This window comes from Struthio camelus, chromosome 1, assembly GCF_040807025.1.
Source record: "Struthio camelus isolate bStrCam1 chromosome 1, bStrCam1.hap1, whole genome shotgun sequence".
NCBI lineage: Eukaryota > Metazoa > Chordata > Aves > Struthioniformes > Struthionidae > Struthio > Struthio camelus.
The window spans coordinates 134,085,763-134,157,851 of NC_090942.1; the positions used below are offsets into that span (position 1 = coordinate 134,085,763).

The following is a 72,089-nucleotide window of genomic DNA, read 5'->3' on the forward strand; positions in this document are numbered from 1 at the left end:
GCCCGCTTTGCTGGACTTCTTACTCAGAGGGATGCACCTGTCTTGAGCCTGGAGAAGGTGATGCTTGAATATTAACCAGTTTTCTCGCACCCCTCTTCCTTCTAGGGCCCTGTCCCATGAGATTCCTCCAAGTAGGTCCCTGAAGAAGCCAAAGTTAGCTCTCCTAAAGTCCAGCGTTGTGATCCTACTTATTGCCCTGCTCCCTCCTCGTAGGATCCTGAACTCCACCATCTCATGGTCACTGCAGCCAAGGCTGCCTCCAACCTTCACATCTCCAACTAGACCTTCTTTGTTCGTTAGTACAAGGTCTAGCAATGCACCTCTCCTCGTTGGCGTCTCCACCACCTGGGTCAAGAAATTATCCTCAATGCTCTGCAGGAACCTCCTGGACTGGTTGTGTCTAGCTGTGCTCTCTTCCCAGCAGATGTCAGGGTGGTTGAATTGCCCCATGAGAACCAGGGCCTGTGATCGTGACGCTGCTTCCAGCTGTCTGTAGGAGGCCTCATTGATGACTTCCTCCTGATCAGGTGGCCTGTAGTAAACCCCCACAACAGTGTCACCCATGTTAGCCTGCCCTTTAATCCTTACCCATAGGCTCTCCACTTGCTCTTCATCCACCCCGAGGCAGAGCTCCATACATTCTAGTTGCCCCCTCACATAAAGAACAACTCCACCACCTCACCTTCCCGGCCTGTCTTTCCTAAAAAGCACATAGCCATCCATGACAGCATTCCAGTCATGTGAGCTATCCCACCATGTCTCTGTAACTGCAATGAGGTCGTAGTTCTGCGACCGCACACAGATTTCTAATTCTTCCTGTTTATTCCCCATGCTGCGTGCATTGGGGTAGAGGCATTTCAGAGAGCCAGTGAAGCATGTAGGTTTCTCAGAAGAGCTGCAAGAGGATCCTTCATAGCCATGTTCCATGCTGTCTCCCCTGGCTGCATGTACCTCCTGGAGGCATCCTGACTTGAGTGATGTTTTACTGAGCACCATGTTGCTGTAACATTCCCCTTCCCCCATCTTGCCTAGTTTAAAGCCCTCCTTACCAGGCTGGCCAACCTGTTGACAAAGACACACGTGACCCCACTTGGTAAGGTAGATCCCACTGTCGATCTTCAAACAGGGTCTCATGGTCATAGAAACCAAAGCCTTGCTGCCAACACCAGCGGCGCAGCCAATTGTGAACTTGGGAAACTCGTCTACTCCTCCTCCCATCCTTTCCCCTCACAGGCAGGATTGAAGAGAAAACAACCTGGGCTCCCAGACCCTTGACCACCATTCCCAGATCTCTGAAGTGCCATTTAATGGTTTCCAATTTGCCTTTTGTGTCATTTGCAGCTCATACTTTCCTTTGACAACCACTTTCCAGCTCCACTCCACCTAGCTGGAGGCTTTCTTTCCCTCAACTCAAGCCCAAGCCTAGAACAGCCCTAGCTTTAGGCAGAGTTTTTGGCAAGGTCGCCAGGAAATTGCTCAGATGAGAAAGCTGTCAGAAAGCGGTAAAGGTCAGCTGCTCTGTAAGGGAGGCGAGCCAAGAGTGATACCATGGCCAGCAGGATGGGGGCCTCAGCAGCCAGCCCTATGGTCAAACCAGGAAATCAATCCGGAGGTCCAGATCAGGCCTGGTGAGAGTAACTGTGGTCAGACACAGCCCCGCAAAGGTTGGGCAAGACCATGGAGATGGGAATGGGCTGAGGCTGGGTCACACAGTCAGCTCACAGGTCAGGATCTGGGTCAGGCAGGGGCTGACAGGCACAGGCTGAGCTGAAATAGGGTCTTAGGCCTGGGCAGTGATGGAGGGAGGCCTCAGGGGAGCTTTTGTTACACCAAATTGTTTATTAACAGTTCCAGCCCCCTAATATTTTGTTGTTTTCCAAAGCTGCCTCTTGCAAAGTAGAGGAGAAGTATTAGCATACTATGTTTATTAGTAGCTTTATTAGTATATTACATTACAATTTTGTGTGGTTTTTAATGATGAATGTGTGTTAATTCAAACTAAAGATTGTTTATGAAAGAGCTTATGGCATAGCCAAACACATGAGAAATGAAGTCCATAAAATGTCTTCCTTAAGACTCAGGATTGCCAGAACTGTGTAAATATAGAAGCAAGCCAGGAAAGAGGAATGTAGAATAATAGAGGAAAAGTCATTGGAGCCTGGATATTCATGGAATATATTAAGACACTGAAATATTACATCTGTCTGTACATCTACAGATGATCACCCTCACAGTGCAGTACATCCCCAGTTATTATGCTAAATCTGAATATGTAGTCTATGTTAAAGTGAGCTTGCAAGTTTGTATAATGTTACCATTGTTATATAGAATTTCATGTCTTTCAAATTCGCTGCTATTTCGTATCTCTCTATCTAACTACTGAAGAGGAATTATGTGCTTTCTCAGCACTTATTCCTGCAAGAAGCCTATAATGTCTATACAGAATATAACATTCAGCAAATAAGGCAAATTCCCAGCTTCTTAGTGCTCCCAGACAGAAAGTGACATAAAGATGTTTCTAAATACATTCTTAGTTTCACTTAATGACAATACTAAGTCTCAAAACCTAGAAGAGATTGTCCTGAACCCTTTTAACATTTAAGAGTGACTTTTTGAAGCCTTTTTTTAGTGCCAAAAATAGACTGAATAGACTGAGTGAAGAGAGAAGGGCTTATATAGTCCTTTAGATTTTTTAATACAAGTAATGTTGCCATGGTACTCCCTCTTCCTTGTACAAAGACTGCTGTGAAAATTAAAGAGGTAATGGAAGCACAGTTTTGTTCTGTTGACAATTTTCCATTTTTTATTTCTGTTGTTCTTGCTTGTAAACAAAGAAAACTTTACTTTACTGCAAAACTTTATTGCACAAAAAAAAAAAAAAGATTGTTTTGAGACTGCATAATGCATTTTTCAAGAACTTCTTTTGGACAGGAAGTTGGCTAGTCGGAAAGGCAGGAAGCCAGGCAATGGGAGCAGCCTGCCAGGGAAAAAACAGGGTAGCTGAACAGCCCGGAGAGCCTGGAAGTCTAGTGAGAAAGGCAGGCTGCCTGTTCACCGTGATGCCAGCTGGCATCCTAGTGGCTAGGAGGAGAGCCTTTCTGCCTGCCTGGGTTCCATCGAAAAAGGAGCCCACATGTTCCCGAGGAAAATGTCAGTTTAGCTGAACCAGAACGCTTAGATGGGAAGCTGCTTTGGAAATTGTTCAACCAGGTATTTTGATAGCTGTGAAAAACTTAGTCTCAAGGAGCAGCACCAGCAGGGCAGCTCCATGGAGGAGGAGGAGCCGGGGGCTCAGGGTGCCCACAGCACAGGCAAGGCAGCACCCTCACCAAAAGGGCACTGTCCCACAGGATCTGAGCAGGGTCAGGGTGGTGACAGTGACAGGATCCACTGACAGTCCCAGACAAGGTGAGGTAACCAGTCAGATCTGGGGACCATACATGGAGCCCAGGCAGGAGCAGAGGCAGGGCAAGAGACAGCTACCTATAATGTTGGTTTGAGGTCCATTTAGGAGATAGATCTGGGGCCCATCCAGGAAGACTGGTGTATTCTTAATTTTTAGCTACTTTTCAGAGAAGGTATTATTAGCACTGGCTTGATCAACCTCTACATTATATTACATTTTTCAACATCCTTTCTCTTCCTGTTTGAAAAGGACCTGGGGGTCCTGATGGACATCATGTGGAACATGAGTCAGCAGTGTGCCCTTGCAGCATTAGCAAGAGCAGAGTCAGCAGGTCGAGGGAAATGATTCTTCCTTTTTATTTAGTACTTGTGAGACTGGAACTCAAGTGCTATCCAGCTCCAGACTCCCCAGTAGAAGAAAACAATGAATCCCCTGAGGCCTCCCTCAAAAAGTAAACAACTATGCCTAGAGATTAGTAGCTGAAAGCAATGTGAAGAAGCATATAGCAATGGTAGATGAAAAGGGTAATGACTGGGTGAGATCATCAAAAGTAATATTTAATTGGGTATTGCTCAGACCAGGAAACAGTTGATGTAGAACTGGCACGGTAAAACAAATTTGGAGGGGTGGTGAGGGAGGCAGATCCTCCAAAGGCCCCTGAGGAACAGCCACCAGAAGGCTTAACCGCTGAGCAAAAGCACTGGAGCCTTGACCTCTTTCCTGGACACAGGACAAATTAAGCTACATATTATACCCAAATATTGACTGCAGTCAGCACAATCCCATCGTTACTGTTGATTTGAGCCAACTCAGGGAGCCTCTGCAGTTGCCTGACAGGATAGGGACATAGAAACATGACTTCCCAGTGTAGGTGTGGTATGCAATGTGGATAGTATATATCTGTAATGAATCCAGTACAACTAAGATGTGTGTGCGGTGTGTGCTGTAAGAATTATTGTAAGTCACTGAATTCCCAAGCTCAGTGAGCAGCAGGGCTGAATACACATTCCTGATGAGTATACACACACACACCTGAATATACACTCACACACACGCACACACCACAGCAGGCCATATACATCAACAAAGACAGAAAACAGTGCCTTTACTGGCATGCGCATTTGCAAACTACACTTGCACAAATGTGTAATACAGACAACCCAATACTGTTAATCTTAGCCAGCTGATCAAGATTGAAGTCTTCTAGTTCAATATATACATATATGTACACATAACGTACATCCTTACAGGAGCTAACCTTAGACAGCCAATCTGCCTAGTGTCAGGCCCAGATGCCCTGCTCTCCTCAGCTGCTGGCACTTGGATGTATGAGCCTCCGAGCTTCGCAGCCCCACTCCACATGCTGGCACTCAGACATTTTGTCCTCCTCGCCAGCTAGGCCTGTTCACTAGTGTTTACCCATACCCACTCAGAGTACTGAGTGTACCAACACATGTATTTTGGATTGAAATTTAATGAGAAGACAGGACAGGCTGTGATGATCAGTACAGGATTCAGGCAAGTGTACTGAACAGCCACCAGTTTACATTTGACTGGCCACTTTTATCCTCTTTCCTCTTGTTTTTCCCATGCTTCTTCCTCTCTGATCAACCTCAGTCTCTCCTTTTCCCCTCCTTTGGGTTTCCCCCTAATCATCCCAAAACAAGCTTCACACATTTCCACATCCCTTTAAAACACCCCTTAGTAATATTTGCATAGTCCAGAAATGCTTTCTCTTCCCACATCCCATAGTGAGTCCCATACCTCTTCAGCCTGCAAGGTCTTCTCAGGGAGCGAACCTCTCTTATTGACTCCTCTTGGTGGTTTCCCACCAGAGCTGATGAACCACTCAGTCTCCCATGACAGCCTTGGGAACAGCCCGGTCAGGCTGCTCCCTCCACACTAATCAGGTTACTGGAGCTCCTCTGCCTGTCACTGGTCCTCTGATCCTTGCTGAGCCTTTATGTTTATGTTGATTAGCTATTAACCACATAACCTAAAATTATTATTAGTTATGGTTATTGTTTGAGTAGTTTTGTTTGTTATTATTGCTTTACTAATTTTATTTATTATTATTTTATTAATTTTAGTTAATAAAGTATGTATTTGAACAAATCAAGGGTCATCTAGTTTCCTGCTACAACAACACCCATGTCAATTCCTCCTCAATCTTGCCTGTGAGGGGAAAGGACAGGAGGAGGAGAAGACGAATCACCCACGAGTGCTGAGGGAGCTGGAAGATGTTATCGCTAGGCCACTCTCCATCATCTTGGAAAGGTCATGGCAATCAGGAGAGGTGCCTGAGGACTGGGAGAAAGCCAGTGTCACGCCAGTCTTCCAAAAGGGCAAGGAGGAGGAGCCAGGAAACTACAGGCCTGTCAGCCTCACCTCCAACCCTGGAAAGGTGATTGGACAGCTCCTCCTGAAGGTCATCACTAAGCATGTGGAGGACAAGAAGGTGATCAGGAGTAGTCAGCATGGATTCACCAAAGGGAAATCATGCTTGACCAATCTGATAGCCTTCTATGACGGAATGACTGGCTGGGTAGATGAGGGGAGAGCAGTGGATGTTGTCTGCCTGGACTTCAGCAAGGCTTTTGACACTGTCTCCCATCACATCCTCCTAGGTAAGCTCAGGAAGTGTGGGCTAGATGAGTGGACGGTGAGGTGGCTTGAGAACTGCCTGGATGGCCGAACGCAGAGGGTTGTGGTGAATGGCGCAGAGTCAAGTTGGAGGCCTGTGGCTAGTGGTGTCCCCCAGGGGTCAGTCCTGGGTCCAGTCTTGTTCAATATATTCCTCAATGACCTGGAGGAAGGGACAGAGTGCACCCTCAGCAAGTTTCTGATGATACTAAACTGGGGGGAGAGGCTAACACACCAGAAGACTGTGCTGCCATTCAGAGGGACCTGGACAGGCTGGAGAGGTGGGCAGAGAGGAACCTCATGAAGTTCAACAAAGGCAAGTGCAAGGTCCTGCACCTAGGCAGGAATAATCCCGTGCACCAGTACAGGCTGGGGACTGACCTGTTGGAAAGTAGCTCTGCCGAGAAGGACCTGGGAGTGCTGGTGGACAACAAGTTAAACATGAGCCAGCAGTGTGCCCTTGTGGCCAAGAAGGCCAAGGGTCTCCTGGGGTGCATGAGGCAGAGTGTTGCCAGGAGGTCGAGGGAGGTGATCCTGCCCCTCTCCTCAGCCCTGGGGAGGCCTCACCTGGAATACTGTGTCCAGGTCTGGGCTCCCCAGTACAAGAGAGCCCTGGCACTACTGGAGAGAGTCCAGCAGAGGGCTACCAAGATGATTAGAGGGCTGGAGCATCTCTCCTATGAAGAAAGACTGCAAGAGCTGGGCCTGTTCAGCCTGGAGAAGAGAAGATTGAGAGGCGATCTCATCAATGTGTACAAGTATCTGAAGGGGGAGTGTCAAGAGGATGAGGCCAGCCTCTTCTCCGTGGTGCCCAGCCACAGGACAAGAGGCAATGGGCAGAAACTGAACCACAGGAAGTTCCATCTGAACCTGAGAAAAAACTTCTTCACTGTGAGGGTGACAGAGCATTGGAAAAGGTTGCCCAGAGAGGTAGTGGAGTCTCCTTCGCTGGAGATATTCAAAACCCGTCTGGATGTGATCCTGGGCAACGTGCTCTAGGTGACTTTGCTTGAGCCGGGGTGTTGGACTAGATGATCTCCAGAGGTCCCTTCCAACCTAAACGATTCTGTGATTCTGTGATTCTGTGATTCTGTGATTCTGTAATTGATTAACTTTAGCAGCACACCATGACAAAATTTGTTACCTGATGCATGGGCGGTGCTGTAGAAAAACTCTACTTGTAGTAATTTAGTTCAGAGAGAGCTTTTATTCTTTCACACATACACACTGGCAGCTGCAGGTGATGCATGTCCAATACACAGATCAGGCAGGGGCTTCTCTGATTAGCATAAGTAAATAACTTATATACATTTCTTTGGTTGGTTTAGTTACTAACACTCTATTGATTGGCTATATGTACAAGGCAGAGAACAAAGAGAATAAGTTCCTCACTAGCAAACTGCAACTTCTATCTGACTTTATCCAGTTTGAGTCCTTGGCAAGCCAGGCAGGAATTGGAGCATTTTTTACAAAGCTCAAGCTTTCTTTCTCTGCTCTATCTTAAGATAGCAATTAGTAAAACAATGAAGTTAATCTTGTCACTGTTGTTGATTGCCTTTTACCTCCATAGCAGACAGCAGTGAAGGTGTAGAAAGCTGCGAATAGATCGTTGCATTTCAGTGCTATGAGTGTCCTGTGATAATCTGGTGGAGAAATTAGGCAGCCTGAGGCTGCCTTGTGACAGAAAGTCAATGATACACTGGTGTAAGCCTATTGGAAAGCCACCAGGAAGGCTGGGGGCTGGAGCACGTGACATTGAGGAGAGGCTCAGGTTGCTGGGCTTGTTCAACCTTAAGAAGAGAATGGTCAGGGAGGTCTTATTACTGTCTACAGCTACCTGATGGGAGAGTGCACAGAAGATCAAGCCAGACTTTTCTCAGAGCAGTGCAGTGAAAGGATGAGAGGGAGCAGAGAAAAACTGGAACATAGGATATTCCCAATTAGATATTAGGGAAAATGTTTTCCATCATGAGGACGATCAGACATTGGAACAGATGCCCAGAAAGGTTGTGAGATCTTCATTCTTGGAGGTACCCAAAACTCAAAGGCCTGAGAAACCTGATCTGACAGGACCTGCTTTGAGCAGTGGGTTGTACTTGATGACCTGCGGAAGTCCCTTCCAACCTGAATTATTTTGTGATTCTTTATCTGGACATCTAGGAACCCAGATTGCCATTCAAAGGTCTAATTTGTAAGTGAACAATGCTCATTGGTGTATAAGGTCTGTGTAAATTCCTGAACCTATCTTTTCTGCCCCACGCTTGCATTCAGTGCTATTTTTACCTGAAATCAAAAGAAACCAGTCATTTCAGACATACAATACCAGGCCTGAAAATCTGCAACCCATAAAGTTAGCCATATTTAGTATACAAAAAAGGCTGTATTAGTTCTTTAAATAGCACTTCATCTGCATTGTATTTGAGAATTGAGAAGCAGTGAAAAATCAGGTTGCAAAAGTATATTTAATGATAGAGACAATCCTGATTTCTTTTGGACAGAAAAAGGAATGAATCAGCAAAAAGTACTCATAGGTACTTGTGTGATTTATCCTGTCTAGTCTCAGAAAAATAATTATAATCAGGGGAAACCTTGAGAGATGTCTAGAACAGACATGCAGTAGTAAAGATTTACCTATTTCTGTGATGTTATTAGTTTCATTAGGTGTGATTAGTTTCATTAGGTGTGATTAGTTTCATTTATTTTAAGCATATTTAAGTAAGCCTCTGCTCCTGCGGTTGACTTGAGGAAGAGGAACTTCTGAGTTTTCTGTACCTAATCCCAAACCCTTCACATAACAGATCTGAAAAATCTCAGACCTGAGAAGGGCTACAAACAAGGAGCTTTCTCATCCTCTTATTCATTCTCTTCCAATGACATCCTCAACAAAGTCTGCTTCTATAGTATCTTATCCACATCTCAGCGTTTCATACATATGTTTTCATACAGCCAAGCACAGCTTTTTTTTTTTTTTTTTTTGAAATTCTGGACTACCTTTGTATCAATACCCTTTAAAAGAGTTAATAGGTTTGATCTGGTAATTGTTAGTGAGTCTTTGTGGGCTGCCTTATGTAAGGAGTCACAAAAGAGAACAGTAATATTAGTCATAGTCCATTTTTGGTAAAAGAACTTGTAGCCAATGCCTTCTTGAAAAAATTATTTTCTGAAAATCATGGTAAAAGAGGTGGTGAAAATCTGACTTTTAAAATTATCTTTGCTACTAAAACACTGTCAAAACATTTCATTGTCCTAACAGCTCTAACAGTGGAAGACATTTAATTATAAAAAACCCACTTTACTATGGATAAGTTTCATCAATATTAAAAAAGAACAAGACAGTCTCAGAGCTGCATATTGAATATCAAAGGAAAATGAACAATATATTGAGTAGGGGGAAGGGAAAACTTTACTATTACTGATTAATCCCAGAGTTTAAACTGTTAGCTATGATTAACTAACTATAGTTCAACCTATAATCAGACTGTTAATATCTGTTGTCCCAAAACATTTCTATAAAAGTGCCTTATATTGATTTTTGACATAAACTAAGGAACCATCATCCTTTTTCTGTTGATTCTTGGTGCTACAATTAGAATCCAGATGAACTGTAAAAAAATGAGTACTGAAAGAATACAGAAGCAATTGGAACTTTAATTTGTCATTGTTTTTATCACATCAGATTTCCTTTATTGATAAATGATTGCTTTGAATGACAAAGATAAGCGAAGTCTTCAAAGACATTTTCTCTGCCAAAACAGGGCTGCTCTCTTGCCTCTTCTGTAAGAGGGTCAACATCTGATCTCAGACAAGTCAATGTCAACATTTCCTTTGACTTCAAGAAGGCTGTAGTGGAACTCCGTTGTTCTTTGTATTACAAAACTAGAGACCAACACTGAAAATACCTACCCTCAGGTTAAAATCACTGAGCATATTTCCATAAGTTTCCTCACACGTTACTTCCAGTTCAAATTCTTCATGTCAATGAAGATACTCTTTGATAGTGGACACGTTTCAATTTATTTAAAAGAGAAAAATGAATTAAAGATGTAATGCCAGTTCAGAGGATGGAATTAAGTTCTCTTTTACTGAAAAACTGCATTTACCAGAGAATATGAAAAGACTCCATTAACTTACAAATGTTTAGAAAGAAAAGGGTTTTTTTGGTTTTTGTTTTTCATTTTTATTCACATATGCAACTCAAAGGTGTTTGCATATCTCTTAGGTTGCAAAATGTCTGGTGACACTGATGGGAGCAGTTTATCCTGAGTGTTTAAGACGATTAGGGAACATCTGCGCTAGTAAGTAGGATTCCTACTGCAGCTGGTGAGAAAAATTTCTCATCATTGCCAAGATTCCAAATGGGTCATAAGTTAATCACTATGATTACATACAAACTTACATTCTGTGTCTTGCCACATCCTAAATATATGCATGTCTAGACAGATGTCTCTGGAAATCAAAATGCAAGAGGTTGGTTCATGCTGGGGGTCTCTCTCCTGCATAGAATCAGGCCATGCTCAGTGCTAATTTTCAGAGAAAAAACTTGAGAGTGCTCGTGGGCCTGATGTTTACACAAATTCAAAAATAGCATCATTCCAACTACTGCATGAATAAACTAGCAATTTTGTTGCATATGTACAGAGTGCAGTTTCAAAGGGCTTGATAAGTTACTTAAATAAAAATATCAAACTTTAAAAACATTTGTCACCATGAGTATCATTTTCTCAATCAGGTTCTTTACATGCTGCCTCCTGATGCCAACACTGTTTGAAAAGAGTGCAAAGTGCCTTGAAAAGAGAGTAATCTTCACTTCATTTGTCACCTATTGCAAAGTATTATTGATGAAAACAGAATCACAGAATCACAGCATAGCTGGAGTTGGAAGGCATCCATGCAGATCACCTGGTACAACCCTCCTGCTCAGCAAGGTCAGCTAGAGAAGGTTGTCCAGGACCATGTCCAGACAGGTTTTAATCTCTGCAGGGATGGAGACTCCACAACCTCTCTGGGCAATATGTCCCAGTGTTCAAACACCCTCACAGTGAAAGAATGTTTTCTTATGTTCAGATGGAATTTTGTAGGTTTCAATATGTGCCCATTGCCTTATCCTGTTACTTGGCACCACTGAGAAGAGTCTGGCTCTGCCTTCTTTACTCTCCCCGCCCTCCCCACCAATCAGATGTTTATGCAAATTGATCAGGTCCCCTTCGAGCCGTCTCCAGGCTGAATGGTCCCAGCTCTCTCAATCTCTTGTTGTATATTAGATGCTCCAAGACCTTAATCATCTTTCTGGCTCATAGGTGAACTTGCTCCGGTAGGTTCCTGTCTTTCCTGTACTGGAGAGCCCAGAACTGGACCTAGCACTCCAGATGTGGCCTCATCACTGCTGGGTAGAGGAGAAGGATCACCTCCCTTGAGCTGCTGGTAACATTCTACTTAATGCAGCCCAGGATGCTGTTGACCTTGTTTGCCGCAAGGGCACATTGGTGGCTCATTTTCAACTTATTGTCCACCAGGACCCTCAGATCCTTCTCTGCAAAACTGCTTTCCAGCCCGCTTGCCCCAGCCTATACTGGTGCCTGGGGTTATTCCTCCCCAGGTATAGACTTGTCATTTCCTTTTGTTGAACTTCATAATGTTCCTGTCAGCCCATTTCTGCAAACGGTCAAGGTCCTTCTGAATAGCAGTGCAATCATTTGGTCTGTCAGCTGATCTTCCCAGTTTTGTGTCATCTACAAACTTGCTGAGGGGGCATTTGGTCCCATCATTCAGGTAATTAATGAAGATATTGAACAGCACTGGCCCTAGTATCGGCCCCTGGGGGACACCACTAGTGACTGGCCTCCAGCTGGACTTCATGCACTGATCACAACCTCTGAGTTCAGCATTCAGCCATTTTTCAATTCACCTTACAGTCCATTTATCTAATCCATACTTCTTCAGCTTGTATATGAGCATGTTACTGGAGACAGTGTCTAAAGCTTTACTGAAGCCAACGTAGACAACATACATTTCTCTCCCCTCATCCACTAAGCTGATCGTCTCATCACGGAAGTCTCAATTTGAGTAAGCACAATTTTCCTTTTGTGAATCCGTGCAGACTACTCCCAAACACTTTCTTGTCTTTCTTGTGCTTGGAAATGATACCCAGGATTAGTTCTTAAGCCACCTTCCCTGGTGGGGAATGAAGTAAAGCTGACTGGCCTGTACTTTCCTGCAGCATCCTTTTTGCCCTTCTTAAAGATAGCAGTGACATTTGCTCTCTTCCAGTCCACAGGAACCTCCCCTGATCACCACAGACTTTCAAAGATAATTGAGAATAGCTTTGCAATGACATGGGCCCACTCCCTCAGCACTCATATATGCTTCCCAGCAGGGTCTATGGATTTGTGTGTGTCCTTTTGCATAAGTGTTCCCTAAGCTGATCCTCCTCCACCAAGGGTAAGTCTTCCTTGCTCCAGACTTTTCTTCTGGACTATTGAAGACAAGTTTTACCACTAAAGACCAAAGCAAAGAAGGTGTTGAGTAGCTCAGTCTTTTCCATGTCTTTTGTCACCAGCTTCTCTGCCCTGTGCAGCAGTGGACCCACATTTCCTCTAGTCCTTCTTTTGTTACTGATATACCTATAGAGGTCTTTCTTGTTGCCCTAACAGTTTCAACTCCATTGGGCTTTAGCTCTCCTAACACCATCTCTGTATGCTCAGTCAGTGCCTCTATATTCCTCCTGGGTCACTTGTACCTGCTTCCACCTCCTGTACATTTCCTTTTTAGATTTGAGCTTAGCTGGGAGCTATTTGTTCATCCATGCAGGCCTCAGTCTGCCTTTACTTGATTTCCTGCTCATCAGAATAGAGCATTCCTGAGCTTGGAGGAGGTGATCCTTGAATATCAACCAGCTCTCTTGGACCTCTCTTCCCTCTAGGGCCAAATCCCACAGGATTCTTCCAAGCAGGTCCCTGAAGGGGCCAAAATCTGCTCTCCTGAAGTCCAGGGTTGTGATTCTTCTTTTTGCTTTTTTCCCTCCTTGCCAGTTCCCAGACTCCACCATCTCATGGTCATTGCAGCCAAGGCTGTCCCTGACTTTCATATCTCTAACCAATTCTTTCTTGCTTGTAGGCCAGAGGTCCAGCAGAGTGCCTCTCCTTGTCAGCTCCTTGATCACATGTGGTAGGAAGTTATCATTGCACTCCAGAGACCCACTGGATTGCTTGTGCCCTGCTGTGTTGTCCCTCCAGCCAATATCATGGTAGCTAAAGCCAATATATTATTTTTGTTTAGAAATAAATAAATTTTAAAAAATCCTACACTTTCCTGAAGTAGAAGAAGATTGCAAGTCCTTGCAGCTTTCAGTCTGTCAGTATTTCATCATAATACATTCTACTAAAACATGTTCTCTAGAGTGGTGAAGTGTTTGGACATATCCTTCAGCAGAACAGATGGCAAAGAATCTTGAATGTTAATCAGCAGAATAAGTAGAATAAGGAAAGTCTTTTGCATTATACAATGAGATGCAGTTTTGGACCTATATATCTTGGTTGAGGGAAGTGTCCTAAGCTGTAAATAAGATTTCAACATACTGAGGCAGGTAAGGATGGCAGGATTTAGAACAATCAGTTTAATGAAATTCCCCTTATGAGAAAAAGGCCAAAGAAGGAAGATAAGAATAGACTTATAGCAGTTACCAGGCCTCATGATCTGAATACGAACTTTCCTTTACATTTATGAAGTACTGACGTAGATCAGGGGTTGTGTGTGATCTCCAAACAGCCAACTGCCGAGTGGTGATATGATCTCAATATTCATGAAAGGAATTGGGATCCATTATCTAGATAGAGAGATGCGAAGGTATAAGATTGCAATTCAAGGTGAGTAGATTCCAGATGATCTGTATAGTGCTCTACTATAGGTTATTATTGACAGAATAGCCTCCAATTCTAAGTGGACATTTTTCATTTTTGCTTTTTTTTTTTCATGACAGCCTTCCAGGAAATTATAGTTGGTATTTACAGTTCCTACAGGCAAATGAAGAGAGACAACAAACTTTAGATACACTATTAATTTTACGTTGCCTTCTCACAACAGCCCCAACAATATTTTTCCAGCAAGTGTGGTGGTTAGATACACAGAAATAGAAAACACCTGCTATTTTTCAGATCAGAGCACTAAGGCTAACCTAGTTTTTCTTTAAATGGAACAGTTTGTGTTTTCATCTGAAATCAAATCATTCAAATCTTTTACACATGTTGGGCTGTTGTACTTTTCCCCCCACTGTCCTCCTTTTACCTCAAATCATATATTGTGATTCAGTTGTTTTTCCTCTAACAGAGAATCATTTTTATCAATAACACCAACCATTCAGCATTTTGTAGCCTCTTCAATCACATCACAAATTCGTAATAACAGCAGCTCCACACTGTCACAAAAATCAAAGAAATACTGCTATGCTTAATATCTTGACACTGAAATTTGAAAAAAAAAAGAAAAACAAAGCAAAACAAACAACTGACAACAAAAATCCTTATCATACAAGACAATCAAAATACATCCTGACGTTCAAATGAGAAAAAAAATGTTTGACAAAAAATATTGATGTTGCAAATATATTCGCTGTGGACAGGTATTAGACACAAAAGTATTAAGAATCCCCTGAATTTTGCCCTTAGGCATAATGTTATCTGTAACTCTTTAGAATCCCTCCTCTTTAAACCTTTACCAACAGAATACATAAAAACAGATCCTTAAAGCCTTCAAATTTACTATGACAGTTTCTTTTTCTATAAATGTTTTTCTCTGGAAATGCTTTATAATGTTACATTTCTGATCGCCAGTCTGCATAGGCAAGAAGTTAATTTAATTTATATTGTCAATAATATTCCTAGATCATACATAGGTGGTAAAGTCCCATTTTAATTCTGGTTTGTGTTTTAAAGCAGCTTACATTTCAATATGCAAATAGAAAATAAATGCACTATTAAGAGGAACTCTACTTTTCTTTACAAATCCTAATATCCATCATTTCAATTATTTTTGGAGAGTTGTTGAGATCTAGGCCTAGATTCTCAATATTTTTATCTAGTTTAGTTTAAATTAATTTAAGTTGTGTTGTTTTTCCAGAAAACAATATTTTTCTTCTTATTTTCTTCTCTCTTCTACCTGTTTTTTTCTGTCAAGTTTGGCGTGATACAGTACCCACTAAAGTTACAAGTGTTTTTCCAGCTTATTTATTGGATTTTGGTTCAGGAGCATTTTTCCTCCAACCTCTTCATTCTTTCTTTCCTGATCTCATTTTCTCAAGGTCGACATCTTTTTCTCCCCTTTAGCTGACAGTCCTCCTCTTTTCCAATATCCCTATGACCTTCATACTCCTTTCCTTCATCTACCTGATTTATTTACCTTCTATCTGACCTTCAAAATATTTCTCCACCACTGCTTCCTTCAGCTTCAAAGGTATTTGAAACCCTATCTGTGTTCTTCTGGGCATGCTGTACTTTTTTTCCCTTTCTTGTCTTTCTTCTTTGGTGTATCATTCAACTTGAAATACACAGGCGTAAAATTCTTCCATTTATATAGAGGAATGAGGTAAAGATTGTCTAGGATTTTCGTCTGGAGTGTCTTTAATTGGAGATTTAGTTTCTGGTTTCACTCCTGACTTGTGTGACACTAGGCAAGTCACTTCAGTATGTTGTGAGCACATGCACTCTGTATACTCTCAGGACAGAAGTGAGGCATATTTACTTTTTAGCATATTTACAGAGCGTAGGACTGGAAGAGATCCATGACCCTATGTCAAAGAATACAAATGATTGGTGCCCATTTTTCTTCACATTATCCGGAGTATTAGTGCCAAAGATCCACTTTCAGCTTCCAGAGATCCTCAACACAATCTTTATTTTTCCAGCCACACTAGACATAATGATAACCCTTGAAAAAAATTTACTTTAAGATTATTTACCACTTGTTATTTCTTCTATATGCCAGGGATTTAAATCCAACATAGCTTGAGAAACAAGAGTAGTTTTACTTCAGTTTTAAAACTCTTGAGACAAATAAATTAAATTAAATCTGTGTGTTATCTTTGGTTTTCTTCAGCATCCTCTTTGTAAGTGCAAGGAAGGAGAAGTTTTGAAAATCTGGAAATTTAATTCTGGAACTTTATGAAGTTCCAGCCTCCAACATATTGCTCCTATTTTGGGCAATTTACTTTTATAATAGCATTTCTATTTTAAAGTTTAAGACAATTATTTTTTTTCTTTCTCCAGTGTGTTGTTGTACTGACAAAGGCTTTTCTGTTTCCCCTCTTATTTCATCACATCATGTTGTATAATGTTTTCTTTTTACAACTGATTTTCATTTTCTTATCACAAATATAAGTTAATAGTTATTAGAGGATGGAGCAGAAGGAGGAGTAAAAAAGCAGAGAAAGCAGTCATCCAAAAGCCATCTTGTCATTAATTATGATTTTATAATTACATACTATCCATAGAAGTTGTTACAATCTTTTTTTTCTGTTTTGTTTTTTCTGAAAATCTGAACAAAGTTTGGAAATTTATCTGAGAGCAACTTCACCCCAGAGAAGACTATCTTCTTTGCTCTTCATAGAAGTTGACACAGTAGGTTTGATGTTTAATAAAGAGGTATTCTTAGCCACCTAGGAGGAAGAAGAAAAGAGAAGTCATCAGGACATACTCAACTTGTAGCTTATGAAACCTTGGGAAGGCAGACAGTATAGCAAAAGCTGTCCACGTATTTCTTAGTTGAAGATAAAGGAACTGCATTGTTGGGTATGTCCACATACACTCAACAGGTCAATGAATTAAAGAGGAATTAATACCATAGCATTGATTTCCTGGACACTGCTTTATGTTTACAATTTATATGTATTGCAACTATCCACTTTTGTAGCAGAAATTTGTTAGTAAAGTAATTCTGAATAAAAAAGCCTTTTTCATCATACAAATATGTTAACATGTCAAATCCAAGTAAATTCCTTAAGGCAGGAGTTCTTTTTCTGAAAGCTAAAGGAGATGAAAAAAAGTTGAATAATAATTTTGAGATGTAGGTCATAATTCTGTTCCACTGGTTGTAGTAGTAATAGGTTGTAAGTTATGTTTGCAAGTATATCAGTAGCTGTACCATAGTGAAGTAAACCTGCACAGTTCGTAGAGGGATTGCTTTATAAAACTCATTTTATATAATTTCATTGTTTCAATTCAAAGTTTTAATAAATCAAATATAAAGTTTTAATATAGAGTTTGAAAAACTCTGTAACTAAATTATCACTTCTTTCTCTTCTTTTCCTGTAGAAATGAAGAAAAAAAAAAAGAGTGTAAGGTCTTTACCAAAGAACTTGGCAAAGTTGGGCAAAAAGCTCTGTGATACAGTTCAACATTACTCTTTCCATATATTAACACTAGGTTATTTTCACCATAGGATCCCAATAGTGATTGCTCAATCTGCATGGCTCCTTCTCTTCCGAACGAGAAAGGAATGATTGCACATTATTCTGTCTCCTCTTCCTCTTGAAGAAGAGAAAGACCAGACTGGTTGGATGGTTATGGATTGCATGAATAAAGAATAGCCTTTATCCTCTTCTCCAGTAGAGCTTCTACATATTAGGTAACACAATCCAAGTTTCATATTTATCCTTCATGAGTGTCCTGTATAAATCTTAAGTCCACTTGGAAGCAGAGAATCAGGAATTCTGAAAAGAATTAGTACAATTGCGCAAAAGCATTTGATACAGAGTCACGGTTTCCCACTGATACCGTCACATATCTAATGAGTTTGGAGTGAATGGTGAGAAGGAAAGGGGATGTGAGAGGTGACACTGTTCTGTGAGGATGTGATATTGTGGGTGCTTACAACAGGGAAGGAGTTTCTCTGCCAGAGCCTGGGCAGCACACTGAACTTCATGTTGTTATGGGGAGCTAATTAGATTTAGGAACCAAATGAAACTGATCATTCATAAATATTTAGCATGGAAATATCACTCAGAACCACAAGTAGTACAGATGAGGTAAGAAAACATGAAGTGAAAGACTGGAGCAATTAAAATCTGTTTGGAACTGGTAATTTTTTTCTAAACATGGAAGATAACTGGAATACATCAAGACAGCTCTTTACAGTATATCTGCAAGCAATGCACATTGTTAAGACGAAGATAATCAGAAGGCAAGTCTATGACAGTTGCAGATTCCATAGCACTTTGTGTGAATTTCTTTTCACTTAATTCAGTTAAAGACTGAATGTGAAACTGTATTTGATAAAATAGTGTAGCACACAGCAGCTAACTGCAAGAACTGAGAGATATACTTTTAATCACAGACCCTTAAAAAGAGCAATTAAGTCTGTAGGCACATGATGATTGTATTTCTAGTTCTGCATGGAATCTAAGGGAGTATTCTCTATTAGTATTAATACTTTCTTTAAGGATGACAATTCTGCGGTTATTACAGAAAGGACACATGAAGGTCATTTATACAACTAAAAAGAAGAAGAGAGCTGGAAATACTTTAAACTAGTTTCACATATGAATAAACATTGAGAAAGCTGTTAAGATGTTGCTTATATCAAAAGTACAAGACAAATCAAATGGATGATTCTGAATCACTGGTACAGAAATTTAGGCTCCCAGAAGTATGAGTGAAGTGTTTACGGCAATTTGCACAGACAGGTTCTAGCTTTTTATTTTTATTTCTCCTGAGATAACCTTCTTGAAAGTATTATGTAGCTTGCTGGATGATTGTCATTATTAGCTATGTTTTGCTAGACACAATATACCTAAAATAATAATTAACCCCTGACAATGGACCTTAGGATGAGTTTGAATAGTTACCAGGGAAATAGTGGTTCTGACACGTAATGCCCTTTCCCAGTCCAACACTTTTAATTAAATATAAAGTACTACTGGGAAAGTGCACAGAGGAATGTTGTGCGAAAACACAGAATGATTCTGATTAAGCCTGGTTATCATTTGCGGACGTTTTGTTCAGCAGAAAAGTGAACAAAAAAGGTCTGCAAAAGATTTTTTATGTAGCAAAAATGACTGGTAATGCCAGTCATTGGAAACCTGCAAATGTAGTGAAAAGGTAGATAACTCAAAACAATAGCAATAAAATAGGGATCTGGCAGTTGTGGATCCTTCCAATGAAAAAGGTGTATATCTCTGAAGGAAAAAATGATCATATGTATCTGTTTGTTATGAACAGTAGTCTTATGGTTATTTGAGGTCATGTGCCACAGAAGATAACAGAATACTAGATGGAAGAGAGTCAAGAGTAACTGATTCTGCTATTTTTTCTTCCCACAAGCATATCAGGACAACAAAGTTATAACACGTGGTACAATCAGAAAATGTAGAATCATTTCCACACAACAGTAGTAGAGGCAACGTTCTAGGTCAGCCTCAAAAGTATTCAAACAGCAGTCAGAGAAATTCAAATAGTAAAGTCATGCTTCATGACTGTAGTTATGCATTGCTTCTAAGTATTTGTAACCTCACTCTTCTTTTCATGTGTCGTTTGGAAGCACACACAGAATAAAGCAAAGGTCCCGTAAACATCTTAAATAATAAACAAGTGCTAATGGTGGACCAGCTGAGGGTATTAGGGAAGCAAATCCACACGGTTGTCTCCTTGTAAAGATTTCTTCTTCTCGGTTGTTTTTGCTTACTTTTACAGTAGTAGGATCCAAATCCATTTGATTTATAGTGAAAACTGGTAGTCAAAGTACCCTCAGGACTAAAATGTGCTAAGCAAATTAATGATTCATTTTGGGACCCCAATTATCGATGCAGTAAATGGGAGACACTTCATAAAGGTAATGTTTTTTGAATACAAACAATAAAAAAGACTTGAAACCTAATAGTCAGCACTTGTTTCTTCATATTGTTTACTAATAAAACTTTAAAAGGCACATAGGAAAATGTAAATGAGCAGGTGAATTTAAACTTTCCCACTTCATTTTAATCAGATGTTAAAGGAAAATCTACCTTCCCTATAGAACAATTACAGATGTTTTTCACATGCTTTTATTTCCTTCCACTATGTAGGTTAACACTTATCAGCTCCACTAATTACAGAAAATATATTGAGTCTCAGAGGAAAATTTGCTGTGTATTTCAGTAGCAATGAGCTGTTTTCTGAGGCAGAAACTAATCTTAACAAAATAGTTTTTGATATTTTGGGGAGTGAGGGGGGCAGGAGAGGGGGGAAGGCAGAAAAGCCCTGGAGATTGACAATGCAATATTACAATGCCAATCTTTCATTTTTCTTTCATAGCACTATTGCTGGCCCCCTCCAGCAACAGGGGAACTGGCTGCAATATCATTGTTGCCTGCAATGCTTCAGTAATGAAAATACGATATTTATTGAAATGATAAAGAGAGAGTGAGAAAGAGATCTAGATCAATATACAGTTAAGGCTTAGAATGTTCAGTGAAGAGTGAAAGAAATTTTTAGACTATCTTCGTGTTTATAAATTCCTGAATCAGATCCATATATGTAGGTATAATGTCAATACCATTAAAGAAAACTAGGGTCCCAGTCATGGAAAATATGATGAACATAGACGTGATAAATAGTAAGTGGAATTACTCACAGTAGTAAATTTTAGCATGCATATAGGGCTTTTCTGGACAGAAGGCTAAAATATTTTGTTATTGGTATGTCCCTAGCTTAGTTTCTTTCTCATCCTGATTTCTCTCTCTCTTTCTCTCTCCCTCATATACACCCAGATGCAAGACTTGAAAAAAGAAGGACAGGCTGCTGCATTTTTTATCAGCACATAGATATTTGCAGTGTTGCAAGAACTGACACAGTCGCTGAATTCCAAGTCCTAATAACTATGCCAAAGGGGTAGAGTTTTCAACTACAAATACAGTCAGTAGCAAAGACTCTAAAACTATTTTCGTTACTTCTGTGCATTGAGTAAAATAAATATGTTAAAGATGTGATAAGAGAGCTGTTTGTAGAAGAATGGAATAGATTTTAATTGATTCTCAGTATTAAGGATAGCATATTGCAATCTGTACAATAGCAAGGTATAATAATTATTAAACTCCCACGAAGAAAATTGGAGTACTATACATACAAAGTTCCAGTGGAATCAGGGCCCAGTGTGTGACCATTATGTACCCGTATGGCAAGATTCTGTCACTGCTGAAGGACTTAACACCCCACAGAGAGGAAGAGGCCAAGAGCCACCATGAGCACGTATATAGGTCTCCTAAGTCCTGTCATTGGATATACACTGCCTTTCACAGTAATTGAATTAGACTAAAATGAAGATCACATCTTTCGTCTTTATATGTACAATATGCACGACCAGTGAGAGACAATCCTAATAAGTAATATCACTCAACATGCGTAATGGGAAGATCTAACTATATTTGTACACAGAGTGGTCAACAACTTGATCTTAGGCGGTGTTCTGAAAGTTTCTTCTTTCTAAAATTATCTTATGCTGACAAGATATAGCCAATTTAATTTTATAGTGACTACACTTTAGCTAGTAGAAATATTTAAAATAAAAATCATAACACCCTTTACCCTTTATCTTAACAGCTAAAATTTTCAGTTTGGCAGTTTCCTCATTGCACTCACAACCAACCCTGACTGCCTGTTACATGGTCACAGTTAAGGTCTCAAAGACCTTCCCTGTATCGTAGTTGTGCATTGCTTGCGCAACTCTCAGGCTTGCTAGCAGGCAATTCCTTCACCCACCGGACTGAGGCTTCCTCTCAGGGCTGCATGAACTCCTTCCAATCTCTGGGCCAGGCTTACGTCTTATAGAAACAAAGGTACACGAGGGAGATAGGACCAGTGTGCACAAAGGCTTCAGCCTGCTGTGGAGTTTGAATAAAGTCAAGATGTGTCTCCAGATAGTGCAAGCTAGGAAGAGTTTCAGAAGTCCAGAGTACAAGCAAAACTAAGGATTTCTTTGAGTTATTGTGGTAAATCCCAAAGGGTCGATTTTGTACTGAATAGCACTCTTTGTAAAGACTACATAATTTTTTTCCATATGAGTGAGTGCTACAAATTTCTTATAGGTTAGATGGGCCCACTTAACCCAACTGAAGCTGCTTAACTTTGAAGAGCAGCTAGGATATTGCTTTCCAGCAAAAAGGGAGAATTAGAGTGTGAGAATTTTCTGCCAAGTTGCTGGAAAATATAGAATTATAATTAGATTGTCTGCAGGTGGAACCTGCAGGTATCTTTAGAGGAGACTTCATGTTCTTGATCTTTTCCAACTCGTTTAGATTATGGAGGTTCAATGTAGCTTGGCTCTGACCATAGTTTTACTATACTTTCCACAGACTGTTCTTAACATTCAGTAAGTCGCTTAAGAATGCCATCTGAAGTGATTCTCAGACTTTGTTTGGTACGAACATTTTAAGTACATAATGTTGCTGAATTTGTACAGCAGAAAGAATTGTATTCCAAGTGAAAAAAAATGAAAGATTAAAAGCAACCCTTAAATTTCCACCTTCATCATTGCTATAGACACATGACAATTTTAGTAAATCCTTAACTGAAAATAGATCAGATAGATAGATAGGGAAAATATTTCTCTTTGTTACCATTATGATTGCTTTATAAAAGCAAAACAGCAGTTGTAAGCATAGTGCTTACTGATTTAAATCTCCATTAAACAGCAGTAATGTTTCGCTTCTGCTACGTTTACATGATGATAAAAAAAAAATAGTTTCTTTACTTTAGGCAATTTTGACCATATTGCAGCCATCCTAAGTGGAGGCCTTCTCCATATCATGAGATAAAATATAAAGAGTGGTAAGTTAATGACCTGGATTGTATTACATTTGTGCTGTTAAATTTTTGCAGTCCCAGCTTTAACAGAAGAAAAGCATCGTCTTTGCTGACAAGGAATCGAGCAAACCTGCTACTACTTTTGCTTATGACAAAAGATTATCGCTTTGAGCAATAATCTACTAACTGCAATAATTACAGATCTGAGGGATGACCTGTTCATCGCTGGATGTCTAGAGTCATGAGATAGCTAGAAATCTTCGATTTAGATCAGTTATATATATTCAGTAAATTATACATGTTTAGGCACACATCTCCATGTCCTTTACTGAAAGGTAGAACCTTTAAAATAGATCAATAACATATCACCTAATGTGCTCTTGGTTTGGAGGCCAGAGAGACACTGTTATAATAGACAACAATTTATTGAACTACTTCTTCGGTGAGTTCCTTTTCGTTCTTCTTTAAAACTGTCACTTTCCCTGATGCATGAATGTATTCTCCTACCCATCTCTCCCACTAAAGAATCACTGCTGAATTGTGGATATTACCTCCTTTTTTTTTTCAGTTTGTGCTGGCCTCTCCTTAATTAATCACCCTCCTCCCCAGTTAAGGATCAAATCTGTACTCTGTTTTTAAGATTCTTAATCTCTAATAGTTTAGGAATTCAGCAAGATGTCTGTGAAGGAGTTTGGATTTTGTTTTAATTATCAATATGTCAAGATGCTTTCAGCTTGGCTATTGAAAATAGAATCTCTCTTTCTATTTGCAATTTGCAGAGATTCTTTTTTCTCCCTGTTAGCTGTGTGACGGATGGGACGCTACTAATGCCTATGTTCTATGAACAACTTTTAAAATGTAAAGTGTTGTTTAAAAAAGCAAACATTTCAGATACCTACGTAGTATAGAACAGATTTATTTCAAACTTTAATGGAGCAGGATATCATTTCCCAGAGAATGTATGAGAGCACCTTACCCATAGATCCATCCTTTTCAAACTTTTTGTTTTTTAACAGTTCAGCTTAGTGAGGCAGAGCTTAAAAGGTAAGAAATTGAATTGAAATGAAATGAAATGAAATGAAATGAAATGAAATGAAATGAAATGAAATGAAATGAAATGAAGCAAACACCAGCACAAACCCGTGTCCGAAAGAAGAAACAATTTTAGAACTTATGAAGAAGAACTTATGAAAAACTGCCAAAGTGTGAATTCAGAAAAAGACGATCTCCATGGGCTTCCACAGAACATCAGTAAGGTTGTGCAGCTTTTCCAGTTCTGTCCTTCTAATGTGAATTCCAGCCTGGGTTGTGTCATTCATAAGAGGGTGAAAGTATGTTTTTTATGACAGTTTAGCTACTGCCTTCTGTTATAATACCAAATCTTGACCAAGTAACACCAATTGTAGGGCCCCAATTCCTACTTGTAAAAAGATTGGGACTAAATTTGAGAAGAATTGCACAGGATGGTAATGTAAAGTTCTTATCAAATCAGTGGAAGATTTTTTATTCCTTAAATCAGTGCCTTAAACAGGTAATGAAAAGATATCTCTAATTTCTGTAGTACAGTTCAATTTCTGAGTGAGACTGATGCATAACTCCATACTGATGAGTATTCTACAGAAATGTACTCTGACAAGAGAAATCGATGGGATGATCAACGTATGTGTTAGCAAATAGTCAGTTACATACAATTAATTGGCTATACACCTGATTAATGCTACAGAAAGCCAATTTTTGCCTGACTGAAGAGAAGAGCTAAAGGGTGAAAATATGACTCAGGAGCTGTCACTGTTCAAAGGCCCATTAACTTCTACAGAGCTATTGCTTCAGCCAGGATTGTGCTGGAGAACAAGTTCCGTCAACAAGTTAAAACATACCAAGAAAACATCACACTGAACCACCACCTGCAATTCTCCTGTAATCCTTTCTGCCTGGAGTACTCTGAACGATGTTCGGATTGGCAGGCAGCTCTTCTTTCTCTACCTGCTCATCATCCAGTACTGCAGGGTCCTCAGACAACACTCAGAAAAACCAAGAAATTGCTTCTCTGGTCTCTTTTTCTCCCATATTCCCTCAAAGCTGTCAATTCTCTGCCTTCTGTCCAGCCTTTGCTATGCTATCCTCTCCAGTTTCACCTCCCTTATTAGACTTATGGGAGGACATCAACACTGTTGATTGCACTTCTGTCTAATTAAACATAAAGTCCTTTCAAGTCCAGTATGGTTTGCTCTTTCATTCTAAAATGTGGACAACAGAATTGATGTAGTCATAGTGTATTTTTATTTTTATGTTACTTTCCACAAAATTTGGTCTATGTAAGCAGAAGTTCTAAAATCTTATTAATTTCTTATTGAAGAGGATCAGAAGTCAATTTTACATCTCAATTTTCCTCTTATTTGTTCTCTCAAACAATACTGAAGCACTAGAAATACACTTCTATGGAAAATTGACAGCAAATCTGTTACTCAAATCTATTTGGAATCATTTGCTGACTTCAGTTAAGTTTTGTTTCATTTCACTTCTAGAAAATCTGTACAAGTGAATCCAATTTTTTTTTAATTAAACATGCTAATTAGTTATACCTGAACAAAAAGAAACAGTACTGAACAGGTGTTTCAGAGGCAAATAGGTGTTGCAGTGAATTTCACTGAATAGGTGTTTCAGATTTGATTATCTTTCCTCCTCTCCCTCGTCCTGGAAAGTCTTCACATAAGTCAGTAATTTGAAAATGACAAAAAAAAAGTTATGGCTGGCAAATATTCTTATTCTTGATCCAAAATTTTACAAATAATTTTAGATCAAAATAGGAATGTTTTGAAGAAGGTTGTGAATATATTATAAATGTTTTTTGTTACCAGAATCGTAAATCTGTCCACCATGGCGTATTTATAATGCAGATTTTTTTGTTGATAATAAAAAGTCAAATATTACTGAATAAAGTTAACAAAAACCTTGAGACCATATGAGGCCATATCACATTCTAGTTCTCAAAATCAGTTATGTCAAAGAGACTATTGTGTAATGTCAACATGCCCTGGATTAATAATTGTGTTTCCAAAATATCCATATCATCCTATGTAATATAAAATTCTCCGTAAAGAAGCACTCAAGAAAGAATAGTATAGAAGCAGCTTGGCTATTCTAAGTTATAGTTCAGATGGTACAATATTGTAAAGGTTCTGTGAAACCTCTAGAAATACTATTCTAGGATGAGAGTCTTAACAGAGCATGACCTTGAGCAGAAATGCAGGCAATTTGTAAGAGTCTTGCGGTAAGATTGCTTGCTCAGCATTATTTGGAAAGATCCGTACACGCAGGTCACGGTGTACTCGAAAGCTGAAAAATAACTTGAACTAAAAGGTCTTTATATTCCAATCAGAATAATGGAAATAACATATGGCTTGCTGCTCTTATTTAACCATTTAGAACTTTCAGTTGTTTAACTGTTGTTTAATTAACATCTTGTATGAATCTTGAAGTTTCACAAGGAAGCACTCTTTTTTTTTTTTTTTTTTTTTTTTGTTCAGGCATTGCTATTTTCTGTAATGGCTAAGCACTGAGCTCCAAAGCTTTCCTGTTCTATATGGGAGAGATTTACAGGGCTAAACTTATAAAAGTTTAACTAAAAGAAGAGTTGGTAACTTGATACGATGTTAGATGCGTCATCTTTAAAAAATTGCAGTAAGGCTTGATTAGACATTTAGAAGAGCTTTTAAAAGCCTGGACAAGACCTTTATTGCCATAAAATATTGGTGTTACATACTCTAGGCTGCAGTTGGAGAAATTTATGAACATTTGTTGCTCCAATAAAACATTGGGGTCTCCTTTTACAAAATTTCCTAGAAGATCTATAAAACGTTAGCCACAAACTGCTATGCTCCTTCAAACCTTCTTTAAATTATATCCTTCATCATTTATTAGTCTGCTCTGTACTAGCCTTCAGGATTTTGAACAGATGTCTTTTTCATACTGCATATTTTCAGCTGGAGAACAGCTAAAATTACTATAAGATATTTAAAAAATAGTATAATACCAGTAAACCACCATCTAACCCCTTTCTATTCACACTTTCTTAAACACAGTACAAGTTGGAATTCTCATTTTGCACGTTTTAAATGCTAAAATTATTCTTGCTTAACGCAGGTTGTACTATTGACACAAAGAGTATATAGGATTGACAAAACAAGCCTGTGAGAAATGTCTTTGGTAGAATAAAGCTGAAGTGCTTTGTAAAATATTTTGAACTGTAAACAAGAGGTAGCTACTAGCAATCATTAGTAGTATCTCTGTGTTGCTGTCCCAGACACTCACAACATAATGTCATGGCTTATCATATGCTTGATGTGAACAACTATTTAAGTTTAGTGTTCATGGAAATCCGTCTCTTCTGCCTTCACCATGTTGAGACTAACATACACAGTCTCAATCCTTTCTATGACAGATTATTGCTGAATCATAGATTTAAAAAAGAAATAAGAAATCCCACTTATTTAGCAAATTTGTGCCCCTCAAAGAAGCTGGGGGGGGACATTCTGGAATTAGAAGACAGGTGGCTGTACAGCCCTTACTGTAAGCTGCAATTGCTTCATATGACTTTATATTGTATTTGGCTACCAGGAACCTCAGGCTTCTCTTGCTACCTATTAAAAAAAAAAGAATTTAATATTATAATTAGGCTCTTCCTTATCCTCTCTAACATCATTTTGTTCCCTCTATTTAAGCTTCAAAAGGACCGTCCTAAAACAACTGTGGGACCAGAAGCTGTATGGGTTCAAAACGAGGCCCTTTTTTGAATGATTTCCTATAAAATAATGACCTACTTGACAGAATTCATTTTCAGTACAACACATTGATGAAAATAGTGTAAATTTACTAATAAATGACGAGATATTCTACATATAATTTCCTTTTGCTTGACAAATACTTTTTCTAAACTGTCCAACTCTCTTAGTTTGCCATGAGAGATTGGTATTTTTAATAATGAAGTAGCTTCATGTTTCCAGGAAGTAATTATTTTAGCAGTTCATGCTTTCCTTGGGAAGATATTGCTGTTACTTTTATTCTCTTTAAAGTTTGTTTATGTTCATTAGTCCATAAAACCATAACACTGTTTTTACAGACACATTTGGAAGTTTGTATTCCATTCCTCCACACATGAATAGCTTTCCAGTGACAAGTGTAAGTTTTTAGTTTGTTATATGACAGCACTTTTTGTTTAAGGTCAGAGAGCATTTTTATACTGTATTCACATGGAGGTTCAGGAAATAGCAATGATTCTTGCACATACAGATAAAAAAACATCAGGAAGCTCTGAGAGTAAGACAAGGTGTCATTTTACCGCTATGTAAAACCTTTGTGCACCCATCTCATGAGCTTTGCATGCAGTGCTGGCCTATGTCTTAAGAAGGATGTAGTGGTAAAGTTACCAAGGAGGGGAGCTAAGATTATTAAGGAAGTGAAGCAGCTTTCTTACACAGAGATCCTAAAAATATTGGAATTATGATGACTGAGGCTTATAAAAATCAAGAAAGCAATGAATAAGGCAAATGCAGATGAAACCCCAAATTTTGCAAAAGCAGAGATAGGGAACACTCAATAAAACCTGTAAGAGTTTGAATTAAAGCAAGTGAGAGGACTTCTCTATGCATCAGGTAACTTCTGGTACAAGGAGGTGGTGGACGCACACGCAGCAGCAGCAGGTTTAAACAGAACTAGAACAATTCATGGAGCTTAACTCCAGAAGTAGAAAATAAAAAGAATAGGCAGCAGTGTATCCTCTAATGTCCCTAATGCAATAATTCTGAGAGTTACAAGAGAAATGGATCAGAAAAGCTGGCAAGACATGCCAGCTAACTGGCATGCAGCTGCTGAGATAGAACACAAGGCTAAAGAGAGCACTGATCTCACCCAGCAGGGCGTTTGTTATGTGCTCCACATGACTTCTGCTATCATGTAAAAGATAGGTGAGTTAGAATTAGGCAATTTAAGGCTTCTTTCTTATCAGACCAGTTGTAAATTGACCTAAAACAGCCTAGATTACTTACACCAACTGGCGAAAGTGCAAACACTTCATCGTTTCAGCTATGTCTGCTCCTTCTCTTGGTCTATTACAAAAGCTTTATAAAGCCTTTAAAAAAAATCTTTCTAAAACTGACTGAGAACAGTAGCTAGGTGTGTTAATTTAAGAAGGATATCTTTACTTCCAACAAAGATAACTTATACAAGGCAGCAACTTTATACAAATTATATTTCAAACTTGTTCCCTCTGATTTTTTTTGGTTTTGTTTTTCGAGCTTTTTTTTAATCTTCTAGGTCTATAACTGGTGAATTTGGTAAAAGGATTGCATTGCTCAATAAAATGGCTTTCTTTGACATTAAACTTTAAGATCAATGAAGAACCATTTTATTACTGCAAACTGCCTGTAAACAATATATCATCACCTTGAGTCCCACTCGGGCACAAGTTTCCTAAGCCTTTCTGTACTTCATACCAAGCAATATAAACCATGTAAAAGGCTGGTTTATGCACTCCAGTTTACTAATGGTTCATTCTCTGGTTCAGTAATGGACCAGCAGTTTAGAGAGTATCCTGCAAGCCAGCTGTCAGTGTGCCTTATGCCAGCAGCTGGACTGTGCAGACAACTTAATTTTTACTGTGTATGAAATGAGTGCAGACACCCCGGCTACAGCCATGTACGTTTTCAGTGACATCCCACGGCAGCATCCTGATTGTCCAGAAGAGGCACTTGCTGTGACATACCATGTCTCTTTTCGTGGAAACCAAGACATGGAGAATTGTGAAAGAAATGTGATATTTTGTGAAGTGGAGCCAAGGATGAGGGGTACATTGCAGGATCTCTGACATTACCCTTGTTCAAAAGTGGCCACTGTTCATACCAGTTGACACTGGACTGGCTATTCATGTAGTTTAGTGTTCTTTGAGCACGCTGAGGCTGATGCATAAGCATGTAAATGAGAGCAGAGACTCTCCATTTTTTTAAGGTGTCCTTGTCGTCCATTTGCAGAGTCTCTACCGCCCCCTGAAAAGTCATTCGCATGGAAATGCAACCGATAGTGGACCATCTTTGTCTTGCTTGTTCATAAGTTTGAAAAAGCCTTATTCCTGATTTTGACCACGTCACATAACCTCATAAAAGTAGCTAAATATAATACTACTGCTTGTGCAAAAGAGGGCCAGAAATACTGCTGAATGATCCAGTTTCCAAGGCTTCATTTCCTCTCTGTGTTAAGCAATAATACTTCCCACATCCTCTTCTTGAGATATTGACCATCAGGCACTGATCCTAATTTTCTATCTAATTGGGATATGGAAACCATGCCTGTGGCGAGTCATCTGTCACAGAGTTTCGTTAGCAGATTTCAAGAACTGACTAGTAAGAGAAGTGTTTGGTTTCCAGAGACTGTTAACAATCTATAGGATAATATACAATAGCTCTACAATTGCCATTAATGGAAGATTGATGAGGATAAACCTCATTTATAACAAAGTTATTGGTTTGCAAATACTTCATAATTAAAAACAAAAAAAAAAAGTCTGACTCAATGGATGGCTCCTAATGAGTGTTTCAAGCTTTATTCATGCCAAGAATTTATATGAAGTAGTTTTATATGTAGTAAAAAGTAGTGGTTTTTTATATGAAGAAGTTGTTTTAGCTGCAGAATTAAAGGAGATACAAAACAGCCTCCTTGTGATCTTAGCACATAGAACTCTCCTTATTAAATCAATGCATCTACACATTTATAAGGCATAATCATTGACAAGTCTGTTTTCAGAACGCAGCCAATCAAAAGGATGACGAGCAAGTATCAGCTCTTTCAGGCAGCTCTTCTTATGCTGACAAATCTGTATGGATCTATATTTTTCTGATAAAGAAGTGTGGACACAGGATATCTGTATGTATAGAAATATTTACATTTTAGCATTTGTTACAGCAAACTTTGCGAATGCATATGGAAATGTGCCCAGTTAATATTAAAAGTTAAACCAAAAGAGGGTAGGAAAACTTTAAGTAGTAGGAGCAAGCCTTTCAGCTATAACAGGATCTATTAAAACCAGAATTATGTTAATATCTGACTCACTGTTCCTTCAATTTGTTGTTAATGTTTTGACAAAATTTGGTATTTCATCTTTTCCGTATTCTATGGGATTGGGTATTTCTCTAAAAGTTAAATAAATATTTGCTTGATTCATTTGTATCCCATTATGAATATCACATTTAAATATCTGTATTTCTTCCAATATTGTGAGAAACTGATGAATTTGATGCTGAGTTTTTCACTTTTTTTTTTCTTTTTTGGTATCTTCTTCTTCAGGTCCAGAGTCTCAGTAAAATACAGTAGGACTTGCTGAAGGATATCAGTTTTTCCATTTTCATTTTTCCTTTATGAACATCTCAATCGCACACGCAATTCTGCTTTTTACCAGAATGGATCTTTTCTTGTTGCTCATCAAAACATTTATCTTTCTGCAGAATGGCATATCTTCCAAATAATTCTAAGGAATGGAAAAAACATTACGATCTGATTTTCACTAGCTGAGTGGAACAACAGTGTTATAATAGACCTGATTGCTAATTGTTTTATAGCTATTTGAAGGAGCTATATGTAAATCAGCTACTCAAGGTTTAAAGAATTATATGTAGTCACTTAAAGCAACTGTTATCCACAATTGTAAGAAATATTTATTACATAAGGAGATTTTAGAGAACGGGTTAGCCCTCTTACCTAGTGTAATTTGTGAACCTGCTTAAATTCGCCTTTTGGCCCTCCAAATCTGATGCCAAATAAAATGAGAAATGATTTTCTATTTTTTATAAGAAATTGTTTAAAGACATGCCTTCACTAGTTCTTCAATTATAATCAGACAGATCTTTAATAAAGTTGTCTCACAGTCTGTTCTTTTCTTTTGCTGACATCTATTTTACTGTTCAAAGTCTCTTCCAATTTTGTTGTCTTTATAGTCCTCCCGTGAATTTTCTATTTTCAACAGCTTGCTTTCAGTGTGGTAATTAATAATTTACACACTTAGAAACAGATTCTCACTGATATAAGGCAGTTTAGACTCGGTGAAATTAATGTACCTGTTTTAAGATTATAGTTCATAATTCCAGAAGTATCATAGTCTGCTGAAATATATGGTTATAACACTGGCAACAAGATCATGTCTTTGTTGGACATTTATTTGATATAATATAGTCTCCCATGTTCAACAAACTCCTTTCCCCTTGGCCAGACTAGCCAAGACAACCCTTGTAAAGGGAACAGGTCATAAAAGATAATCTCTGAGAACTGTGTCCTTTATTGCGCCTGAACAGTCTATGGAAGTATGCCTTAGGAGTGAGTAAAATCTACCTTGATTCTCACTGGCCTAGGGTATGACACCATTAGCCATTTCTTCAGTTTAATGTCTCCATAGCCAGCTGAGGAATATTGCTGAACTGTTCCTCCTTCTGCTGCTACAAGCTACAAGGCTACACCACAGTGTGCGTTTGCCTAATCATCTCTCATCAGACAAGAATAAAAGTTACTTAGTTTATTTATATATTTGTTTAGGTCACACTGTCAGAGAAACTCTGAATTTTTATGCGAAAGAGGTTTTTAAGTTTTGGACTAATTGAGGTCAGTGAAGCTGGCTGTAGGAAGGCGGAGATGCAAGGAGAGAGCAAGAGAGAGAAACAAATTCCAGGAGAAGAAAATGTGAAAAGAAGTCAGCTGTTTCAACTAGATCTGTATATTTCTTCCACAGATATTTGATAGTGGGCATTTAAGAGAAGCTGATTTATTATGTTCTTAAACTAACACACATAGAAAAAAGGTAGGAATAGATTAGGGTGTTTTAGCAGCTTGAGCACTGGCAGCAGATGTATGGAAAGCAAGACATGAGACAACACATATTTTGCTGCAATCATTCGTCCACAGAATTATAACAGAATTTATGTTCTGGAGAAGCTGCAGTCTCTGAGTCAGAAAGTGTTAAGACATCTGTGAGCTGCTAAATCTGCTAAATAGCCAGAGGAGGCAGGAGACTTTATAACAATTTGCGTCCAGAGTAGATGGAGGCAAAAAGGCCATTTCTTAACGTAAATAGCATCTGTGATGAACGTAGAAACACCTTCACTCACGAAGAGAACAGGAGTTTCCTGTAGCAGATGACTTAAAAGGTTTTCGCTATATAGCTAGAACTATAAAACCTTGCACTAAGCTAAGTAACGTAAGACAGTGAGTTACAAGTAATTAGGGTGCTCTTCCTTCCCACTGTTTAGTTAAAGTTGTAACCTATCAATTAATACATAGTCTCATCTTTATTTCTTTAGCTGTCTATTCTGTAAGCCTGAAGAACACAGTGAGAAATTCCACACACTATGTTATGCCTTAGGAGTTCAAAGTAAAAACTTGAATGAGTTATTAATGGTCTCTGTTCGTTATTTTCTCCGAGGAATCACAGATAGTATCGCGTAAGTTATTGATGATGTGATATGAATAATACATTACAAGAAATGAGTTCATGAATTGTCCCAAATCTTAATTCATTTTTATATACTCCATCAGTTGCAAAACAGATTGTATCTATCTTACAAATAAGAATAAACCTAAATTTGTTGGGTATATGATTAATGAATAATTCAGCAAGTCTTACAGAAAGCTGAATGCCACAGAATTTTATTTGAAATAGTCTGTGATCAAGAGAGAGAGAGATTTTCTTGTGACATACCATCTGTTAAAAGACACACCTTCTCAATTACAAGTGTGTTTGCTATCACTTCTTGATGAACAACTCTCAGAAGAGTGGTAGGGCTTTATGGGTAACCTCTGAAATCATTAGTACAGTTGAGAAAGGCAGAGCAGAAGGTCATGTTGCTGCATACTGTACAGGCACAAAAGACAAAAGCTTTATGGGAGTGAGAAGGGATACATAACTTTAAAAACCTCAGTTCTGTCCAAAGCCCTAAAAGAGAGAGAGAGATTAGGTCATTTGAAAATAAAGGACTATTTTAATTAAATATTTAAAGAAATTTTTGTTTGAGTTTTTTGGGGCATGGTGTCACTCAAGTTTGTTTCTTGGAGAATGTCTAGGAAGAGGGGGAGCTGATATACACCCTTTACAAGGAGGTCTGTCATCATCAGTAGCTCACCGATGCCTTGGATGAGAAGCTGGATCAAATGTAGCAAGATCAGAACATGTCCAGAATGCTCTGGCCAGACTGAGAGCTGCTCTAGTCCTTAAGGGGAACCCAGATATGGCTAGAGCCTGAGCTGTTCTGCAGAGGTCAGGAAAGCAAAGATCACAGAATCACAGAATGGTTTAGGTTGGAAGGGACCTCTGGAGATCATGTAGTCCAACCTCCCTGCTCAAGCAGGGACCTCTAGAGCATATTTCCCAGGATCACATCCAGACGGGTTTTGAATATCTCCAGGGAAGGAGACTCCACTTCCTCTCTGGGCAAGATGTATGAACAGAACTCCACACAGCCAACCTCCTGCTAAGTTTCCTGGAGAAAAGAGACTTTGTCCGTGTCTGGAGTTTCACTGGTGCATCTGTCAACAAGGAGATGAATCAGGACAAGCAGCAGCAGAAGGAACTGAAGGTAAGAAAGCAGAAAGTAGTAGCAACAGAGAGAACAGTGCCGTGTGCACTAATTTCCTTAGGGAAAAAAGGTGCAGGCATCTCTGACCTAAAAAGCCATCTAAATCCATCCCACACAGAAGAAGGTAGACATTTAGACAGTGTCATAGGCAACAAGCTCTGTAACAGGACTTACTACCATCAGTAAGATGAGTAGATGAAAGCACAGATAACAATTACGATTGCGATCAATAATGATTACTCAGCCTGATGTTGAGGTAGAAACACGACAAGACTGTCTGACTAAGATTTATGCTGACAAAGCTTCACAAAGTGAAACTCTGAACATAGGACTTTATTGAAATATAGAATTAACAGAGAAAGATTTAGAGTTATCAGTATGTTTTGCAGAGCCTGTGCCATATTCTCTGTTTCTCTAAATAAAATTGGAATAGTTTTATTCACTGGGGATAGCAAGGACAAGAACTGAAGCCTATACTACGCATACAGGTTGCTTTCATGTTCTCCTGTACATTGGAAACATCTTCTCTTGAAAGGATATACATACGGGAAAAAAGAAAACACACAGAGGCAAGTCCATTTTCCACAAAAAGAAGGAATTATATCGTGAAATATGACATATCCATGCTGTTCTCACTGCTAAAATGACAATAGAAATATTTCCTGACTTCTCCTGTGATCTCCAGGCTTGAAACCAGTGGACTGGATTCTTCCAGCAACCCCGAAAGAGCTCTAAACAGAGAGCTGAAGTAGCAAAGAAATAACCGGTGTCAAAATCACTGGAGGTATAAAAGGAAAAATCCAAGGGAAAAATTCAAGATGAGGTAGTGCAACTTTTCAAGGTCTCATGACTAGGCTTACATTGATTTCCTTATCGGCTCTATAATAGACTTACAAAGTCGTTCAGGAATAAAGTAGGAATGAAAACTTGGTGAGAAAAATCATGCTCTCACAATAAATTAGAACAGTTCCTGAACTAAATAAAGTGAAAATTCAAAAAACTTCCTACCAGATCTAAATGCGAAAAGTTCAAATGAGATGACAGCTTTAGAAAGGAAGCTTAGCTGGATTTGACTTCAAAAATATTTGTGTTACCATTATTACTGGTGATTTGGATCGATTTTTTTTTCTGAATCTACCTAACATTCTTTATGCCTAGCATGTAATCATTTTATCACAGTATCTTTGTAGAATTGCATTATATTTATTCATACTAAATATTTCCAATACCTTATGAATATTTATTTTAAAAATGTACAATTTTCCTTCTGAAAACTGCTCAGAAATACAAATAGAACAACTCTAGACAACTGTGTCAATGATCTATAAGAAAACAAGAACAAACTCTTGCTCACACTTGCCTAAACTCAATAGTTAAATCCTTTAAAAAAAAATTTCTACCAGCAATGAATAAAACGTAAGATTCTTTACAGTGAAGCACACAAGTAAACCTTTGTTAAGCTGGGTGTCATGTTATTTACTGTTATAAAGACTATGAAGGGTAAATGTTTCAAAAAATGTAATATCAATAAATAACCAAATGTAAGGAAAGTTTCATATTCATATCAATCCTGAATTTGCTAGTATGACCAGAGATTGAATATAACATTTATGAGACAAATGCATAGCTATAAATGCACAAACTATATTTTTGAAAAAAAATGGATAAAAGATAGTTAGTTACCTTTGAGAAATTACTCTTACAAATGGCTTTATTTAGGCACTTTTTCACTTTAGAAAATCTAGAGAAAAGACCTTCATTTTTTTAGCAAAATCTTCCTCAAAGAAAGAAAGAATTATCTATCTGATCTTGTGCAATTATGTAGCAATTTTGCAATTACTATTAGCAAAGATGACATATCCATTTTGTGAACTTAAGATCCAGTTGTAAATGTTAGAATTCATTAAAAAACGAAAGCATCACACTGTCATATAATGAAAATAAGTTTTTTCATTCAGACAAATGGGTGTAATGAATACATATAGTCTCGTTCTGCCCGTAAAATTGACATAACTGTCCATGAAGGAAGAGTTAGCAGTATAAGCAAATCTACCTACTCTCTCAGTATAGCTGACACAGAATCAGCATCAGTGGCACAAAACTAGGAGGGCAGAGGAGGCACAGATTTCGAGAATAAAGCATGAAAATACAAATAGGGTTTTCCTCTGCCCTTGAACTCTTTATTTGTTCCCTTGGGCTAACAGCAACAGGAGCTATTTCCAGTCAGGCAGAACTAACATGGAGAGTCAACTCAGGGTCAAGAAAACACAAATGAGATTTGGGCAGTGTTTTATTTCTTCTCTCAACTGCTACATCCTGTTTTATTCAGCTATTTTTACAGCCCTTTCCTTGTATTTCCATTTAAAGGATATTGAAATTAAGGAATATTTTCTGTTGCCCTCACTTTTTATTTCCTCTGTCTGAAAATAAGGCACGTAGAGAATGTTAGCAAAGAGCTCTAGGTAAACTAGCTATTCTCTCTCATTTCCAACAAAATCCAGTTTAGTACGGGAAAAGAAGGATCTCTTTATTATCTATGCGAAGGGGGAAAATTCTTCTGTTGTCATATGTGATGTATACACTTCTTATTCATTTGAACTCCATCATATAAAGTGAATTTCATTTTAGGAACCTGTTTTTCAGAATTTGCTTTCTGTCTTTGAGGCATCGATTTGCAGCTGAATGCAGCATCCAGTTGGTCAGTGTACTGAAACTAGCGAGGTGAAAGAACACAGTTACTCTGTCTGCAAAAATATAGAGATGTCATTTCCCAAAACACAATCTAAGCTACCTCTGTCTCATTGTGACCAAGCAAAATAAAAGTTTTTGGACTCCTCTGACTTCTGTCCCTGCTCACGGGGTCTGGAGGGGTGGCGGTGCAAGGGCGCACTCCTGCGCCCAGCACATGCTGCCTTTCATTCCCTTCCAATTCCTTCCTGAGCACCTCCCTTGCAGTTGTGGAGCTGTCATTCCACCACAGACATCTGCTCTTTCGATCAGAATATTTCTAAATGCAGATTATCTTCTGATGATTAATTCAAAGTACATTTAAATATCATCCAATAAAATGCTATAACCAATGAGAAAATGCAGATGGAGTCTAGAGTAAGGACTGAGACATTTTTCCTTGACAGAGGGATGAGAGTTAAATCCATCATTTGTAGCTCTTCCTCGGTTTTTAATATTTCACTCTTTGATTGTTATTATTGCGTATGCATTTTTGAGAGAGGGTAAAAGTCACGTGCTGATATTTGTTTACTAACTGCTCTGCTTTATAATAGAGCTATTTCTGACACCAGACTGCCCTTCCTACGATGCTACTATCCCTCTTGCCTCTCTAGCAAGCATGTCTGAAGAAGAGAATTCTACTTTTCTGTCTTCAAATATTAAACTATTAAGGAGAACAGTGTCAACAGTACATTAGAGCTCTCAGGAGAGAGCTACCACATTTTATGCACTAAATCAACAATAAAAATTTGACAAAAATTTCAACAAAATAATTTAGCAGCAAAGGATGGGACAAGCTGGCAAGCATAAGCTGTTTCGGGAGGGGGATTTATCAAGCATCTGAATGAATTTGCTCTAAATATTATTAATTCTGGAGGTACAGTATTTCTGTCATGCTTTTAAATAGTGCTAGAAGCAAAATGTGAAATACAAAAAAAATTCAGAAAAACGGCAAGCTTTAACCAAAGAACAAATTTTCTCACAATCTATAGAACTTGGATATAGCTGTCTGCATTGTATACAATGAGGAATATCTCCTCTGTCAATTGTCAGCATGCAGTCAGACCCTTCTGCATTATCTAAATTGTGCCAAAATAAAAGCAGATCACTCAGCAGCAGTATTAACCTTGGGAATCACATCAATATGTAGAGTAAGTCAGACTGACCAATAGCAAACAATATACACTTTTAAGCAGGACAGATTGGATCGGGAAAAATTGGATGCCCTAGAAATTAAGTCCTGATTAAGCACTTAAGATTGCAAGATATATTCAAAAGGAAAAAGAGAAAGAAGTGAGGTACTTTGTTGGTTTGTTTGATTGATTTCTGTTTTCCTTTGAGAAATATTTGCCAGAAATGATACTGCTAGAATTATGAGAATCAGAGTTATATGTAGAAAAATTCGTTTCAACTCCCATCCAGAAAAATGATTTCAAAAAAAAAACCCCAAACCATGTTGTTTAGGCGATAGAAGTAGGGTAATTGCCAAAGGATGAGAGCCTAAGATAAAAAGACCACTAAATAGGGCAAAGTAATGATCCTCTTTAAAAGAAAATCTTTTTGTAAAGCAATACTGAGTAACAGTTTCTGTTTAACTAAAAGTTGTTAATGAAGAAAGCAGAGTCAGTATTCATCTCATTATTCTGCAGTACAAATGATAAGCTAAGGTTTGCTAAGCTAAGGCTCCAATAGCTGGATTAAAAATATTTGTAAAACCTAGAACCCCAACTTCAGTTGAAAATCTTTTTCATTAAACTAAAAAAGCAAAGTCTTGGCATCCTTCTATGGGACACTCTAAACAGAGCCAAATATTGAAATTTTACAAGCCTAGAAGTACTGCTAGAAAGGAATGTTTGCTGACTAACACTGCTCTTGTCCTCTTCATATGACCTTGTCACTGACTGCCATCCAAAAGCAGGAAAGAAACCCTTTGTTGAGTTCTCCATTTCCTGCTCCATGACCAACTGACCAAGACTGCCTCACCCTTACTCTACTCATCACATAGCTGTTACTGCATTTTCAGGGAGACTGTTATGTCATGCATGCAAGCAGCTAATCCTGACCTGTGGCTCTACTAAAAAGATAACTACATGAGAAATTTCAGAATGCTACAGATAACTAAAGGACAGTAATGTTTATGCATGTACCCTGACCTGTGGCACCACTAACAAGATAGCAACATGAACACAGCAGAAAACTGCACATAAGAAAGGAGTCTACTGGTTTTCCAAAATGATTACCAAGAGGAAAAGGTGAATGATGAAGCAAACTATGCGCTCAGGCAAGGTTCGAGGGTCTCTGCTGAACATCGCTGCACCTGACCAAAGCAGCCTGAGGAACATGAGCAAAGCAGCAAAGTCTCCTCCTGCAGGGAGGTACTGGACATCCTGAAATCCTAATAGAGGCTGTAGCAGCAACTGGCTTAGATTTTTAGCCTATCTGTCTTCGAAAACCTAGAGAATAAAGGCAGTGAGAGGACGGCAGGCCTAACAGTCAAAAAAGCACAGTACAGTATATCTGTGTGCACAGTATCCTGAAGATTGCCATGCGAAGAGAGTCACACAGATGTGAAGGAGCCCTGTCTGAACCCTAAGATGGCCAAAAGCAATTTAACTATGCTGTGTGCTATCAGCCTGAGCTGAATATGCTCTATCATGAAGAAACACAGCAGGACCACCAGACAAAACTTTGATGAAAGTAAATCTTACAGTGGAGCACTCCCTAGGAAAAGCACAGAGTGCATACCCCTTTGAAACCGGATAGGAAAATAAAGTGCTTACATAAAAAGGCAGATTGCATCCATTAGTAGCCCTGCTGTTGAAAACATAGGGAACTATTATACATTTTTTTTGCTGAAATTTAAGCAAAAGTTCTTCATTGTTCCTCAACAAGCATCACTATCTGCTACCAGTTTTACTTTGATGTAATGATGTATAAGTGCTTATTATGTAGCTACATATTCTGCAGTGTTTAGAGTGGTTAGGAAACCTCTAATATTATGTATAAGGTCCATTCTGAATATGAAAAGGAAATAGAAATCACTCATAATCATAAAGGGTTTACCAGACTAGGCTAGAGTGGTTTTACAGTAGTATTTCATAAGCCAAACTTGCAGAGATGTTATCCTTTGGTTTTATCTCTCCAAGATAAAAATATTAAGGGAAATAGGGCCAGATGCATCAAACTGTACTCAGACAATTGATTATGAGTAATAAGGCTTTACAACTGTTGTAGAAATAACAAAACCTACAAAAATAGCAATAAGAATACTGTTAAAGTCATTCAGTAAACTGCAAGAGGAACCAACATACTATATATGTAAATAACACGGAGGCAGATGATTTCTGTCCTATGATATTTAAATACTGCTGTATGAATGGGAGTTGGGGGAGGGATTTGAAGTTGTTACTGCTTCACAACAGAGAAAAATTGCTGAAAAAGGTGTTAGCAAGAGCGGAATATTATAGCACCATTAACACCTTCCCTTTACTATCTCTGTTAACACAGGCCTTGGTTACTTTCATTCAGCAATATTTTACACCTTAAGTACTACCATTATTTAAGAATATGAATGTGTCTATTTGAGGAGAAAAATACTAACAGCTACAGTATTCCGGCTCACTGTACAGATGGATTTAAGCAAAATTCATACCATTATATCATCTTCACTCCAACTCTGAAAAATAAAACTTCTTAACCAACGTTACAGAAAGAAATCTCATGGTTAGTGTGTTTTATAAATAATACAATGTTCATTTTGCTCATCCATTACCTGTTTGACACTACTTTTCCAACCTCTTATTACAGGCAGTGAGAATCTTGTTGATACATTCTACAAAGCTGAGACTGCTACTATCGACCTAACTAGTGATGGCCACTAACTAACGTGTTTTCATCAGAGAGCTGAAGCAGGGTCTAGACTTTGACCTTTTTCACAGGATCTCCACTTCATGGCAGCTGAAATATTATAGCTACATCTGCTTCATCAAGCAGTGCAGACCAGTAAGAACGGATAAGCAGAGCAATAGGCTTGTTGAGGAGAATCTGATACCCACATTATACACATTGCAATTTTTCACTTGGATTAGTTCTAGGCTAGTCCCGTGAAATTAATGTGTTTGCAGCTGGAGTACCTCTAGGTGTACTCCTGGAGATTCCATTTCAGGTGGGCTTCAAGATGAATTTCAGCACAATGAATGCAGTTCACATACTCTGTGGCATGAACAGAAGTGCACTAAGGAAGGAGATTCTCTTCAAAATGATATTTCTGATCAGCACTGCACTACTAATGCAGAGGCCCCATGCATAAGCACCAAAATGTAGATATTGCAGTCAAGACCTGAATTGCACCCTGGCTTCAACCCTTTTGCCTATAAGCAGGCACAGAGCACCATTCCAGACGTTATCAGAGGTCTGTCTGCCCTCCAGCTGTCATTGCAGAAAGGCCTAGGACTCCTGTAGCACCTGTGCTGTATCTGTTAGCTCCATGTGGCTCTTTCAGGTCACCCTCAGGCATCTCACAGTTTCATACGGACAACCGAATGGAGACATGGGTGTCTATAAAACTGGGGAAATAAGGTGAAGATCACTTTTGTGCTCACTCTTTTAACTACTTGACTCTAACTTTTTAATGGCAGCAAATGGCACAGCTATGTGGCAATGATGTATCCCTTTACGACACTGACTGCAGCAATGTGCAATTTTTACTAGCTCTGAAAAAATGAGTTCAAATACTCCTGAGAAAATCTCATCTATTAATACTGAAAATAGAGAATTCTAGTGAGAAATTATAATCAGCAAAAGCCACAATATTTTAAGTATATTCCATATTCCTATTGGGTGGCATATATTGGCATATTGATGAAGGTGTGGCACAAGGTTCAGCATGTGCTGGAATTGAGTGGGACTAATCTGAATAGGTGACAGGATCAAAAAATGTTAGATTAACAGGGAAAACTTATGTATCTTATCACAGGAAAAGCTATAAATAAATTCAAAAAATTTGCTTCCACCAAATCCTGAAAGCTATCCTTTGCAAATAAGCCCTCTGTACAGATTTAATAATATGGCCATCATGAATTCATCATTAAACAAATTCCAGGAAATACATATTTAAATTAGTTTATTAGTTAGTTTATTTTTTAAGTTGTAATTATTACCCAGATACATTTTTCAATTTAAGCAATTACTGAATATAAACTACATATTCAAAACATAATAACTTGTTTTACATAGTCAACAATGGAATGTATACCGTATCTCAGAAGTCACAAACCAATTAATCAAAGGAAAAAAAAAATACACAAGGATTCCACGTCACAAACGAAGGATAAAAAAATCTCAAGCAGGATAAAGTAGTAAGCAGAATCACGATTTACTTACACTCATTTCCAGCAAGTGAGAGAAAGATGCCTACTGAGAATATAAATAAGGCAAATCAAATACCTCAAGATGTATCTGAAGAAATTCTTGACTTATCAGACAATGAACTTGGTTTTTGTGATGAGAATGCTAATTAATCCATTTGTAATGCAGATAGCAATAAGAATGATAAAGTGACTCTGTTGGAAAGGTGTATCCCATCCTTCAATAAAAGGGTAATCAGAAATTCAAGTGATGAGAAAAAAAAAGTCAGCTATCTGGATAAGTAGTAGAAACACAACAACTCTGAGACCAAACTTTGATAATATCAGTATTGAGATGCTAAGAGATTACTGTATGGAATTAACTGTTTGAACCCACGCTTACCTCTCCAATTTAAACGTGGAGTAATGCATTAGGATGTGATCCTGCAAATGTTTACATGAGTTACATCATGCATAAGCATAAATTCAACCTCAGATTTTATATACTGCTTCTGTCCAAAATCTCCTTTGTTTCTGTGAAAACTCCTCATGGATAACTAGTCATCAGACAAGACTCAGTGAGACTAAAGGGAGATCTTAATCTTCCATGCTGAAGCCTTCAGCTCCCTTCTGTATACTATGGACCGCACGATCAAATCTACAACCAAACAGTCATCTTTGACTTTGATCTTTCTAATCTGGCACACTTATTTTCCTCCATTTAGTATATCTAAGATAGAGTCTTTCCTAACTGTCTGCATAATTCTAGTTTTTACCCAGCCTCATATCATTTTACTTTTGAGTATGATGATACCTGCCCTGGTTGTCAAGACTGTCAGTTGTCCTGGTGATAACCATTCCGAATGTTGCTAAAAGATCATTTTCCTAGCTTGAAATGGCCTTATCCTGTTTCTTGCTGTCTTCCAATGACCCCTCTTTTCCATCACATAAACAGCTTATCTTCCCTTTCAAAAATGTTTGCAGTTTATTGTCTCCCTGCTCAGGCTCTCTCATTCAGGGCTAAAAGATTAACTTTCAGTAGCATCAGGTTCATGTAATCAGTTTCTATTTCTAAGTGGTAAGATTTTTCAAGCAATTTTGCTTCTTTTGGAGAAGAAATTTCCCTATCAATATCAGCAAAGATGCTTTATGTTGCACTTAAGACTCCCTTCTGCTTTAAAATCCTCCAAAAAAGTACCAGAGTCCAGCTGTTGGTATTCTGAAATGAGCACTATCCTGTGGTTTCCATTCCCCATAGCATCCCACCTTTCTTCACTTTCTCTATCTATCTTGCTCAGAAGCCCTCTGAGTCAGGGCTTCATTTCTGTTTATATAGCACATTTAGAACTCAGGGGTCCCTGACTCTGACTGGGCTTCCTTAAGCACTAAGTTAATGCAATTAACACGTTAACCTAGTGTATGAGCAATCTTACTGACTTCCTTGGGCATATTTACATATTTGAAATTAATCATATGCAGAAGCACTTAGGGGTTTGGGTTCTTATATTGTAGCAAAACTATTAGAAGTTTTGTGGGGTTTTTTTTTCAATAAAAAGGAAGTAAATGGTTTAGCCTATAATCCTTTTATTAGCCCTTTCTGAGTAATATGTTAAAAAATCAGAACGCCAGATCATCCCTTGGTTTACTGTGCCACAGGATTTGTCTCCCACTCTTCAGAAAGCCCTTGAAATTACTTTTGAAGAGTAATCAGGTTGCAAAGTCTTGTGAGGTCGATTTTTCCATATGCTAACAGTGACCACAAATTTTGCATATCAAAGCAGCAGTTGCCTGGCAGCAAGCAGTAATATTTCTTTCAGTTAAGGACAGAGGACAAAAAGAGAAAACATAATAGATCAAATTTAGGACAAAAAAAATTAGGTTTTATCTGTCATAAAAGATAAAACCTTGTAATTAGTGCACTAGGATGTAAATAAAACATCTAACCTCTACATTCTTCAGTAATATAATGAGTTATACTTACAAATTGTACATGTCCTGTTGAATGATAATTAGTTGTTAAACCTATGAAAAAAGTATAAGAACATCCAGTTATGCCATGCTGCTTGATATTGACTATTAGGGAAAAAAAAAAGAGCTAATTTAGAATCCCAATTGGATGTATTAGATATTGGTGAGTGCTGAAGTGTTCTCTATTACCACAGTAATATTGTTTAATAGCATTTGAAGTGAATATATTTACTCATCTCTTTTTATGTGACAATCTTCTTTAGCTTGCATATATTAACACATAGTTTTTGGAGTCAACTAAAATAAAATGAGTCTTTCAAAAATGCTTTTTAAGCAAGTGCTAGGAGTTATTCCTGGAGAAGATCATGAGTGTACCTAGTAAAAAGGATTGTAGCATAACAAGCCAAGGTAATTCCATGTGATATCATCTTTGACCTAGGCATAAACCATGTGCATACTGTTATGTGATAAGTGGTTACCTAACTAGAACCTTTCACTGCTGTATAGCAGCTCCATGTGCCCAGTGGAAGTGGTTGAAACCCACCTGGCAAGGGACAGAGGTCTCTGTGTTCATGACTGTAGGCACAAACACACACCCCTATGAATGGGACAAGACCAGAGAGAGGAGGAAGGAAGGAACCCAACACCAACCTGGTCGCCTTCCCCTCCAGACCTGGGGTTGACCAGGCCCCTGTCCTGCCCTGCCCTGCCCTGCCTGGGGGAGGCCATACCACGTTGGCCAACACAAGGGCACCAAATGGACCAAGCAGAAGTATAGCATTGTTTGTATAGCATTGTACAAAGTCTGAGGAGACAGGCCTACATGTTCAAAGATTTATTTGTGGGGTTGGTAGTTAATGGCATGCATCGACTCTGATGCTAAAATTTACTTTCAAGGAAAAGGAAAAGCACCATGAAAACAAAAATGAAAATGAAAAAAAAAAGAGAGAGGGGCAGTAAGGCAAAGGCAAAGACATAGGAAAAACTCTCCCCAGTGACCAGCCAGCAAAAGAACCAGTGGGGGTCTCCTCCACTCATCATCTTCATCTGTACATCTTCTTCAGTGCAGCTGTTTCCCTGAATCCTGAATATTGGGTTAGAGATCATTTGTGCAAACTTGACATCCACAAATCCATGGGCCCTGACAGGATGCACCCACGAGTGCTGAGAGAGCTGGCGGATGTTATCGCTAGGCCACTCTCCATCCTCTTGGAAAGGTCCTGGAGATCAGGAGAGGTGCCTGAGGACTGGGAGAAAGCCAATGTCATGCCAGTCTTCCAAAAGGGCAAGAAGGAGGAACCAGGAAACTACAGGCCTGTCAGCCTCCCCTCCATCCGGGGAAAGGTGATGGAACAGCTCCTCTTGAAGGTCATCACTAAGCATGTGGAGGACAAGAAGGTGATCAGGAGTAGTCAGCATGGATTCACCAAAGGGAAACCATGCTTGACCAATCTGACAGCCTTCTCTGATGGGATGACTGGCTGGGTAGATGAGGGGAGAGCAGTGGATGTTGTCTGCCTGGACTTCAGCAAGACTTTCGACACTATCTCCCATCACATCCTCCTAGGCAAGCTCAGGAAGCATGGGTTGGATGAGTGGACCGTGAGGTGGACTGAGAACTGGCTGGATGGCAGAGCTCAGAGGGTTGTGGTCAGTGGTGCAGAGTCTAGACGGAGGCCTGTAGCTAATGGCATCCCCCAGGGGTCAGTACTAGGTCCTGTCTTGTTCAGTGTATTCATCAATGACCTGGAGGAAGGGACAGAGTGCACCCTCAGCAAGTTTGCGGATGATACTAAACTGGGGGGAGTGGCTGACACACCAGAAGGCTGTGCTGCCATTCAGAGGGACCTGGAGAGGCTGGAGAGATGGGCAGAGAGGACCCTTCTGAAGTTCAAGAAAGGCAAGTGCAGGGTCCTGCACCTGGGCAGGAATAACCCCCCCATGCAGCAGGACATGCTGGGGGTTGACCTGCTGGCAAGCAGCTCTGCAGAGCAGGACGTGGGAGTGCACATGGGTGCACAACAAGTAAAGCATGAGGCAGCAATGTGCCCTTGTGGCCAAGAAAGCCCATGGTATCCTGGGGTGCATGAGGCAGAGTGTTGCCAGCAGGTCGGGGGGAGGTGATCCTGCCCCTCTCCTCAGCCCTGGGGAGGCCTCACCTGGAGTACTGTGTCCAGGTCTGGGCTCCCCAGTACAAGAGAGCCCTGGCACTACTGGAGAGAGTCCAGCAGAGGGCTACAAAGGTGATGGGAGGACTGGAGCATCTCTCCTCTGAAGAAAGGCTGAGAGAGCTGGGCCTGTTGAGCCTGGAGAAGAGAAGACTGAGAGGGGATCTGATCAACATGTATTAGTATGTGAAGGGAGGATGTCGAGAGGATGGGGCCAGACTCTTCTCCGTGGTGCCCAGAGACAGGACAAGAGGCAACGGGCATAAACTGAAACACAGACAGTTCCGTCTGAACATGAGGAAAAACTTCTTCGCTGTGAGGGTGACAGAGCATTGGAACAGGTTGCCCAGAAAGGCTCTGGAGTCCCCTTCGCTGGAGATATTCAAAACCCACCTGGACGCAATCCTGTGCAATGTGCTCTAGAGGTCCCTGCTTGAGCAGGGAGGTTGGACTAGATGATCTCCAGAGGTCCCTTCCAACCTCAACCGTTCTGTGATTCTATGAAAATATAAAAATATTATTCTTTTTTTCACATTTCCACAAATGTTGTTTCAGGCGTATGAACCTAGTAGCACATAAATGCTTTAAGAAGGATACTTTATGCATATAATATAAAGGGTCATCAATCCTGCATAAAGAAAAGGACTAATGTGAAGACAAAGTCTATCAAGCTCAAGATATGTCTACACTGCCAAAGTAATATAAGTTGGTTATCCTTGAGTTACTCTTCTGCAAATAGCCTAGAGTGGTTAGAGTAGTCACAGTGCACCCTGATACTTCTACGGATCCATGCCCATGCTACACTGTCCTATGCTTGAATTTTTTGAGTCATATTGACTTAGTTATTTTATCTGTGCATAGATGAGTCTCTCACAGTACATTCCTAGTGAACAGTGAGAGGACTAGTCTGACTTTTGTAGGTAGCTAGAGGAAATTGTGCAAAGTTTGAGAGATTAGCCTTGTTCAAATAGATGCATAGTGCAGGGGTCACATTGACACAATTTCCCATGAAATCACAAAGTTCCTATTATAAACAGTGGAAAGTAAGGCATTGAAACAGGAGTTAGAAACTGAATGCCATTGTAGCCGGTGCTGTTAGAAGCAGAGAAATTATAGCATTTCCAGTTCTTGTCCATAGTAGACAGTTCATATCACAGCTCAGGAAAGATAAGAATTTTTGCATGACATAAGTGAAATAAAAATAGAGGAGTTTTACTACAAATTTTAAAATGAAATAACTTTGTTCATAGCAGGTGTTTCTTTACCCCATAATATTTATTTTATAATCTTAAGATTTCATAAGCATGTTTAAAGCTACCATAAATCTGGGCCTGCATATGCTTTAGTATTATTTTTTGATCATATCAAAATGTCAAATAAAACAACATCGTGAAATAGGCTAGGTGATGCTATGCAGTCTAACAAGTGAGAGACCACAGGAGATTCGGGGAACCTTGCCTCCATTTTCAATGCAGTCAGGGGCCACTTAACCTTTACATGCTTTGTTTTCCTACCAGTGAAATGACAACTTTTGCTTTGTAAAGAAAGATCATCCCTACCTACAGAGAAAATAAAACGTTAGAAGAGTTCAACTACTGCTGACATAGGTCCTTCACCCATCAGATTTTGGGGGCAATGGGCTTCAGTGGGAGCAGGGAGTCCCTATGCTTTTTCTTCTCTGAGAGCTGAAACACTGTAAAATTATTTGGCTTAAGCAGTGACAGCTTTAAAAGGCTGAAATAAACACTTTAAACATTACAATGATTATCTAAATCCTGCCTAGTGATCTAGAGAATGTGCTTTCACAGACCAATATATTAATTGTACTATAGGTCCAAATATCACAAGCGTATTCATACTTTTGACAGTGCAAGACAGCAGCTTAATGCAGGAAAAAAGGGGTAATCTCATAAGAATGTCAAGTTCTAAGCATCCACCCCTTCTTTCTTTTCAGTAACATATTACTGAAACATATTCCTTACTTTGCTCAGCCTGGCCTATTATCAACAAACAGTATGTAATATACATGTTCATGGGTTTATAATGAAGGAGTTTAATAAATGGTTCTTCTTACATAGATGCTTGGAATTAAAACAAAAGGCTCAAAAGCTACAATTAACAGAGACAAGTAACCTACAATTTTTCCAACTCCTATAGCAATTTTGATTATTATCCACTGCACATTTGATTTATTGCCATTTTCTGTGACCTCTTCACGGCAGAGACTAAAGCTTCATTGTCAATGCAACAGAAGCACCATGTGGTTTCATTAACACCAGAGACTTACCACATTAACTTCTCACAGTTGAAAAGTTTGGGGCTACTGCCCCAACAAAACATAGACTATTAAACATTCTTCTTCAGCAGTTGCTTTGCACATGAAATACTTGAGCTTAGTATCTGTGATATCTATAGCTACCAAATGAATTGCTATCAACTGAGAGTCCACGTGCTGTATTAATACCAGCCTCTGGCCAGATGAGATTCCAGAATTGTTTAATGAAGAAAAAGAACAGCATATTTTAAAAACAAAGCTAGAACTACATACGTAGCTCAGCTAAGGAGTGGGGTATGTCTTAGCTTGCGATTTGTGTACGGAATATCCTGTAAAAAATGAGCAAGCAGGAAACAATTTTAGTAGGCACGCTGAATTTGCTGCAGTTTCTCTCTACAGGGACAATATTCTGAGGTCCTAGTCTCCTGTGTGTGTGCAGAAGTATGAGATCTCCTGATTTTTGAAATAAAGATGTTTAAGTGAGCCCTAAACCGTGACCAACTTCAAAAGCCTGGGTTTTGCAACAAGAACAGCATGCAGGATTAGTACCTTATTTTAGTGCCCGTTGCCATGTTTAGACTCTTGATACTTTTTTCATTGTTCCTCTAAGATGGGTCGCTTAATGCTGTTGCAAGTGAAGGATTACGAGGAGGAGAAATTTGGTGAAGAGAGCTGCTGGAGGGAAAAGAAGGAGCAGAAGTTGTATTTCTGTAGCTGACACTTTAAATATGACAGTGCTAATACACGATGTAGCTTGGCAAAAATTTATCACTCAAGACATTTAAAGAAGGCATTTAAAGTGTAAATATGAGGAGCAGTGCTAGAAGTATCATCAGGATCTTTGCCAGTCACTCTGTGAACTATCAGGAACTTATGCTGCCCTTGTGCTGGATTTCTGTGGAAGCAATGAGGGAGGGGAAAAAAAGGCTTTCAGGGCCCTAGCCATCCCTGAGGTACATCTAGCAAGACAAGGCAGGATCCTTCTGTCAACATTTGGAACCTGTAAAAGTGCTCAAAGGACATTTAGACAGTAAAGGTGCATCTTGTTAAAGCAGAGGCAAAAGTGATCAATGGATCCTCTCAAGGACATGGAGTGAGACAAGAAAGTTCAGCCTCACTCTCTAGAATTCATTACACTAATGCATGTAGCACTAACGTTACCCATCAAAACCCATTTAGGCTTTTTCAATCTTTTTTAAGGAGGACTCAAAATGCCCTCTTGTCAATCACAAAATAAAAATATTATTTTGTGCTGTGCCATAAAGTCTTTCCAGGAGGTTAACTTTAGAGTTCACAGAACATATATGAAATGCCATCTGCATACTACTTTCTTATATGTCTCAAAATTCTGCCTGTGGTCCTGAGCATGCTAGCTACACATATAAACATGCACAAACCGAACTGTATCACCATAGTTCCTTCCTCATTAGCTAAAGTCTGCAGTCTACATCACTAGATTTTGATCCATTCTGGGTGCAATGATGTATTTCAGCCATGTGATTCAGTGGATCCCAAAGCAAAGATCCTCAGAGTCTTTTCACAGTAGTCTTAAACTTAATTTCTTTATTCCTTCCTAACCCTCAGTAGCTATGCAGAAGAAGGAAACCCTTTACCTGATAACTCCCCAGAACAGAGATTCAGTGAGTAGCCCCTTCCTTGCGCCACCTTGAGCCATTAGGCTTGATTTCGTGAGCTGGACTTCTGAATCACATTATATTTCATTTCCTTGGTATGCAGGTTATATTGCATACCATATGTAGAATCATTGATGCTGTTGTCAGGAGTATACTGTGATTTCTTCACAGATTGTCACCAATGTAGACACTCAAAAGCTAGCAGTTTATTTCAGGGTGCCCATATGTATGAGGGAAGTTAATGACAGTATGTTACTCAGGCATTACTGACAAGGGACCTTCGTCTTCAAATAGTAATGAAATATGAGTCATGCTGTTTGGAAATAGAGAATCAGAGTCATTCATTTGTCTATGAAAAACGGCCTTGCATACTTGGGAAAACAGCCATTATAATTAGAACTTAAAAAATTGCAGGTGTAAATTGCAGTTTTTTTAACATGAATATTTCTGTACTCAAATGATTAACTGCCTATCCATGGCCTGAATTAAGCACATAACATTGTTCGCTTATCAGCCATATGGTACAACTTCACACATAGTCCTTCCTAGCTCAAAGAGGACTCTGTGTGCGTTTATTTGGAAGTCCAATAAACATTCATTTTTTGCCACTTTATATGGGAAGAACAACTAAAAGTAGAGTGGTTAATCCTTAGTTCATTGATAATAAATGCATCCCTTATGTTAATTGCAGACTAACTTTGGATCTCTTGATATGCCTATCTCTCTTAGGGATTGTGAAATGAGATGTGTTCTCCTGCGTGTCATATGATATAATTTCACAGATGTCAATGGTGATGCACAAAAAGACATATGGATGAATGGATTTATGATACTGCAATCCAGACAGCCTGCCTAAAACAATACCACTTATAGATATTTGAAATCCAAAGTGAAAACGTTTGGGTTGTTCAAATCATTCTTTATCATGAACACTTTCTTCAGCTTTTAAAGTTCTTCACAATCTTTATCTCTGCTAATCCAAACACTTGCAATCTTCTGAAGATTGTCACCCTTCTCTTAACACTTACCAAATTGAAAGAAGATAATGTCTTTGTTTCATATTCTATCTCTTACTTGGTTTTATGGTTTTACTTTGCTTTTCCCTTCCACTTCATAAATTTATTTAATAAACTCGCTAGAGGTATTGCTAAGGACCTTTTGAACATCCAAGGAAATTATATCATCTACTTCTTTTTGTCAATTGTCTTTTGATGCAAACCCATTTTTATAGATTTGTCAAGAAGAATTTCCTTACAAAAAAATGTACTTTAACTTATTGTTTCAAATTGCCCATCATCAAAGTAAATCCTGCATTTAAAGTATCACCAGAAATGACTTTTTCAAAGTATACAGCTGCTGTTTGGAAGTATATTTTAGTTAGAATTTTTTCCACTTCATTTTTAACTTAATAACTACTGGGAATTTTTCTCTTCTTCTGGACCTGAATTCATCTCACTTCAGCAACCGCGCAGGATTGGAGTTTAGGGTGCCAGTTATGGCACTACAATTCATCTCACCTAAATAGCTTCCTCCATGTACCTACATATCCTGCAGCACTCACACAATATATAAAACTATTAATCTATATTTAGGACATAAGGGCAATTTAGATATAAAAGATGAAACTAATCTATGAAATATGATGCTATCTCCCTAGCATTGCTGCCTCCAGAAATCCACTTTGTTTTCCCTCTGATCCAGCAAATATTTAGACTTTCCATGCAAAGTGAAACAGCTTCATGGGACATTGAAGCCTGGCTACCCCGTGACGCAGCACGGGATGGAGCTGGGGGCTTTGGGGACTCTCAGGGCAGTCTGGGCTCAAATTCCTTCAGGTAGGATAGGAAAGTGGTGCTGCTTATCAGTTAAAATTATCTCTGGACTATAATTTGATCAGGCCTTCAGGAAAGATAACCGGAGGGAAGAGGAGTACGTAGATCCTGATGGAGACCGGGCACAGTGCCTAGAGCACTGTCAAGACTGAGATAGATGTTTCTTGGGCTCCCTTTAAGCAAGAAGGAATTTTATTGGCAAAAATTGTGACACAAGATTTTTAGCCGTCTGAATGGTTAGATGATAGCTGAAAAAGGGAGTTGAACACAGTTTTAGACACAGACAAGCTCTATTAGGAGTTAGGAGGGATTTAAGTTCTTAAGATATGTATCTGAATCTAGCCTCAAGTATCTGTACTTCTGGCACACAACAGATCAGCAAAACACTCTTACCTTCAGCTTCTAACACACTTAGAGGATTTCTTTGGTGACTAGACCTCATCTCCAACTTACATTTTACTTGACATAGAGGGAAATGATGATTTTTGACATTGTCGTTCTTCAAAAGTTTCCACACTTCTGGAAAACTGTATACAAAATAACTAAGGAAAAGTTACATAAATGTGATTGTAATACGTGCAATATGAAATGCATGCATATAAATAATAATTATGATTTAAAGGTTTTGGAAGTCAAACTCTAGCTTTTCCAAAGGTGATATGGTATGTAAGTTTTTATAACCCAGGATGTATATTCAGGTACAATACTGAACGTACTAACACTGTGCATAAAAATAATGAACCTGATGAAATGCTGTAAAAAGCATTAATATGTTCTTGGGCAAAGCTAAATATTTAGTAGTATACCCCCAATAGTTTCTAGCCAAAGTCTTTGAAGTTACAGTGTGGTCAGTTTATAAAATATGAGGACCAAGAGAAGAGCTATAATTAAAGTAGGCTATCATTTATGCCCTATATGAAATCATAAAAAGAACAGGAGCAAGCTTAACAGGATGGGGAAGCTAAACTGTGTGTTTTCTTGGGGAATTCTAGCAGTTCATCTATTTCTTAATGCTATACATACACACATAAAGCTTCACTTTTATTTCAATTTACCCTCAAACACTATCTTTCTACCACTTGCACTTCAGTAGAAAGGATAGAAAGCAGAAAAGAAGATGAAAATGTTTTCTTCCTCCTTCATTTTAGATTTTGTCTTGAATCATAAGCCTACACTGTGGAAGCTGACAAAGGTTTTGTACATGACATTAGAGTTCTAGCTCCTCAAAAAATAACGAAAAAAGCCCAAACTCTGATTTCTAGAGACAGTTTACACATGTGATTCAAAAGTATCAGTTAAAGACATGTTAAATAGCAACTCTCTAGAAATTTAGAGATATTTAAATAAGCTTGATCAGCTGGATAATTTATTTTAAATAAATTATCTATCATCTGGTTTGTTAGGAAAGATCCCAAAGATCTGCAGTGTAGCTAGCACACTCTGAAACTACAGCACACTATTACTATAGTTTAATATATTACTAACCTAAAGTAGCGTGTTGAGTTTAACTTTTGTTTGCACCACAGTGGTGATATTTGTTTACAAATATCCTTGCAGAAGACCAGAGTAAAACTTGTGCTTAGAAATTAGAGAGATAAACAAGATGAAACTTTGGAAGAATCCAATGAATTGGCCAATGTAACTTGATTAACTGGAAATTAGAGCTTAATTAATGGCAGCTAAAATGAATATAGGGAGGAGAGGGCTTATTTGTCCTTCATATCTTTTTGAAGAGATTGCCAATTTGTTTGACAATAATATTTAGTATAGTAGGCTCCTTTAGGGATTTGACTTCCACCATCCACTCTCCAGACTCTTTCCTGACTATGTTCGAGGTATATAAAATGAAGAGATCATATATTAAGTAGAATAACTTCATTAACTGAATTAGAATAACAGTCTAATAAGTTTTAGGAAAACCATAAATAGGCTAAAACAGGTATGTTACCAGTAAAGGGGACCGAAGAAACAACTGTGAATGGATCTTGGCATTTTATGAATTAGCATTTTTATCAAATATTGGAAGGACAGCAATTAAAAATTATTCAAATGAACAAAACTAGAGAGCTAATAAATAAGAAAATCATTGTTACTAAGTAACCTTGTCATCTGGAAACACTGCTTTTGACAGTTCAGCATGTAGGAAAAAAAATGTGTTCTAAGTATAGCAAATATAGCTGTAAAATGGAGATTCTACTATGAGAAGGAAGGAATGAAAAGAAACTGTGATAATTAGCTGAAATTGATCTACCATTGTAAAGGTCCATTTCAGCCTTGGAGTAGAATATGCCATGTCTAAGTAAATGCGACCACAATGTTTCCATGTCTTGCCCTGCTAAGCCAAACCAAGACTATCAAAACTCTTCACAACTGCTTTTGTTGGGCATAATTCTTTAAACATTAATTTATAAAAACTGTGCAATAGTGATTAAGAGACTGGAAAACATTTCACTACAGTAAAAGACCCTAAATTGACTGACTTTAATTTATCAAAATTAAAGATTATGTGATTATGCAATAGCTACATGGACATATTAAAATAAATATTTCTTTAGCTAAGTAAACAAAAAATATGTCATTCAGCAGCTGTGAGAATAAGCAGAAAATTTAGACTGAAATTAATAGTAGTATTTTGAACAGAAAAGATAATTCACCATTTCAGTACTGCAATTGACACTTCCTTGAAAAATTTAAATCAAGATGAATTTTTTCCCTAAAAGTTCTATTTTAGTTTTCTCAGAAAATAGTTCAAAGATGAAGTCTTCAGGAGTGTTCCATGTATGAAGTCATCTAGATAGCCACAGTGATGGCTTTTGGATCATCTATGGCTAACCTATGACCATATAACTGTAGTCTATAGCCATTTCTTTCAGGTTGCTCTGAATGTTATAACTGAGTAGATAGTACTGAAACTTATCAAAATTCTCTAAATTCCAATTACATAGGCTTTTCAGGCAAGATGAGAACTTCTTCCAGCTCCCTTAAAAAAAAATAGTTTTAACAAACAAACAGTCAGTCAATAATTTTTTTCTATCAAATTATGCTAAAGTATCAATTTCAGTGACCCATGAGATGCATTATAGTTGCAAGTAATGCATCTCCTTCCAGGCAATCTTCAACTCTTTTTTTCAAAAATCTTCCTAACTGTAACAAGGTACAGTCTTTTTCATGACTTTCTTTTCTTCCTTAAAACACATCCTCCTGAATTACCCTTAAACAAATAAGTGTACTCATGAAATCTAGGAAAGCTATATAATCATAAAAAGCCGACCTCCAAAGTCTTCTGAAATTTAGACTCTCTCTTGTATTTCCAATGAACACTCCCCTATCCTAACCCCCTATTAGAAATGCTGAAACCCTGTCTTTCAGGATTCTTTGCCTAAGGAGATATCCTGCAATTCTTAAGCTGATTTTTTATTAAAGTAGGTTGGAAACAAATGTAAAAGCAATCTTGGCAATATGATTATCATATTACCAATACTTTACTGTGATTCTGAAGAACATTCCCAAATTTAAATCCTCTGATTTTAATTTAGTGATAAAAAATGCTAACAAAGCTGTGATGTAGAAACAACGATATTTCTAACAGATGCAGCATCAAGTGTTTTTTTTTAAACTTCTGACTCATATGGTGGGTATCCTAAAAAAATCAGAGCTGATCAGGAGAAGCAAAAAATTCCAAAGTGCATTTTTGCAAATAAACACAGAATGTCTCAGCCTTCGATTTAAATGAGCAAAATTCCTCCTTATCCTCGTGGCTAAGGTATTGCGAGTAAATTCATGTTCCCTTAAAACAAATTATGAGAGAGGAGCAGCTTGAATGTGCTTCGGTAGTAGGATGAATAAGAAATAAAGCCTGAATTTTTTCCTATTCTCGGAAATGTGTTAGGAGATTATTAAAATCATAATCTTCGTGAACTTCAGTATTCCATCTTGTATCATTATACTCTTCATATCAAGAAGGCACTGATCAAGAAGGCATATCAAGAATCACACTGATTCACGGTCAACTGTATTAGAAAGCTAATTAGCTGAACGGGAATCTACTTTTCTATGCAGAGTAATGGAGTCTACTTCTTTCTGAAGGACCTTCCAAATATCTGCCCAGTAGCATTTTAGGCTTAGATTCTGAATGAGGCTTAGGTTTGTTTGTTGCTCTCTCTATCATTTGGCCTGTTTTCCAGCTCATATTTTGTTTATTCCTTTCTTCAACTACTAACAAAGTCTTTTTAGTAGCTGAAAAGTGTCTGCAGAAATTATTGCTTATATGAGAAGTCACTTTTGAGATGATAAGAAGCCTGCATACCAGTCCCTCTCAGTGTCATTTCTTATCTATCTTACCAAATTTGCAATGTTCAATCCAAGAAGCAAGCACTGCCAGGAACAACAAAACATGCTATTCTACAGAAAATAAGCAAAGCATATTGAAGGCCTTTCCCGAACATTCTGCATTCTGGTACATTTATTTTGAATCAAGTGGTGATACATTTAAAACATCTAGTTCTTTAAGAATCCTTTAGGGTCAAGCAATTTGTAAATCTGTAGGCTCACTGAGTGCTTATATGTTATACATCTTCAGAAATATACAACGGCTTGTAAGAATTTTGTGCCCTGTTGACAACTGAGGCTCAAGTGTAAAATGTTTTATGGTATATTCTCATACATGTGTATATTTTATCCATTTATATTTGTGCTTATATGTCCTAGAAACAGAAACAAACTAGTTAGGTAAATAAGTACACCAGAAGTAGTCATAGGTTGTCTACATTAGCAAGTAGACGGGCCTCTAGGTACAGATATGTAAGGCAAAACAGTTGGTGCTGAGGACTCAGAATGCTCATTATATGCCTTTTGGGGAGGTTTTACTTCAGACTAGCTCTTTAGGGGTTCAATGCACTGAACTCTCATTAGCTGCTGGAGCACATCTTTGGGTTTAGTTTTATCCTAGAGGAATCCAGTTTGTGTACTCTGATACAGCTCTGTGATGTGAACAAAAGCGTGATAACTCAGAAGAATCAGGAGATTTTTTTGCAAGTCCATTCCTAGTCCAAACTAGTATACTAATGTGGAAGTACCACATATACACACTGGTATAAATAGGCGCCTTTTCAATTCTTCGCAGACTGAACAACAGTCTTTATTCCTGCAATGTGAATGAATTTTGCGAAAACAGATCAGAGCAATGACCTCTGTGTTAGACTGTTGAGAAAAGCTTTAAACTGCATTTTGAAAGAAATACTTCTTTACAGAGATGTTTACCTGCTGTCTTTGTTCCCATACAAGTAGATGGACTGTTAGAAGATGAATTTTGCTTGCACTGATTCAAAATATGCAGATACCTGTTGATAAGTGGAAGGTGTATTTGTGGGGGGAATTCTTCCAGAATTATTCTGTAAATAAGTGCTCATATTAAAAGGATTTCTAAAGTGTAGATATGGCAAAAAAAATCTAGATATGTAGGCACTGTAAGATGTTCTTGGGAAAAGTTACAGGACAGCATGCTTTCAATTGTTTTCAAGAGGCAAAACAATATATAAGAAAAAATATTTACTGAACAAATCTTTCTGAAAAGATTTAAGTATAATATTATGCCATCCACAGAAGAAAAAAAGAAAAAAGCACACATTAGAGAAAAACTACTTGGATGAGAAAGGACTCTTCCAAAATAAAGATGCTTGACTTTTTGAAAAATGCTAACATTTAAAATTTTCATTTTTTTATTCAAAATTTAAAAGCATTTTACATCACAAACATTTCAACTTTGACAAAAATGAAACATGTTGATTGCAGTCCTTTAATTGATGTCATGATGATCACGGTTAATTTTCAGTTAATTGAAACAATTGACTTTTTCTTTTTTTTTATTTTAGACTTGGCTGAAATTGTTTTTCAACTTATCAAAATAACCAAAGAACAAAAAAGTTATTAGCTGTCCAACTCAAAGAAAAATGAAAAAGAGGAATATACAAATATTCAAGCAACCTCGAAAAAGCAGTGTGCTGAATGACTGCATCTGGCAATACATTTGTTCAGCAGCTGTTTGATTTTATTTTTCTTGATGTTTTCAGTCCTACTTTTTCCTTTTAAATCTCAAATCATGGTTTAGAACTATGCCCACCCACTGGAAAATCATCTAACACCAAAATGATTCTATCAAAGTATGGGAACAACTTTATGGTGTCCTTTGAAGCAAATGGCTTTCTCCAAGGAGCGCATGTAACTCTTAAAAATCAAATTTAGGCTCCTACTTACAGTAAAATAGGAGATCAATGGGTAAAAATCACTAAATTCAGAATATCTGAACGTTTTAAAGTTTTCTAACTGAAACCTAATAAGTATATAAAATCTTTCCCCGTTCTTACAGTTTGAGGAATAATCTTATGTATGCTTGAAGTAAGCAAAAAAGAAAACTTCTCTTAACAGATATATTACTATTAACTGCAGGAAAAAATAACATCATTAGAAACTGAGAACTGGGAAATCTGTCACAGTTGTTATGCCTGAAGCCTGAATAACTTGTAATGTCAGTTTGAATACTGTAGGTGTACTAATTAGTAAGCTAAAGCGATTGTGTAACGGTAGAGAATTGTAGAGAGAACACAAGGGAAAACTACTCAAGTCCAGGTATATACAATTCTTGAAATGGAAAGCTTAGCCTGTTACATGCTTTGCAAGCTAATGGGCTGAGTTTTTTGTTTCAATAATTCCATGTTTTGTCTCTCATAAAATATAAACCGCTGCCAAAGACAGAACAAAACAAAACTGAAAAGTGAAAACTTATAAGGGGAAGAAAAGCAGATTTCACTGGCTAGAAGGTACAGACTGGTAAGAATGCCTCTATATTAAAATCTTAGTTCAGCTCAGGAGCACGCTTTTGAAGTTAATCTCCTGATGGAGTGTCCCTCCTCACAATTTGTCGCATCACAGAGTGATCTTGAAGAGTACAAAATTGATCCTTTTAGGATAAAAGTACATGAGATAACCTACTCCAGCTCACACCTATTGCACTCCCACCACTAATGAGTGTTCACTCCATGGGATGAGACAAGAGAGAGTTTGAAGTAACCTCTCTGACCCCAAAACACATATGGTGTGGATAGCGGGTCCTCGGCATCAACTATTTCACTCTGTAGATTCACTCCTTTTGGTCCACACTGTACTCTAATGTAGACACAGCCTTCCTCCTCTCCTCCTCCTCCTCCTATCTCTCTGCCCCTTTTTGTAATAAAGAGCAGGAGAGAGATGTCTGAAAAATAGGGTTCTCCCTATTCAGGAATAGCAGCCTTTGGGAAAAGATAGATATGCATTAAAGTCTTCTTACTTAAGATACATTTCCTTAGAAAAGAATAACAATAATGTTCTGGTTTAAAGAGCATGCCTGGACAGAGACTATTTTCTCTTCCCTCCCCCCCGCCTTGCAAAGCTTAGGTGGGAGCTGGCACAGCTGTTATTAGGATGAGTATTAAATTGCTGTGCAGCCCTTCCACCATCAGGTGGGCGGATGAATAGATGCTGCATTGGTTCATGCTAGTCTTTCCATAACCCTCCGCTTCCTTCTCCTTCCCCGCAATAATTCTGTCTGTGAGCTAGAGATATGTCAGACCTCAAGATAATTGTTGACATACAGAGGAAAAAAGAAATCATGCACTCAAACAGGAAAACATAAGTGATATTTTGAGTCTCAGAAGGCTAGCATGGCATCTGACAAAGATCAGTGTAAACTAATATTTACATTTATTGCAAACATTCTGGAGACGGCAAAGATTTTTCTTCTTAAATTACTGCAGAGGCTGTTGTTTGCATGTTTGAGTGCTTTTATCCCATTGCTGCATATGCAACTTTTGCAAAGAGGCTTGTGTATTTGTTTTATTTAAACCTAAATATCTTGCGACATTTTTTCACCTGAGTGAGCACAAATCATTCATGTTGCAAATTGTGGAGTAAAGCTTGATTTAACTTCTCTGTACTTTATATGTTTGAATAATAAGAGGATTTTTATGTCCAGAAAATATATAGATATCACCTGAAAGTAAGGCTCTTTAGATGAACCCCATGCACAGCAATCCCTCTGCTTTGAGGAAAAATAAAATAAACCCTCCTCCATTTTTGTAATAAGAGGGCATAATTTCTGGACAAACTTATTTTCCTGTAGATGAACTTCAGATGAGTTCTGAATCTTTCTTAGAGCAAACATACATACCCCTACCTTCTACCTAACTCAGTCTTTCTTCTGGAGACTCTCCCCTGCTCTCAGCTAACCTCTCCTCTCTGCCCTAATGTCATGGCCTCTTGCGTCTTCTTCCACCTTCTCCACAGGACATTAGGTCCCTTATATTGCCACTTCTGCGATGTGCTCATCTGTATCCCTACTTCACACTCTTCACAGTATTTAGTAATCCTTATGTATGTGAAAAGGAGTACCTTAAAACACATGTAATAAGATAATTCAAACGTGTTTAGAATAACCTGACCTTCACTTACGTTCCTATTCTTATTCTCATATATAAAGATTGGCTAGACAAATGTCTTAAAACTGCTTTATGGCACAGCTGATATAGTGATGTCATATCTTTCCACACATCACAAAGCAAGATTCTAGGTTTATTACTACTAAATGTCTACTGACTAGAATTTTTAACTGCAAATTCAACATAAATTGCCCATAGGAAACAGTTCTTTTTTGTTTGTGAGCACCATTATGCAGCCTTTAGTTTGTCTCTCTGGTGTAACTTATTGCATTTTAATAAACATTTCTGTCCACAAAACAAATCCAGCTTGTACTGTTCTTGGGGTAGTAAAATACATTTACAAGGCAGATTTGTTATTCAAGCTATGCATCTGTGACTTAGTGTGCACATGTAGTAAATCACCTCAGTAAAGAGGTGTTATCCTTGCACAGCACTCTTTAGAATAGAGCTGCACTGCTCGTCACACAACAGCAATACATGTGCTATACTTTTTCCTTAATGTAGAGCAAATTTTCTTCTTCAGCATACTGTTATCTGCCTTCAGTCACCGAAAAAACTCAATCATAGTAATTTCACTCAGGGAAAAAAATTAAGGATAGATAAAAGATGAAGCTAGACATATGGTTTTATACTGGTTCTTCTTTTATATAATTTTTGATTTATCTATCAAGACTAGTTCAGCAGGGCATACTTATATCATGATTTGTTATGTTTTTGTTTTTGTCATGCAACTCCAGTTGCATTTATTTCAGAGGAATAATTCCTAATAAATAAAACAAGCATTAGTTCCTTGAATGCCACTATTTACCTCCCCTTTCTCCACTACACAAACTCTTAGAAAGAGAAGGAGACCCTTGGAAATGTCTGTAAAGCTGCCTTGATGCACTCATTTTACATATCAATGTTGCAACTTCAAAAGGGATCTGGTCATATAACAACGACAGTTACAAAACTGTGAGTGGATATGATTTTGAAGGTCCTAAAGGTCTGGAAAAAAAAAAAACAAAATCATATTCAAGGCTTCCCAGAATGTCCAAGTGTGTATATGACTTTGCAAGGGAGATGATATCAACAAAAACTTTAATAAATAGGCTTTAAAGCAAGCCATTTGCTATTACCCAGTAATATTCAATATTGTCTCTACATCCCCACCAAGTCATTTTGATTTAAGATCCAATGCAGGAAATCGTATTTTTGAAAGTATAATGTCTATTTCCATTTTTATCAGTTCCATGAAACTGCCTCAGAACAGCAATGCACAGTTTACACAAGTAACATTTAACAAACATTTAACAAAACATTCTAAATAAAGTATTTCAAAGGAATAATGAATCTATTTCTCCCATTGACTATCACGGAAATACAAACTGTTGCATCCAGGCTCAGATATAAAAGGACTATGTTCAGTCAGATGAATAACACCCTCATTTTCAGCACATAAACTGGAGTTCTGATGTTCACATGGCATGTTTGTTGCAGGTCAGGATCCTGGGCTTTGACCCATCCTGTTTCGTGGCCTGAGAACCCTCCTTGCCGAGCGGATTAGCAGGCATAGGTTCTCCTCAGTCAAAGAGAGAAAACAAAAGCATGTAGCAAATTCATATGTATATTGTTAATCTTTTGCAAGTATGAGATAAATGTTGTTGATACGTCACAAAAAGTAACACATCTAATACCTGCTGCTCTTGGTGCTTCAACTAATTGCTCTGATAGCAGACGACTGCTGACTTCAAAGGCTGATGATTATGCAGCTAGTGATGGGGAGGCTCAGCAGAGGGAGAGAGAATGGTGAGGAGACAAGCAATTAGCAAACGTTTTCATAGCCACCAAAGGGGGTGAGAGCAGTATCTGAAGATTACGTTACAATACATTATATTATATTACACTGATTTTTAATAACCACTCTTGGTGCTCCACTCACAGCAGCCAGTTCTGGGTTTTTTTAGCGGCAAGTAAAGTGTTAATTTTCCTTGTCTTTTGGAAAAGTCACAGGTAGGTGCATTAGTGCTGCTTTTCAGCTCCCTGCTAACATTTGATAAATAATTTAAAACTCTACTGAGTCTTTGCATTTTTTTTAACTGATCAAGCTGTGATTTGACAACTTGTGAAGTAGGAAAGGAGTTCTGGTAAATCTGAGAAATCCAAATGGCCATAATTTAATGTGCTCGGAAGCAGCAGGGATTTGGAGGGGAAAAAAAAATGAGTAGAAGCCTTTAAGGACCTAAGAAAGACCTTAAGCCTGTCTGCTTGCATGGCATAGCAAACCAAGCATTGACAATTCCTGATTTGAAAGACTATGCTAGGTTTTGAACTTCCAGAAGAATCCAAGCACAGATTTAGAACATTGCTAATTAAACTCCGGGATTTAAACACTTGATTTTGACCTAGGTGTAGCACCTTGTAAACATAAGAGCATACCAGAAGAGAGTATCAGTTCTCACTTGGTCTTTCTTTGACTGGAAAATCAAGGAAAGTGGTTGTGCTGTTGGTTACACCATCAAACTGAATATTTCCAATTATTTTCAAGTCCCTATTTTATAGAATATCATACACCAATCTCATGAGGTAACCTGTATTCCTGTTGTATGACGCGACATATGTATGTTTTATTCTATGCTTCAGGAGATCACAGATCGAATTGCCCTCAGTCTTGTCCCTCTAGACAACTGCCAAAACTTTCACCAAGCTTTGAGTGCTCAAGTATTTTGTTAGTTTGGACTGTACTGGAGTGAAAGCAAACTCTGAGTATAGAATGATAAAAGATGATGAGAATAAGGCAAACCAAATAGAATACAAATAGAACCTTTCTTAGGTTTACTTCATAAAAAGTGTTCTGGTAATAGCTGCGATGGTAATGGTATCATCTCTTCCATTTTTCTTCCCTGATCTGATTGCAATAGCTTTTTTGGATTCCTCAAAAAGTCCAAAAGGTAGGAACATTTCCAAAAAGACAGTAAGAAACAGGACTTTTCTGTTGCCTTCATTTGAGATACCTTCAGAGCTCCATCTAGTTAAAGGCTGGGCACAAAACAAGACCTTTTGGCCTCAGCAAGTACAGAAAAGTTCCTGAAAATAATAAAAAAAAAAGGTCAATATAGCTTATTCCTCATCTATTTTTCAGGAAGCTCTCTATGACAGATCCAGGATGTGGGAAGATCCCAAGGGATAGAAGTCCTGCCTTTGGAAGATGCTACAGAAACAGATATTCAACATGAGCTCAGCCTCAGCAAACAATACTGCAATGTAGGCCCTAAGCGTGTGCTGAGTGCACGATAGAGTCGAATCACAATTTTCTTCTGTAGATGGAAAGACTTAAGGAGGGAAAATTTGCCCCTCAGAAAGAATTTCAGGAGAAATCTATACATTGCAAAATGATGGGTTTTCTTTTCACTTTACGGGAAAATGGATCCCATTATCTTAAACAAATGTAGTAGTGTCCACAGGAGAAGTGTGTGCAATCTTCCACCTTTTTTTTTCTGTGTCTTAGATTAAAATCTGTTGAACACAAAACAGGGAGGTGTATATATAGTGGTTTTGAGGCAGTACTTTCAATTAAAGGATTATAGGGTTTATTTCCAGTGCTGTCAGGCAGCAAAACTGATTTTAAGAAGCATGCTTTTTATTGCCAGTTTTGAAACAATGAAATTCTCAGCGGTTAATGAAACTGTCTAAATAATGTGTCTCAGTATAAATTTGCTGTACAAAATCAAAGGCAGAACAATCATTCATTACTGAATGCTATGGGTACTATGATAAGCAATGTGCTAGTGTTCTCCAAAAAAGGCTCAAAATGCAAATTCAAAGGATAATTGATTCTTTCTTCCTAATTAGTCTTGACCTTATAATCTAATGTTGAACCATAGCTAGTTAGCAAGACTCTTTTCACTAACTTACGTACAATCTCTTCTTGGAAAAGAAACATTGAGGCAAAGTAGGTTTGTGGCACTTCATTTAGGATTGCCTATATGTTAAATGTTCAATTATAATATTTATGGGAGGGGAGCAAAGTAGGAAAAATCCTTCAAAGTTGCCGAAGACACTTTTTGCAAACAAGTATTAAATATTTATTCCTTAGAGTAGATGTGGAAATCAACAATAATTCTCTCTCTCACCAGCTTTTTAAGTTTTCCAGTTTCAGATGATCTACAGAAATACAAAACCTCAAGCCTTGCTAGCCTAGAATATCTTAGCATGTATTTATATTTTAGATTCAGATGGCATCAAAAAGATGTTTAATTTCAAGCATATTTTTCCCTGAAGCCTGATGAGACAAATGAGTTTTAAGTGTGTCCCTAATGTAACTCCAGTGACGTCAACAGAGTTACACAAAGGATCAGTTTGATCCATTCAACTATATTATCTAAATTAAAACAGAAATGAAACAAAAAAAGATTTACATTAGACGCTCATAAGAAATCTAAGCAAAATAGACATTTAAGAGCCATAATGTCCCTGAAATAAATGCATGTCTGATAAATATTCTAAACTTTTGCTAAAATTTTCATTTAACTTTTATGTCAAGAGTACTGGAGCACTGGGTGAAATAAGAAGTAAAGTAAGATGCAACTGGCTCTTTCTGGGAGCTGAGATTAATTCTAAATGAAATCTGAAATCTTCTCCATTAGGTGGCTACTTTTACCACTTCCCTTGGATTTGGCCACCGAAGGAATATCAAAAAATGTTATTTTTGTCAACTCCTTCAGCCCACCATTTTGAGTGTCTGCATTTTAAGTAGAGAAAGTTTAAAGAAACATTTTCTGCCAGTAAGCACCTGATGCAAAAGCTGATGGGAAGCTCTGGGTAAATATATGTTTTTAATAATATCATGTGTCCTTTCAGCTAGCTGCAGAAGTTAAGCAACACTGCTTTCACAGACCATAGATGTCAGTAGAGAAACCTAAGCTATCTGTTGGGTTTTTTTCCTAGGACTTTCCAAGAGAAAAAGCAAGCATACTTTCAAGCCAAAGAGGAAACAAGATGGACATTTTATAAGAAATCTTTAAAAAGGGGCAGTTAATATTCTTTTTTTTAATGTTTCATCAAGTCACACAGCTTTGAGGAGGCCATATCTCTTTTGCAAATGCCTATGCATGACAGGGTAAATATAATTGGAATAAAGCTATTAAGGTAACACAACATGTTTTCTAAATGATTTACATATATTTTTAGTATATATTTCTATATATATGAATTTAAATTTATTATTTATTGTGCAAATTGTCTTTGAAAAAATGCAGAACGATCTTAGCTTCTGACATGGTGAAATAGAGACAAGCAGGAAAGGGCAGAATGCCCGTTTTTGATCTTCTCTACAAGTTGACAACAAATAATTCCTTGTAGTAATTCAAATATTATTCAAATTCCTAATAATTCACAATCATTTTTCTGGTGATTACTTTCATATTGTGACCATTTCTTGCTCTTTAAACATAAGGCTGTAAGGATCTTTTGGGTCAGAATCCAGTTCCCATCTCTTAGAGGCAACCATAAAATATAACACAAACAAATGAAAAGCAAAAACACTAAAAACACTTCAAAATAGTGTCTTCTTCCTTTGGTGTCTTCCTTGGGGATTTTACACTGCATTAGAAGCTCTGGTCACTCACTCTCCCTAATATAGCAAGTCTTAATAAGTGCTCACCGTCTTTATTATGCGTAACAAGAACATGACAAGCAGTCAAAATCCTACCCTCAGATTAAAATGGACACTCTTTATCTGGCAGAGATTGGAACCGGGAGCTGCATAGAGTTCCTGTGCTACAGTGCTATGAGTGCCACGAGTGCTAAAACAGGAAATACACTGCTTATATTTCTTCCAAGGACATTAGAAGTATTTGATCTTATTTCAGGGATCCTTAATAAACCTGCTGCATGCATGTTATGCCCACAGCGAAACACTCCCTCATTTTTTTCTGAAAAAAGGCTGAAAAATACATACTTACTGTCATATTTTTTTCCCCTTGCTAAATAGAATAAAAATATTAATCTGATTCTTCAAGTAGCATAACTGAGCTTTCATGAGGCAGAGCACATAGCCCACAGCACATCACACAGGTAAATCAGTGCTAGGAGCAGAGCTGAGCCTTGCAGCCCTTGCATAGCTGAGCACTACCATTCCCTTGCTCAGTCTGCTAGACAACAGTCACCAGCTGCCTAGACCAAATCATACTTGCAAGTACATATAGAGTTTTCAACACTTACCGCTTCATCAGAATTGTAAATACCTTCCCTCTTTTTCTAATTCTCTCCTGGTATTTGGCAATACTGGGAAAATAGCAGCAAGCAAAGACTTTTTTCTCTAAAGAAGGTAATTTGCTTTTAATAGAACTTTTTTCAAACTTCCAGATAAGTACACTTGGTTCTCCTGTGTTTTATATAATACCCCCTTTGATGTGATGAAATAATTTTTTTTCTGCTTCCAATCCCTTTTGTATTTGTCAGGATTTTCCTGTGCTGTTCTTGACTAAGAAAACAAAAAGAGTTGCAGACTCTTTGAACAGAAGTCAAAAGCAGGAGGAAATGTTTATATCTGAAAGCAAGAACCTCAGCAAATCCCACACAGACAAGGGATAAAAGGACAGAGCTTTTTAACCCAGTTAGTAATAAAGTTTTTCCAAATCCAGAAAATAAAGTGTTATTTGCAGGCACCATGTGAGCAAGCGTCCCAAGATCCCTCCAAAAAGAACCACCTGAAATCTTTTGCCTTCCTCATCCCCATTCTTGTGGATGTTCGCATTGGATGGAGTCAGTGGGAGTGTGCAGTGGAGAGAGCCTCCAGAGCCCTGCAGAAGGACCAGTAATGAGCAGGAGAGAAATCACTTTCGGCTACTTCGAAGCACAGCATATATAGGAGACTGCAAATTAACCCCACTTCATGAACTAGCCTGAGGAAGGAACAGGAGCCGTTTTTTCAACAAAATCTGCTGTGTGCACAGCGCAGGATTATGCAGACTATGGGATCTGTCTGTCACATGAACTTTAAGTTTGGTTTGTCATCTATAGGGATCATTGTCATGGAGGTATGACCTCCTTCTATCATGTATGGCTGCTCTTCTATCATATATATGCTAGTAAAAGCCAGCAGTCTGGCTTAGACTTATCCTGAAAATAGTTGCATTTCGCATGGAGGCATTCTGCAGCAAAAACCTTTATAAGGACTTTGATTTTGGATTTGACCATAAAATTAATGAGCCTTGGGTTCAAAAAGGCTGTACTTTACATGTAGGTACATCTTCCCAATAGAAACCTGTCTTTCATGGCCTATCATTAGATATTTAATTTTCCTGGGAAAACTAAAGCCACTAATTTATAGGAAGGCTCTGCAGAACATACACTTTTCTAGTAAGACAGGCTGACTGACTAGGAAATCATATTGTTTCCTTAAGACAGTATGGGAAGTGTCTCCACCTGGCTTTGAGCGTAAGGTTACTTGTAATTTAAGGTTACTTGTTGCAATTATATAAACTTCCTTTCATAAGAAAGGTCTCTTTCAGTGCTAGTCTATGCTAAGTCTGTGTGCTGAAATGGTGTATTGGGGCAATACTGCTTTGTGTGCCTTGAGTAAGAAACATATGTCATTTCATTCAACAGCTTTGCCTTCTTGATATACCCGACACACGTACATATACCTCCTCAGGTTTTCTATGCAGCAAGATCATTATTTTTGTACTCTGCTAGATATTGAACCATTCGGAAGGAGTTGGCTGGCAGAGACTAAAAACTTGATCTGGCCAGGAAACACAAGCTTTAAGATTGTGAGAGACAAAAAAAGTATTTCTTTCCTATGAAATATATAAACATGCCCCAGAGCAATTTGTAATGCCAATAATTTATCTTACTTGCCATCCAGTCCACACGGTTACCCTGTTTTAGCTTAATAGCTTTTAGTTACACGTGGCATATGTAACTGAAGCCTGTTGTATAATTGACCGTGCAGCTATAATAAAAGCTGCTTAAACTATACTAAACAGAGAAAGACAGATTCATGGATTTTGCGGGTATCAGAATGAACCAGTTACATCAAATGAACAACACAGCACCCTATTGATCCACATTCAGGAGCTGCTTTGGTGAAGGTGCGTGCAGTCTCCTCAAACTGTGGGTAATCCACCAAGCGGTCCGCTCTGCGCTCACAGACAGAGCTCTGTGCTCACAGGGTGAAAAAAAAGCATTGTGTTGAGCAACTCCATGATGAAAATGCAGATAGCATGGCACAAGCAGTTTATATACATTACCGATATTGCTGCTGTCATCTTTGTGTGAGTGCAAGAAAGCTATTCTGAATGAAGCACAGGTTCAGAACATCCCGTGTGGGGTTCTAATGATTTTTTAATGATAACTTGAAATTCTGCAGCACAGTCAAAGTGATACCATATCTGCTACTCAAGACAAATGAGAAAGCTAGCGATTCTGCTGCTGGGGTGCCTGCCTTTGGTAGTGACAAATGCTGGAAACGACCTGTGCTGTATTGTCCTGACAAGGCACTGCATGATCTCAGAACTATTTTGTTAACTTTGAGGGGGAGCCTGCTGTCTTTCATCCAGACTTGGTCTGTGTGATCCTAAAGGTTGAGCCTGCTGGCAATAAAATGCAGTCCTTTCAAAAATATCAGGTACACAATGAAGATCCAGATTTTGCAACCCAACACTGTTTGAAGGCATGGAAGAGAGAGCCTGTAGGATAGGAATATTTGGTAATTTGAGAAAGTAGTAGAAAGAGAATGGATATTCACATTAGCTAACAAAGACTTTTTCTGTGATGCATTTTTTTCCTGATTCTATTAATAAGGTTTAAGGGCTAAATCCCACCCTCCTTCTGTGGGGCTTGAACAGTGAAAAAATCTACCGTCTTCTACTGAAAAAGCAGAGGTCTGAGGAGCCCTAGCAAGCTTATCCTCCAGTCAGATTTCTGCTGTATTTTGAATTCATACTACAGTCTCTGCAAAGTCTGTTTCAAATTAAACCTTCTAAATCTTATAAGCAGGGAAAGCAAGCAAAGCTCTTAAGCAAGGAGTGTGCTAATTAGAATACAAAATAGAAACAGGATTCAAGAGATTTTCAGGAAGAGAACGGAGAAAGTGGTTTTGGTACTGTGTTGCTGTGTGATGTCCCAGTGTCCAACAACAACTAGGAAAAAGAAATTTTGTAAAAGGCTAGCAAATTATGCTTGTTTGGCTTTCAGATAGAAAAGAGCAGTTTGCCAAGAGCATCTGCCCTGGTTAGCCTTGATAGCTAGGTTTAATGATAGAAGTGGGAAAGCTATAGTTCTACCGACATGTCAAAACATGTCAACCTCATGAGCTAGCAGAGATTTGGGGCAGCCAGGGAGCGTCTTTATTACAAATTATAATCCTAATAATGGAGGGCGGAGGGCATAAGAGGTTTATGTTTCAGAAATATTTTCCTTTGTTACATCCTTATGTATTCAATTATTTTTCCTTTACATGTTTCAAGTGATAAACCTAGCTCTAAACACTCTGACACATGACTCTCACACCACATCTCTGGGCACTGTAAATAAATTTTCAATGGCAAATTCCTTGAATCTTTACTACCCTTAAGATTGCTGTGCTTCCAAGAATCTGTTGAACAATCTACCAGTGAATTGCAATGGCTTCATTGTAAATTGAGTCATAAATTGTGAAGTTATGGAAAATTAACTTTTTTGTCAAGTGTTAACCTAAGTTTCTTTGCCAAGGAGCAAAGCAGGGTGCAGCTGAGAGTCTACATTAATAATGTGAGTCAGTTTGAGCTCCCACAAGAGTGAGGTAAGGTTTTTGCTCTCCCTTATGTAGACTTAAGATCAGAACACAAAGCGGAAAGATCACTCATGCTGCTGTGTATAATCTCAGGTAGGAATGAAGAGAAGAGCAAATTTTAACAGTTCCAGCACTGAATTGACACTCTTGCAGTTTTCCTAAATGCCTTTTAGTTAAAAGATATTCTCTTTCTGCCTCAGTTTCTGTGTTTTGGAACGGTTTCTTAATTTTATACAAATAAAGCCCAAAAGCAGAAAAAGAAAGTTTGTAAGCAAGGTGCAATGGCTCATTAAGGGAGACTGAGAAAGATAAACAGGGTGTGATACTGGTGATTGTAAGTACTTGCCTGGCATATGGGGTCAAGTCCCTTTCTAATGAGTTTTTAAACAATTATGGAAAAATGAAACATCTTTTATAGAAGGAACTGTAACAGATCCTTTGCAGAACAACTGCTCATCCAACTCATGGAGATGGAGGAGGCTTGTGTTCAAGACCCTAATCTAGGGAGAAATTAGGTCACTTTCATTTCAGGAGACCACCACCAGCGTTAGGCTTTTGGCTGCGCTGTGAGTTATGTGATGTTCTCTGTCATTTCGACCTGAAAATTCCATTATGGAGCTGAAACACTGGTCAGAAAAGCTGGCACATTCTTACAAACATATCAAATAGTAACCCAAAGTAAGTAAAACTTTACAGTAACAAAAAACTGCTTCACTGAAAATATCTGATCAGTTCCTATGGAGGCTGTTATCCTCCTTTTCTCTCATTGTCTTGGCTTTCTGTTAGAAGAAAGTCTCTCCATTAATTTGGTTAGTGCCCATGTTTTCCATCATGATTTAATAAAATGGTAACAATGATAAGGTTGTTCGCCTTCCCTCAAGTCATATTGTAGCGTGGCTAGTAAAGGAGAAGCAGCCTGCTCCACTCTCTGCACCCTGATGAAAAGTCGGAACTCTTCTAACGTAAAGATTGTCTCAGCTTTCCAAGGCGATGAAATAAGGCCAGAGGAAGATATTATGTGGGAAAGCAACAATGAAAAGGTTATGTACACTGAGGAATAAAAGTGAGTTCTCAGGACAACATAGGCAGGATTGCTGGTGCCCAGAGGAAGGGAAAAGCGAACTGCAGCAAAATAGACTGGCCTAAAAAATAGAAATAACTCACAGAACCAGAGAAGAGCAAGCAGACCGTAAAAGGCATTCAAGGACAAGTAACCATGTTAGAATGAACCAGAGCCTACCTGCCTAAAGCACTCAGCACTTCCATCACAAAAGGTAGTAATAACAGGTGTTAAATAGATCAATACCATAGTTCGATCAGTGAATCAACTTTCCATCTAATTTTCCTTCACCAAACCCACATGTCATCACCACTGCAGTCTTTCTAGTCATAACATATCACCTAACAACCACATAATAATAGTACTGTCTAAGCCATGGATCTGGTAAAATCTAAATCTTATGTTAGCTTCCACAGGCTGCCCCTTGCATCTCAAAG

At 38.3% G+C, this 72,089-nt stretch overlaps 1 long non-coding RNA gene across 1 annotated transcript; it reads right to left on the reverse strand.

Moving 5' to 3' along the window:
• Positions 1-15,128: 15,128 nt before the first annotated feature.
• LOC104138000 (uncharacterized) lies at positions 15,129-49,570 on the reverse strand. The gene is made up of 3 exons (XR_692858.2): positions 49,451-49,570; positions 44,472-44,512; positions 15,129-16,694 (listed from the first exon to the last, which is right to left on the reverse strand). It is a non-coding gene; the product is annotated as an uncharacterized lncRNA (long non-coding RNA).
• Positions 49,571-72,089: the final 22,519 nt, after the last annotated feature.